Genomic DNA, 60,948 nt, shown 5'->3' with positions numbered 1-60,948 from the left:
ATCATCAACTAATTGCTTTAGCTGTTGTTATCATAAACTATATAGTTTTTTATGCTAAAGTTATGTTAATAAAATCAGTAGTTATTGTTATTTTTTAATCTTGTCTCAAAAAAACTTACACAAACCAAAAACTGATCAATTAAAAAGCCATTACATTCGATATCTATGCTTATCGACAATTATCGTACAATTATTTTTTCGTTGAAATATTATGGAAGACACAAGTTACGTTGTTCTGTCAAATTTAATTTTTTAAAATATTTGTTCGGATTGTAGAGGGTAAAAAAATGCCAAAGTTGACTCAAAGCTTCGCTATACCCGACTAATCCTCCATTGATGTTCAAGAAAGTAAAAATGATATTCCTTCAAAAATTTCAAAGATATTCTTGGATAAGTTATATAACTAATGTCTGGAAAAATAATAATATAGAGTAGATTTGTGTACTACAGGTGAAACTATCTCTTTAGAATTCACGCTTAAACCTCTTTAAAAAAAAAAAAAAAAAAAAAGATAACATCAAAGTAAATAGGAGTGGGAGATCTATGAAACTTTTTCTATAAATAGAGCTGCAAGGGATCAGAAGATACATCCACATCCAAAACCAATAACAACACACACAAAAAGTATTTTCTCTCTATACTCTCTACTCTCTACTCTTTAATATCCTAACATGGCAATGCTCATCAAGAACAAAAACATAACCTTCTCACTGGTCTTGATATGTCTAATTGTGGTGTCTCCAGTGGCTAAGGCTCAACTTGATGGGCTTCTTGGCAGGGATCCTAAAATCGTCAGTATACAAGGGCGTATGACGTGCTCTATCGATGGTAATCCGATTTCCCCTCCTCCAGCTGGTAGGTCTGCTCTCTTTTGATCAATCATGCAAAACCGACCAAACAAAATTTGCGAAGCTTCTGCAAACCATAGCTGGTTCTGTTGTAGATTATATATGTGATAGTTATAGTCACGATACAGTATAACCTCTTTAAATTAATACTCTATAAATTAATATACACTAAAAATCTCTATAAAATAATATAATTTTATAGTCTCAAATTGAGTTTTTTGTTCAATTAGTATATCAATAAATTAATATATCTATAAATTAATAAAAAAAATATAGTTTTGGTGTAGTCCCAACCCATGTTTGGAATCGCGCTAGGCGTGAGTCGAGCGGACGGTATGGGCCTAGCGAGTTAACAGAAAATCGGAGATTAATCAGGGATTAATCGGAGATTTATTTTCAACAAGTTCTTTATTTTCAAATATATATATATATATATATATATTTATCTGCTTGTGGGAAAGACAACAAAGTTATAGTGTGGTCTAGTGGTACATTATTGCTCTGTTAATCCTTTACTTGTGGGTTCAAAACTCCAAACCGCTAGTTTTGACTCTTTTTTTATTGAAAGACAAAACTAAACATCCCACATCGGAAGAACATGAAGTTTGTCAAGAGAAACACTCCCTTATAAATAAGGCATGATGCTCCCCCGAAGACATCGTAAATGGGTTATAATATAGTCTGAGTCCCTTCTTAAAAGTTGGGCCGTAGGCAAAAGTTTTTAGCTATAATTCGGTTATTAATCCGATTAAATAGCGATTAGTTGCATTAAATGGTTTATTGACCGTTGACCGATTTTAATTGCCGAGTTGGTCAAAATGCAACGGTTGGACTCCGAGGAGCGCAAAAACCGCATAATCGGCTGTTCGGCCGTGTTTTCGTAACTCTCAACGTTATTGACTTATAGAGGTTTTATTGTATATCATGCACAGACCAAATTTTTTTTAATCTGTATTTAGTTATTCACCAATTGATATTAGTAAAATCAGGTAAAACATGTTTGTGAAATCAACAGTATTTTGAAGCAATATTTTTGTGAATACGTAGAATTCTAGATCGAATCTAGTATATATGTTCAATACTATTTGTTGCACACTCAAAATTTTAGAGTCAAATGAATAAAGTACGGACCATTTAATATAATATTCACGAAATAGTTAATTTGTGAGTATAATATTGACCCCCCCCCCCCCCCCCCCCCCCCCCCCCCCCCAAATTCGTAGACATATATATATATATACACGATTAACGTAAAAAATTCGTATACAATATAATTGCTGATATATTGCTGCAAACAAACAAACAGGCTCTCCCGTTATGCTTCAGTGTGGTGGAAAAAATGTTGCAACTACGAATACGGACATTGGTGGAGGATTCTCGTTTCCTTCCAACACAGTGTCTACGATCCCGCTTTCAGAAGTCGTCTACGACGGTTGTAGCCAGGGCCTTGCCTGACTTTTTTAGGTCCCCACACACAAAATATATTTTTGGCTCTTCAATTACTTACATGAAAAAGCATTAAAATTTATGGGGCAAAGAATTGAACCCCCAACCCTTTGTAGGAAAGAATTGGACAAAAACTAGTAGAACTAACCATACTTTGTTAAAAAAATTGGCCCTTAAAATACTTATACACATCAAGACCCCAAGCATGTGCTTAATCAGCTTATAGTCAGGCACGGCCCTGGTTGTAGTGCCATGGCATGACCCCTCTCTCTACATGCAACCCCAGCCCTCCTACCAACAGAGTCGTCATGGTACGTGTAGGTTCCATCGTAATCGTCGTTTCCAACGAAAATAACATGGAGGTATTCAGAGAACTGGTCACCCCTCTCGTTGTCACCCTCTCCCGCTGATTTCATACTAATTAAGTATCCTTCTCTTGGTTTGGTTACTGTGTTTCCGTTCTGTTGTTTTATGTTTTGTGTTTTGTGTCATGACCATTAACGTTTGCTTGCGTATGCAGTGGCGGATCTAGCCGAAAAGTTTACCGGGGGTAAACAGTTAATAATCATTAACAAAATTTGTATTAAATATTTTATAAATATATTTTCTATCAACTTATAAGTGTATTATACAAGATCCATTGTATGGAAAACTAAAACTGTTCTTATAATTGAATTACAAAATAAAAAATATCAGAAATTGTAAATATAAAAAGTCACGTTTTTCATGATATGAAAAATACAAGTATATATATTCAGATCATATAATTTTTTTCCTAAATAGTGTTTTCTTTCTCAATCATGGACTAATAATTATATAGGAAAAACTAAAATGAAAATAATATTTTTATTGTCATTGCATATATTATGATAAAGTAAAGAAAACTGATTATTATAACTTATTAAATAAATAGATATTTATTTGATGTTATAAAACTACTTATTTTTAAGCAACAAGTTGATTTTCTTAAGTTCAAAAAACAAAAACAAAAACAAAAACAAAACAAACACAAATTGATTTTATTTATTATATAAAACGGAAACAATGGTTTAATGTTCGTAAATCAAATATGGAAACATAATAATTCTAATAGAAATATCATAAATGGCCTTGTAAAAGATGGAAATAATGGAGATTTTGAACTGAGCATTGAGAACAGATTTTGTTACGGGGGCAGAAATTATTTTTTCAATGGGGGCAACTAAAATATATACTCATCATTAAAGGAAAGTTTTAAATTTCATGGGGGGCAACTGCCCCATACTTACCTTAAGTAGATCCGCCCCTGTGCGTATGCATGTATCCATGTATCCATGTATCCATGAATAAGGTCTACATAATAAGGTGTATGTCTCTATGTTCAAAGTACTGTGGTCGTAACTTCTGTACCAGGTCTTAGTTTTCATGCATAATGCTGCAATGCAATGTAATGAAATGAAATAATTTACTTTTTATATATAGTCAACCTGTACATAGTCTTATCGAGATTGGCTTCTATAACGTAACACAGTAACACGTATTGGCAAAAAAAAGCGTCCATTACATGTTTTTAAACCCGACCCGGACACTAAACCGAACGACTTACCAGATCACTGGGTCGACCGCAGGTTAATAAATGAATTAATTTTATTATATAATAATATATAGCTATAAATATATAAAAACCAAAGTTTAATATTTTCTAAATGTTTTAAAAACATAAAATAATAGTTTGGATATGTATATATTTTATGTTTAAAAAGTAATTAAAAATACTTAATTTTAGTTTTTATATTTTTATTTTCATTTGACATACAAAATATCAAAAAATTGTTTAGACTATTTAAAAATTTGTGTAACAAAGTAAGAGTTATGACATATAAAAAATCAAGATATAATATTCATAAATACTTAAATAAGTGAATATAATCATTCAGTCTTTAAACTTTAAAAAGAAAACAAATATATTTTGAATGAAGAAAATCAAAATAGAGATGAAGATCTTAAAAAGTTGGAACTTGAGATTGAAAATCTTAATGTCTATTGTGAATAATAAATAAAACTTCAAATTCAAAATAAACCAAAAATAAAAGATCATTGTAATAAATTGTCAATAACAGAAATAAACTAACATCAAATCACATCAACTAATTTTGATTCTCTCTACCATTGTTCATTTCATTTTCTTCTGGTGGCATAATGAAATCTTCATCAAAATGTAAAAATCAAAAATATAAAAATGAAAAGGGAAAACCTAACTTTTTTTTCGTGAGCACCTAACTTCTTAATTGGAAACTTAGAATATAAAACATTATCTAAAAACTAAAAAAAAAAAGTTATTTATTGGTTCAACCGGTAGTTCAACCGGTATCGGGTTCTGGGTTTTAGTGGGTTTTGGCGGGTTTTTGCGGGTTTCTAAATATGTGGTTTTTCACAAAACCCAAACCGGATTTTTTCTGGTACACCGGATTTACCGTTTCAATCGCGGGTCCGGGTCGAGTTTCAAAACACTGCCTCTACCATAACTTTTTTTTTGGCATCTCATTTTATTGAAGGTCCATGAAGAGCTATAAGTAAACACAAATTCCCAACATGAAGCATAAAAAGCCCAAACTATAAAAAAAAAAAAGGAGAAAAAGATATCATGTCCACGTGTAGGGCTGCTACGAAAGTAAAGACACACGACATATGTAACCTTTTCCTTCCTCCACCGGCCTGAAACCCGACACTATGATATTCCGATACTGGAAATCGACAGGGACCAAGGCGAATCGGATAACCAATTCCAGATCGGCTGAGCCATAACTGAACCATCGATTCAAAGCATGAATCCAATTGTATCACGAACAGGATACCATCAGAGATAGCTTAAATCTATCTATTTCAGCTCAAATCATTTTTAATGATAGAAATAAGCCTAAAGATGAAGAATCCTTTAAACGGGAATAATGATAAAACTATCTAAATTGATAAACGTAACACAATTGAAAAATAAAAACAGAGAATCATGGTCAAACTAAAAGAAAAGAGAAGAAATAAACAGACAAAACCGAATATAAATCCAGTTAGAACTAGACAAAATCATCAGAGAGCCACATGATTTGCTAGTGATGGTGTCGGCAAACATGGTGCTAAACAAGCCACCAGATTCAGCCACATGATTTGCTAGTGATGGTGTTGGCAAACATGGTGCTAAACAAGCCACCAGATTCCAGAATCGAAGCCCGACAACCGGGAGTCATGAGCCGATGAGAATCCAGTGAATCGATGAAGAAACTCATCAACCATCCCGTTGATTCCTTCCGGCAAAAGATGAAGAACTCTCTCTCTCTTTCTGAATTCCATCTCTTTCCTCTAAAAGATTTTTTTTATAGATAAGAGGAAAAGAGATAATTTCTTCTCTTTAAGAGCATCTTTAACCCATAAACGTGAGTTTTTTTTTGTCTGATTAAAAAAAAAAATTAAAACGAACTAATCGCAGGTTTCTACGTGTCAGTGGTGCCCGCGAAACAATGCAAGCCTCGGTGCTTAATTTGACATTTTTGGCACCGTTTTTTCCTCTTTTATGGTGGGATCCACCCTTTAGCACTCCCTTAAGCATTCCCATTAATGGTGCTCTAAAGAGAAGAGAGAAGAGTTTTTACAGTTTACCTCCACCATATCCACTAAAGAGAAGAGTTTTTCCTTAAAAGTTTAACTAATTACAACTTTAGCCTTCGTTGTGAAGAGAGGCGAAGGAGGGTCCATACTTGCCTCACGGCATTCTTGTCCAGCCTATTTGATTTGGTAACTGTTATTAAAAAGCCCAATAAGATCAGGAGATCCGTTTCTTGAATTTAGGCTTTAACTAAATAGTTTTTGTTTGAATTTGTATGCCTCCCATTCGGTATACTTAAATGTTTTAAATTTAACATGTTTTGGATTTTGTTTTCCTTTCCCACTCCCTTCTTAACGTTTTTTGGTTGGATTAACATATAAATTGTTCGATATTATGAGTAGGCAGAACGATGACGACTATAACGAATTAAAAAAGAGTCCGAAAGAGTAATTAACTTGCTCCAACGTTTCGATTCTGCAAGACAACTAATCATGTTCCTAAAATGCATTTGTTTTTCTCCTGAGCTGACAACATCAAGAAATTTAGCCTTTTTAAGAGAGTGTTTTGCCACGACATGATGTAAGTTACTTGAGAATCATCCTGATGTCTAGTTATTGGATCACAAAGATTGAAAGAGTTTACAACTTTTTGAGAACAGTTTAGTAGTTCAATTACAATTCGAAAATTGTATATTACAAGAATATGATCTAACAACTTTTTCTTACACGATCTTACAACTTACTTACAATGATATAAGAGACATAATACCTAAAAAAATAATCATCTAAATAAGCCACGATTTTCACGATTGATTAAATTTACAAGAGGCCCTGAAGAACGAAAGTAGTTGTTGATATGCCTTGAATCTGGATGTTACATCTAGGAGATGGATGTTACATCACGTACATCATACCGACTCGGTTGCATCAAGAGCGTTGCATCAAGTTATTATGGATGTTACATCTGATCGTGGGCTTAGGCCCATGAGTCCGTATAGTCTAGGGTTTTAGATGCGAGATGCTACTATATATATCTTGTATTTGAAGTAACCCTAAACTTGCAATTTGTAAGCTCAATATCGCATCCAATAATAAGATCTCTCTTTGCCCGTGGACGTAGCCCTAGGGGTGAACCACGTTAAATATCTGTGTCGTAGTTACATCGCTTTTATTCATCTATTTCCGTATTTGTTCCTTCTCACGTCCGTCACAACAAACTGGTATTAGAGCTCGGGGTTGGTGATTTGGTGAGAAGATGTCTAGAATAAACGCGAAGATCGACAAGTTTGATGGGAGAAATAGCTTCAGTCTTTGGCAGATTAAGATGACGGCGTTGTTGAAGCAACAAGGCATCTGGGGACCATTGTCAGGAAAGAAATCTGAAGCAGCTGATTTGGAGACTCTGGAAGAGAAAGCTTTCTCAACAATTTTGTTGTGTCTAGCAGACGGGATTATCATCGAAGTGTCAGATGATAAAACGGCTGCTAGTTTGTGGCATAAGTTGGAGAGTTTGTACATGACAAAATCTCTGACGAATAAGCTACTTCTGAAGCAACGGCTCTTCGCCTTGCGTATGCAAGAAGGTATTGAGCTTCGCGACCATATTGACAAGCTGAATTCGATATTACTGGAGCTGCGTAACATCGATGTTAAGGTGGAGGATGAAGACGCGGCACTAATCCTGTTGGTATCTCTACCGAACTCCTTCGAGAACTTCGTGCAATCGTTCATTGTTGGCAAAGATACAGTGAAACTGGAAGAAGTTAGGTCGGGGCTTCATAGTCGGAAATTGCGCCATAAGGCATCCAGCTCAAAGACATACAATCAAGCATCGGGATTGTTTGTCAGTGGTGTGAAGGGACATGGGAACAAAAGGACTTCGAAAGATAGGAAGTCGTTTCCAAGGGGTCCTAAAGCATCTGATATTTGCAACTATTGCAAAGAGAAGGGACATTGGAAGTCAGACTGTCCCAAAATGAAGGAGCAACAGTTTGGTTCTATTGCAGTAGCCGAGGATGAAACCAAGTCTGACGACGACATCGCTCTTGTTGTGCACGGAGACAAACACTCTTCTGATGTGTGGGTTCTTGATACGGGAGCATCCTACCATATGACACCGAGGAGAGAGTGGTTTTCAGAGTACACAGAGGTACTTGACAACAAGATTAAGATGGCAAATGACTTTGTCTGCAAGATTGTTGGGATCGGCTCAATCAAGCTCAGGACACATGATGGTAGATTCTGCACATTAAACAAGTTTAGGCATGTTCCATCAATGACAAATAATTTGATATCCGTGAGTCTTCTGGACAGGATAAGGTTCAAATATTCGGGCGGCGATGGAGTTTTGAATGTCTACAGGGGTACTGATGTGGTTTTGAAGGGTTTCATGAACGATACTCTGTATTTCCTGAATGGTATACAACGGTTACCGGTTCAGCAAATATTGCATCGCCAGAGATCCCAGAGGAAGGTATGACTAAGCTATGGCATATGAGGCTTGGACATATGGGTGAGCGTGGGATGCAAGATATGCTTCATTCTGATATTGGTTTGGAATTCTGCTCGGAAGAGTTCAAACAATTTTGTAAGGATGCAACATCTGCCAAACATCTTACAGACAGGGGAACACCACAACGGGATGGTGTTGCATAATGGATAAACCAGATAATGCTAGAGAGAGCGATGTGCATGTTCTCGAGTGCTGGTTTGGAGAAGCGGATTTGGGCTGAAGCAGTTAACACGGCTTGCTACTTGATAAATTTTGGTCCCCACACAAGCATCGAGTGCAGGATACCTTCTGAGGTGTGGCCAGGTAGATCTGCTGAATATTCACTTTTAAGAGTGTTTATGGGCTACGGTGATGGAATCAAGGGATACATGGTCTGGTCTCCATCAGAAAATCGAATGGTTCTAAGCAGGAATGGTGTCAACGATGAAGCCTCTATGGTTAGAAGCTCAGGGTCCAATTCAGAAGCAGAAAAGGGTAGCACTGGTAAACAGGTGGAGCTGCAAGAAGATCATGAAGTGATCGATGTGCAGGCACACACAGAAAATCAAGAGGAGCGTGTAGAAAATGTTCAGTTGGAGTCTACGAAGATTCAACCTCTTGATGCTACAGAGCATAGCATCGTGAAAAATCAACCAACAAGGATTGATGTCAGGCCACCAGAGAGATATCACTTCGATTATATGGCGGGTCATGCACTTCAGGTTGCAGAGGAAGTGGATGCGTCATCCACTTACATGGAAGCTGTTTCTAGTCCCGAGTCTGAGAAACAACATGTTACAACGAGAGACGTGGAGTCTCATCAGAAGAATCATACATGGGATCTGGTCACATTACCATCGGGGAAAAGGGATGTTACATACAAGTGGGTCTTCACGATTATGGATGGAGCTTCATCGGCAGAAGGAGTTAAGTATAAAGCTCGGGTTGTTGCAAAAGGGTTAAGTCAGAGATGTTCTCACATGTGGTCAGAGATATTTTTATCAGAGTGTTGCTAGCACTGGTAGCACGTCAGAACTTAGAGCTTTAGCAATTTGATGTGAAGACAGTGTTTCTTCATGGAGAGCTAGAGGAGATATACATGACTCAGCCGGATGGTTGTCGAGTTCCTGGAAAAGATGACTATGTGTGTACATTTCAGAAGTCACTTTCTGGATTTAAGTAGTCTCCCAGACGATGGTACAAGAGATTCGACAGCTATATAATCAAGTTGGGCTACATCAGAAGTCCTTATGATTGGTGTGTCTGCGTGAGTAAGTTGAAGGATGCGACGTTCATCTGTTTGGTACTCTACGTGGATGACATGTTGTTAGCTGAACAGAAGTGTGACATTGAGAAGCTGGAGCTTCTGGATTCTGAAGTTGAGATGAAGGACTTGGGTGCAGCAAAGAAGATTATAGGGATGGAGATCTTAAGAGATATGAAGAAGGAGTTGTTCTTGTCACAGAAGGCCTTCATTAATGAGGTGTTGACAAAGTTCGTGATATCTTCAGATGAACCTATCAGTATTTTGTGCTTTGCAAATGTTCATCTCACCATGTATATGGTTTAGCCCGTTGGGGCATATGGCCCGTTGGGGTATCTGGTCCGCAAGGACATCTGGCTCGTTGGGGCATCCAGCCCATTGGGGCATCCTGGCCCGTTGGGGCGTCTTGCCCGTTGGGGCGTCTGGTCCGTTGGGACGTCTGGCCCGTTGGGGCATCTGGTCCGTTGGGACATCTGGCCCGTTGGGGCATCTGACCCGTTGGGGCTCTTGTCCGTTGGGACATCTGGCCCGTTGAGGCGTCTGGCCCGTTGGGACGTCTAGTCCGTTGGGACATCTGGCCCGGTGGGGAGTCTAGTCCGTTGGGACATCTGGCTGATGACGAACATCTGGCTCTAGTTGAGCATCTAGCCGTTAAAGGGCGTCTGGTTTGTCATAGCAACACATCTGAGGCAAAGAGAGCGAAGGTACATTTGGCGTTGAAGAATGCATCTGGTACATTTGGCGTTAATGGCGCATCTGGCACTTGAAAGTGCATCTGGTACATCTGGCGCTGATGGCGCATCTTGTACATCTGGCGCAGAGAAACATATCTGGTACATTTATCACTTGAAGGTGCATCTGGTACATCTGGTACATCTATTATTGGGAGGATTCAAGTTAAGGTGAAGATTTGTTGATATGCCTTGAATCTGGATGTTTCATCTAGGAGATGGATGTTACATCACGTACATCATACTGACTCGGTTGCATCAAGAGCGTTGCATCAAGTTAATATGGATGTTACATCTGATCGTGGGCTTAGGCCCATGAGTTCGTACAGTCTAGGGTTTTAGATTCGAGATGCTACTATATATATCTTGTATTCGAAGTAACCCTAAACTTACAATTTGTAAGCTCAATATCGCCTCCAATAATAAAATCTCTCTTTGCCCGTGGACGTAACCCTATGGGTGAACCACGTTAAATATTTGTGTCGTAGTTACATCGCTCTTATTCATCTGTTTCCGCATCTGTTCTTTCTCACGTCCGTCACAACAGTAGTCTTCTCCAATAGCCAACAAAACAATGAAGCAAATGCCTAGAAATATCCTGCAAAGTGCAAAATTTAACACCAACTACAGAGTAATATAAAGGAATGACAAAACTAAGCATGAGTGCATGACATGAATTCAACATACAAACACACCCATTTCTAAATTTCAAATACAGTTAGAGGGAGAATATTATTGGTAAATGAATTTTCATGAACTTTGAAAATTTTGAGATTCCATTGTTATTGGTTATTGGATTTCAAAAATCTTAATAAATCCATTGTTATTGGTTTAAGAATTTTCAAAATTCATTCGAATCCTTTGTTATTCAAAAAGTTTAGTTATTATTGATTCTTTTATTCTAACTCAATCTAGTGTTATTGAGATATAAATTCTATTTATTTTTACTCATAAGACTCAATTTTCAAAATATCATGTGTCCATGTGATTTTCAAAATCCATGTGATAAAAAAACTAGAAAACAAAATAGTTATACTTACCAAATATCTATTGCACTTTAAATCCAAATTATATGTCTAAAACTATAATTCATTACATTTTATATACTTTTACATTTTTGAATTTAAAAAAGAACATTTGACAATAAAATTTACAAAGAAAATTCAAAAACCTATTTAAAAAATTTATAAAAGATCGAATTTATAAACATATAATTCGAAATAAATAAAAAAACTTTTTATTATTTTTATTTTTATTATTTATATATCTTTTTTTGGAACATATTATTTATATATCTATAAACCAAAAGATAAAATAGTCTTTTGTATTTTTAATGAAACTTCTTTTGATCATTTTTCACTTTGAGTGCTTTTTTGTGACAAAAAGAAACTAATTGAGAGTTGCCTAATTTTGTATGTGTCACTATTAGTATAATTTTAATTTGAAAAGAAAAATAAATAATCATGCTATATGATTTAGGAAAAAATAAATTATATATTTACTTTACAAAAAAAGAATGATAGAAAAGAGGTAATACAAATTCATGAAAATCTATACCAATTTAAAAAAGGTACGGTCAAATTTCATAAGTCAATCTATATAAATTTTCACAATTTACATAACCTTATTAAATCAATCAATTCTTAAAATTTATAAACTCTATACAAATTCATCACTCAATAACCCCCTTAATTTTAATGTGGCCTCATCAAATGGGTGGAACTGTCTATGGGTAGTATGCATCCAAAATATAATAGTCCGGTCAGGGTTATGGACAAGCCTATATGCGAAGCGGGTTAAATGGGATAAGCCCAATTTTGTCCGGAACAAGTTCAAAATATACTATTGATGGTAAGAAGAAATATTTCAAAAATCTTGTGTCATTTTTCTTTAGGGTTTTTGAAATCTACCAAACACTTATTGAGCAGGTACTCACCGTTACCAAGTAGACAACTTGATCGTGCAGGGATCGTTTTTCTGGTTACATGGAGATTCATTAAAAACTAAGATTTTATGTATCCTGCGACAACCTACGGACGATCTGGTCCCGTGTCGTTTCATTGGCAAGATACATTCACAGTTACGTATGTATCACTTTTGTGATGGCTAACAAAACGAGTGATCCATCCACGATTAAAAATAGGTTCATGGACCAATCTACAACACAAGCTAATGGTGGATTTGCTACTCTTTCCCTATATCAAGAGCCTGCGTTGTGCAAGTTTGATTTGTTTACGAGTTCTTTTAGCTGTTTTATCATAAAATATAAAGTTTTTTTCTGCTATGATTATGCTATCATATTAGTAGTTTAGTTACGTTTATAATCTTCTCTCAAAATTTACACAACCAAAAAGGATCAGTAAGAAAACCATTACATTCGATATCTATGATGTTTATCGACAGTTATCGTACAATTATTTTGGTATACTAGAAATCAAGAATTCTTGGTTTAAATATTATGGAAGATACGTTACTTTGTTGTTGTTTTTTTTTGACAAATAGTTACTTTGTTCAATCATATTTTTTTAGATAAAATGTGAATTTTATTTACCAAAAACTGGAACGGTTTCAATACAGAAACTCGGTGGAGCTAAGAGTTATAAAAAGCCAAAAAAAGTGTAAAAAGCTTAGAAATAACCAGAAAAATAACGGTGAATGAACAACTTATTCAAACGTGAACCAATGGGAAAAGAGATCCTTGAATTTCCTTCTGTTGATACGTGCAAGGATGAAGTCTTTAACACTGCAATCAATATGTTTGAAAACTGCTGTATGGGAGGTGCAAGTGGAGCTCTGGAGCCAACTGTTCCTCTCTTTCCAGATGTGGAAGACAGTTGTCTGGATCGTAAGCCTTTTAAGAGTTGCGCTAAATGATCAGACCTAGAGAGCATCCAATCAACCATATCCTGCCATTCTCGGAACATATGTCTCCTTCCAAACTGCGCAAGAACCTGTTGCCAAATAAGAGCATGATTAATGGAGGATTCTTAAGGTGAAGTTTTTAGCGTAATATAAGAAACCGTCTTTTAACTTTTAATTAAAAAATTTAAAAAACGGTTACTTATTCCGCTAAGAACTCCATCCTAAGAACCCCCCACTAATCATGCTCTAAGGTTACCGTTGTTCAATCATATTAAGCCGTGTCAAAATATATCCCGTTTATAGTGGGTAAAAAAATCAAAGCTAGGGCTCGAAGCATCGTTAGAGCATGATTAATGCGGATCTCTTAGGGTGGAGTTCTTAACGTAATATAAGATACGGCTCTTAGCTTTTAACTAAGAAAACCTAAAAACGTCTCTTAAATAAGAGATATATAAGAGACGTCTCTTAGTTTTTCTTAATTAAAACACTACAAGAAAACATATTTTTTACGAGGGCAATATTCGTTGTAAATTCGTCGTAAACGGGGTTTTACGATGAATTAACCTTGAAATACGTTTCGTTGTAAAACGTCCGTCGTAACGGAGATTTCGTCGTAAACGACTTGTTACGTTTACGACGAAATAAATTCCTCGTAAAGCGCAGGTAAATTATGATCCGTTTTAATATTCATCATCCTACCTGATAGAGACAATTTAGAGAGACCTTCTCTACAACCAGTGTAGATTGGTTGATTTGCAGCATCTAGCATTTCATAAAACATTTTTGCATCCAAATTAGGTTCTTCTACATTTCTAGTTCCATCAGCTATTGTTGTAGTTGTTTCTAAAAATGCATCACTAATCATATCTTGAACCCAATCATGATCTACCATCTGCTCCTCTTGATCATAATTATATTCATTATGCAAATGATTCGGTTCTTCACTATGATGAGCATCCTCAAAATTATTATTATTACTACTAGCTTCATTTCCCCCATAACCCTCTCCATGTTGATACCAAATGTAGTATTGTGGTGTAAATCCTTTGTTTACTAAATGCTTCCATACAGTTTCACTACGTGCAAATTTTGAATTTTTGCATTTCCGACAAGGGCAGAACATCTTACCGCTTTCCTGCGTGATCGGTGTACAGCCCGCCTGGTGCATGAATATCTCTAGCCCGCTCAGAAATGCGTTCGTCACCCTCCCGTCGGAATCTTTGTGCAAATACATCCAACTCCGTAACTCGTAAATACTACCCCCCCCCCCGGCTATTTTTTTCTTAGATTTTTTTTTGAATTTTTTTTTTCTGATTTTTTTTTACGTTTGTGTGTTGTGAGGAAGAGAGTCGTGGGAAATGACATATATATAGAGAAATTTTCGAGTTGGGTAGTTGAAATATAACAACGATTTTACAAGGAATGTTTTACATGGATTTTACATGGTTTTAACATAATATTTACAACGACTTTACGACGAAATTAGGTAAGTTAAAGCACATTGAATACACGTTTTCACCTAAATATAACGGTAACATGTTTCGTTGTAATGTCGATGTAACGATTACGACGTAATTCTCATTCCACGTACTTTCGTTGTAAACTTACATGGACTTTACGACGAAAATATTTTCTCGTAAATTTACATGGAGTTTACGACGAAATTTGGTCTCCTCGTAACTGCGTTGTAAACACCATGTAAATTTACGAGAAAATATTTTCGTCGTAAATCTTCATTGTTATGGAAACGTTTTCTTGTAGTGAAAGCTACGAGACGTATTTTATATTACGCTAAGAACCTCACCCTAAGAAATCCGCATTAATCATGCTTTTACACCTTAATTACACCCGACTAATCTTAGGATATTCCTTCGATGTTCCAAAAAAAAAAACATTCCTTGGAAGTTACATAGATATTCTTGTATAACTCTTCTTGAATAAATTGTATAATTAATGTGAAAGTAATATAAAATAGATTGTTTGTCCTACAGTTGAATTTATATATTTAGGATTCACGATCAAACCTCTTTTAAATATAAATATAAAATATCTAAGTAAATTGGAGGGAGAGATCTATGAATCTTGTTCTATAAATAGAGCTGCAAGGGAAGCACTTAACCACATCCAAAACCAATAGCAACACAAACAAAAGAAAATCTACTCTTTAGTTTCAACACTTCAGCTTTAATAATCCTAACATGGCAATGCTCATCAAGAACAAAAACATGGCCTTCTCACTGATCTTTATGTGTCTCTTTGTGGTGTATCCAATGGCTAACGCTCAATTTAGTGGGCTTCTTGGCGGGGCTACTGTCGTCAATATACAAGGGCTTGTTACGTGCTTTACCAATGGCAGCGTCTCTACCAATACCACTTCCATCCCTCCTTTCGCCGGTAGGTTTTAAACTTTTAATTCTATACTTCTGCTTTCTCTATAACCCGGCCAAAAAAAAAATGAAACGATTCTGCAAACCGTGGGTGATAGTTATAGATGCATCACTTAGACAAAACTATGGTTTTGAATTTATTTTATATTTTGTGCTAAATAGCTACATAATTATTTTCAACCAGCTAAACTGATATTAGTAAAATCTGGTAAAACATGTTTATACGAAAATCTGGTAAAACATGTTTATACGCTCAAATTTTTCGATTCGAAAGTACAAATAAAGCTACCTATATACGGAGAACGGACCAATATAATATTCACGAAATAATGTGTATATGTGAGTATAATATTGACCACCTCAATTCGTAGAATGTATACAAAATATTCACGATATATACATATAGGGGAAATCCTGTCAGGGAATCTGAGCAACTTCTGGACAGTTAAGCCTAATAGAAAGTACTCTTGGCTAACTAATAAGTTAATCAAAATGAGAGATGTAATGTTTACCTGGATTAAACTTAAGATTGAGAGTGGCAGAGACTGCAGATTCTGGACAGATAACTGGTACCCGGAAGGAAAGATTTGTGAACTCATGACAGGAGGTAGAAGAACTAGGCTTGGTATAAGACAAGATGCAACCATCGCAAGCTTGTATGACAATGGTCACTGGCTTCTGCCACCGGCAAGGTCTGAAAATCAAGTAAGCATTCTTGCTTTCCTCTCTGGCCTGACAATATCTACTGCTGATGACTTCTACGTTTGGGAAATTGATAGAATAGTTAGCGCAAAATACACTACTGGGCTAGTTTATCAAAAACTGAGAGGAGACTATACTCATATACCTTGGACTAAAGCAGTGTGGATTAAAGGAGGCATTCCTAAGCATTGTTTTATGGTGTGGCTGGTGGTTCTGAACCGCTGCCCAACTCGCAATCGTCTCCAGTCCTGGGGTTTGCAAACTGATACTAACTGTCTTCTCTGTGGTCTTCATCCAGAGAGTCGAGATCACCTCTATTTTGATTGCCCTTACTCGTGGGAACTATGGTCAACTATGGCCACAAGATTCACTTTGAATCCTTTGAGGACATGGGATCGCTCACTAAGTCAGATGCACACACTCTCTGGTAACAGATTCCGGCGTCGTCTTCTCCTGCTAGCCTGGCAAGCGATCATCTACTGGGTTTGGGCTGAAAGAAATTCTAGACTTCATCGACACACTTTCCGATCTCCTGACGTGTTGCTCCGTCTTGTTGATTGTCAAATTAAAGACCGCATCAACAGTCTCCGGGAAGTCAACCCAACAACTTGTTCACAGCTCCTCCAATTATGGTTTCTTGCTTGTGATCCTACCATCGTCTCCGCTTGATTGCTCCATTCTCCGTCTCGTTATTTCTCATCAAACGTTTCCAAATCCGTTTTGGGCTAAACTGCAATGGGTTTCTTAACTATGGGCAATATTTTGTTTTTATTAACTGGGTCTTGTTTTGTAACTGAAGATCATATGGGCTTCTGAACCTTTTTCTATTTTTCTGCGTTTAAATTAATGAAAGTCTTTTCAAAAAAAAAGATATATACATATAGGGTTTTTTGCAAAATTGACCTACAACTTAAAGTCAAACACAAAACTAACCTCCTTTTTTTTGAAAATTGGTTTTGCCCTATTCACCCCCACAAGTTCATATAATTTACTAAAATACCATCAATTTTTTTATTTTTTTTTCGAAAATGACATCTTTACTCTCTCACCCTCATCATCTTCAACTAATTACAAGATTGTCATTGTCATCAATACCACAACCACCATGAACAACCAATTTGAAGCTCTTAATGCTCCCAAAATCGATTTACCCTTCTTATTTTTCCATTCTTGTGAACTAAACACAACATATCTCTCATTTTCTCTCCACAATGAGCTAAAAAAATCTAAGATTTTGATTTTAAAATTTTTATGGTTCATAGAGTCATAGAAGCTAACGATTCTGGGTGGGTGACTTTCGTTTGTGATTCTGTGTGCTTGGAGAAGCCTTATGTATGCTAAGGAACTTATCTCACCAATTTAAGGTATGACATCGAGTTTTTTTCCAGATCTGTTCGTCAGACGACTTACTTGGGAAGTCGTCTGGCTGTAAACGACTTACCTGGAAGTCGTCTGGTCAACGCAAAGGTTATTTTTGCAATTGACTTTGAAATCTGTAACCTGAGACGACTGAAAGTTAAGTCGTCTACTATTGTTTGGTTTCAAAAAAATTTCCAAAAAACCTAGACGACTTACATTTCAGTCGTCATAGGTTAGTTTTGCATTTGACTGGATAATTACAGAAGTTTGACTTCCCCAGACGACTTACATTTCAGTCGTCTGTCAAAAATTAAAATAATAATATTTTTTTAAAAGTAAACGACTTACAATTAAGTAGTCATAGGTTGGTTTTGCAATTGAAAAAAAAAACTTCAAGATTTAATTATACACAGACGACTTATAATTCAGTCGTCCACCAGACGACTTACTTGTAAGTCGTCGAGGATTTTTTTCCGAGATTCTGGTCAAACCTCGTAAATCCTGGACGACTTACATTTCAGTCGTCTCGTGGACGACTGAATTATAAGTCGTCTGTATATAATTAAATCTTGAAGTTTTTTTTTTCAATTGCAAAACTAACCTATGACGACTTAACTGTAAGTCGTCTACTTTTAAAAAAATATTATTATTTTAATTTTCACTAGACGACTGAAATGTAAGTCGTCCAGAAAAGTCAAACTTCTGAAATAATCCAGTCAAATGCAAAACTAACCTATGACGACTGAAATGTAAGTCGTCTAGCTTTTTTGGAGTTTTTTTTTAACCAAACAATAGTAGACGACTTATTTTTCAGTCGTCCGAAATAACAGATTTCAAAGTCAATTACAAAAATAACCTCTGCGTTGACCAGACGACGTATAGTTTAGTCGTCTGGACAACTTAGATTGAAGTCGTACGTGTCTTCTCCGCTAGTTTTTAAGTCTTCTACGTTAGTTTTTGAATAACTTGTATTTTTAAGAGTGATAAGTAACTTCAAGATATGTAAAACTCATATTTACAAAATATGTTCTCTCCCTTAGTTTTACTAAATTTGACTAAGTTTTTCAACGCAAACTTATAAAAAAATATGATATGCTTTGACTAGTTACTATTGTTTGTTTCCATCTCTTAAGTATTATTGTTATAGACAATAATGATGACTATTGTTATGAGTTGGAAGAAGGGTTAAATACTTCTTAAAATGTTGTATTAATATGAAGCTACCAACATTCTTGTTTATTAAGATGAGAAAAGACCATTGGAGTTTATTATTGCATATGAAAGATCCAAAGATAAGAAAAAGGCTACTGAAGTCTATTATTTCATTGATTTGTAAATGTGTAAACACATTGTTAGCACATTTAATACATCTTGGAAAACATTATTACTGATTTTACAAAAAATTCACAACTAAAAGAGTAGACATGCAATTCACAAAACAGACCACAAACAAAACTATTATAGATCATTCCTCTACAAAGACAAGCTTGGATTCCACTTGAGTAGACAAGACCAGACGACTTTTAAGAAGTCCAGACGACTTCTAAGAAGTCCAGACGACTTCCAGCAAGTTCAGACGACTTTGTCAGAAGACTTTTAGGAAGTTCAGACGACTTCCAGACGACTTTACAGGAAGTCCAGACGACTTTTAGGAAGTCCAGACGACTTTCAGACGACTTCCAGACGACTTCCAGACGACTTCCAGACGACTAACAAGTAAGTCGTCCCAGAAGTCTTCCAGATCTGAAAAACCTGCATATTAAATCCAGATCTGAAAAACTTGCATATTCAAAAACGTTCAAATGGCTTAAAAACAGAAAAAATGAGTGGAAGATTAGATAAATCTACCTTTACAGAACACACAAAAATACATATCTAAAAATAATAGATCTACCTTTAAATTAGTGGAAGATGAGTACCATCTAATTAAAAACCTGCAAAAAAGATAGATTAGTAAGAAAGACATGAGACAAAACTGAAAAATTCATATAAAGTTTGGTGTTTTCAAGTCAAAGAGATTAGAGTGGGTTTGGAGAGTTTTAGTTTGGGAAAAAAGTAAGAACTTTATACAACAAGAAGTTACCAAATGAAGAAAAATCAGACATAAGAACTTACCAAAACGCTCAGAAAAATCCAGACGACTTCCTGGAAGTCCAGACGACTTCCTGGAAGTCCAGACGACTTCCTGGAAGTCCAGACGACTTCCTGGAAGTCCAGACGACTTCCTGGAAGTCCAGACGACTTTGTCAGAAGACTTCCAAGAATTCAAGACGACTTCCAGACGACTTCCAGACGACTAACAAGTAAGTCGTCTCAGAAGTCTTCCAGATCTGAAAAACCTGCATATCCAAAAACGTTCAAATGACTTAAAAATAGAGAAAATGAGTGGAAGATTAGATAAATCTACATTTATAGAACACGCAAAAATGCATATCTAAAATTAATAGATCTACCTTTAAATTAGTGGAAGATGAGTACCATTTGATTAAAAACCTGCAAAAGAGATAAATTAGTAAGAAATACATGAGACAAAACTGAAAAATTCATATAAAGTTTGGTGTTTTCAAGTCAAAGAGAATAGAGAGAGGTTGGAGAGTTTTAGAATGATGAACATTACATTTTTGTTGCAGCCATTTGAGAGGAGGAGAGAGAATGTGGAAATTTTTCTTTATATAGGGAGACAAAAAATCTAATTAGGTTAAATATTTTTGACTCAGACGACTTCCTAGACGACTTACATGTAAGTCGTCCAGAAGAGTTTAATATTTTTAGTGGGAAATTAAATATTTTTAGCGGAAAACTAAAATAGAAAACTTTCCAGACGACTTACAAGTAAGTCGTCTGGTTTAAATTATTTAAGCGGGAAAATAATTTTTTTTTAAAAATTTAGGCGGGAATATTTGGACGACTTACATGTAAGTCGTCTGTTTTAATTTCTTCACCAGACGACTGAAATGTAAGTCGTCCGAGTAAAATGATCCGGTTAGGTTAAAACGTATATTGGTAAAATTAAAGGTTCAGTACGATGTGGATGACTGAAATATACGTCGTCCGGGTAAATTATTCAACAGACGACTGAAATATAAGTCGTCCACACCCTAAACATAACCCCTAAATTTAATTATCTAATTAAACACTTCATAAAACCAAATCAAACTTGAAAAGTGTTTACTATACACAGAAATAAACACATAGAGGTGAAAACTAATTTTTGAAAAAAACATTTTAGTTTTCCAAAATCTAACCCTAACAATACATACAATACTACAACATATGTTTGTCAAACTCCTAAACCAAAGTATTTCATGATTCACTACTTCCACTCATCTATCTTCAAAACAAATCAATTTTATCATATCTTAATTTATATCACTTAAAACTGTTTATAATTACTTGATTTTTACGCATCAAAATATTTTTTTACAAGATTTATAAATTATTTTTAAAATAAACTGGTACCAGATGACTTACACTTCAGTCGTCCAGACGACTTCCAACATCTCAGACGACTCAGACGATTTACTGGGGCTATATTCGTAAAAATGGCTTCTGTTTTTTTGTTTGGTCACAAGGGGTTGAGTTGTAATTTCACTAGGCTTTTAGGTTAGTTTTGCATTTGATTCAAGTTTGGGTATAGGTTTGAGATTAAAATCAAAGTTGTGGGTTAGTTTTGGCAAAAACCCCCACATAATAACTGTTAAAATGTATACAAAATATTTGTTTATCTAATGCTGCATGCAAACAAACAACAGGTGTGCCCGTTTTGCTTCAGTATGCTGGGCAAAATGTTACAACTACGACTACGGGAGCTAATGGAGTATTCTCGTTTCCTTCCAGTACAGTATTTCCGATCTCGCTGCTTTCCACACTCCTTAACTCCGGTTGTAGGGCCATTGTCACGGCCCCTCTCTCCACATGCAACGCAAGCCTCCCTACCAACGGACTCCTCAGGGCACCGTTAAATCTCGCAGGAACCATCGTTACCGGCGGCATCAACATCTTGCAATTCGTCAATGGCCTCTTTAGGCTCATCTAACTGGTTTCAAACCAAGTATTCCTTCTTGGTTTGGTTACGGTGTGTGTTTCCCTTCTGTTGTTTTATTTTTTGCTAAGGCCTTCTGTTGGTTTATGTTTTGCGTCATGGCCATTAACGTGTATGCTAACGTATGCATGCATGAATAAGGTCTATATAAGAATGCGTATGTCTCTATCTTCAAAGTATTGTGGTTGTAACTTCTTGTCCAGGTCTTAATTTGCAATGCAGTGCATGCAATGAAAAATGAAATAAAATAATTTCTCTTATAGTCTTATCGAGATGGGCTTCCATAAATGTATTAAAAAAAAAGAAGCTCATAACACTATAGAAAAAGAAATGAATTGCATCACTTAAATTTCATCAAAAAGATGAATGATACTGTTTAAAATTACTTATCTACAAATGAAACAAATATATATATATATATATACACATGTATAATTTTATTTTATTTTGCTAAATTGTAAATATCATTAATCAAAATGAAGGTTTAGTTACAAATTTAATCGCAACCAGATTCTGCTCGAGAGCCATTCTGAGTCTTAGGGGCCGCAAAAAGTTTAAAAAAATCCCCAAGACACAAATAGATTAACTCAAAGCTTGCCAACAATGGTGAACTTTGAAGTTAATAAACATTATAGAACAAGAGACATCAAATTAAACTCTCCACCCAAACGCTTCTTAACTATCAGAGTAACCAGACCATCAAGAGAATAGCTAGAGGCAAGTTCAGTCAAGCACTCACCGAAGTGGCTCAAGCAGGCATCGACAGAGGCGGCTGGCTTTCACTCCGGAGCTCCACTAGAGGAGGAAGAAGCTGACAAACGAGCCCAAGTTAACGCAGCAGACGACGAAAATGTAGACCTGGACAACACTGCTGGAAGTGAAAGCACAAGTTACGGTCAAGCGCAGCAGGTAAATAAAGCACCCCATCCGGCTACACGACACAAAGGATGCGTCGGAGACAGCAAGTGAACGAAAAAGTTATCTGTCGGAGCTTGGGAGCAGGGGAATGAAGTACTGAAGGAGATGTAGAACTCCTTTAAAAGCAAGCGACCGAACCGAATAGAGAAAGCTCATCCTTGAAAGCAGGTGACGCCATCACAGGGGTTGTCCTCAAAACCTCAGGAGTCGGCATCGAGAGCAGCAAGGAAAGCCAATCGAACTCTGAAAGGCACGCTATGGTTGACGTGTCTCATGACCTAAGGAACAGAGGTCCTCTGAGCGGTGAGCCTAGCACCGCTGTTACTCCAAAGCGGAGAGGAGAAGCTCTGACGAAACCTTGAAAAACAAGTCCTGCTAGACGTACGGGTACAGGCCGACGACGAGAGCAGAGGCGGAGGCAGCGATGCTTCACCACCTTTTCCGGCGAAGGCAAGATCAGATCTGACCCAGATCTGCTCCGATTGAAAGCAGAAACCAAAGATCGAAGGCTCCTTAAGCTCCCTGAGAACTCCTCTCCTCGTTGGTGCTCCAGAGAGGCCACATACTCATGCGACACTCGACTAGTTCCACCGAGATTCCAGTGGAAATCCAGCAACACCACACAAGAAGGAGAAGGGTAGGACAAAGAGGCTAAGGAAGAAAACTAGAACGCATGACGGACTGGGGTGGCGACCGGAGCAAGAGAGCTACCGGTCACCAGAAGAAAAAGATGCGGTGGCTGATTTAGGGTTTGTGGAGGATGAGGGGAGAGACTCTAGAGAGAAACAGTTTCTCTCTCTCTCTTCGATCTTGTACCTCCTTTTGTTTTTCTCGATTACACATGTATAATTTAAAATCAATTACAATAAGTGATGTTATTATTAGATGTATACGAAATATTTGCAGTTAGAGACGGACCTAATCACTTTTCTAAGGTATAGGATTTCTTGAGGCAGGGCTATAATGAATGAAAAGGCCCATTATCTTACAAGTTTACGTCCAAAATACTCTAATTCCTAATCCCGTGTATATACGAAATACTCTACTTCCGGCGATGTACGTTCACTCGTTTCGTTTTCTCCGTCTTTTGTGTATGTTTTCTCTTAATTGTTCTCTTTTGTATGTTTATCATGTTATAAGTACTTGTTTTTGTTTACCTGAGAGTGGATTCGCCACTCAGATTGATTTTCCTGTAGATTTTCGATGTTATATCGATTTTGACTCGAGAGGCGATAAAGTTTTATAGCAGGGTCGTTGAGTCGCTTTGCCTACGTGAATCAGGTATAGCGAATAAGCTCGTGGTACATCTATTATGTATAATTCTCTTTTTTTCTCCTTTGCATGTTTCAATTGGTAAATTTTCTTAAAAGGATCCAATGATGGCATGAAATCTTTGATACCTGATTTGTTTTATTGATGATAAGCTATAAGCATTTTTTACTCTGAGGATCTTAATTTATTTTTTAATTTGTATTGTGATTTTGAAGTAATTGTGATTTGAGGGTAAAGAGAGAAAAGGATGATGAATATGCACTGGGCTCTGAGAAGTTGATTGACATTTAACTTCTTTTTGATGGATAATGCTGCCTAGAAAGCTTAATCTGATTTTTTAATCTTCGTGTTTAAATCTATTTTTTTATTCGTTCAAACTATTGTATTTTGGTAGAAACACATTGAAGTTTCATTTTATTTTGTAACAAAATCAACTCATAAAAATATTTCAAAACATTTACATGTTTTTTTTTGAACACCTCAAAACATTTACATGTAAAATGATCGAAGACCTAGTTTACACTTGTTACTAGCTCACAAAGCGTAAGTTTTAAGGTTCTGAGTGGTATCGCAGCAAGTATCACTCACAGATCATTTTTGTAAAAGACCTTGTTCAGAATCAAACACAAGAACTATAATGTCCATAAAAAAGATGCTGCACAAGTTAATTGGCATTTCACTCATAGTTTGGAAGGTTCTATGTGCAATTTCCTGGCTAATTGAAAAGAGTTTATATTCGGTTCGTTTTGGTTTATTTGGGTTTAGAAAAACCTTAACCAAAGTCAACCCAAATTAGTTTTGTTTGGTTTGTGTTCAGTTTGGTTCGATTTTACTTCGGTTTGATGTATGTTTGGTTCGGTTTTAGCTCAATTTGGTTTGTGTTTGGTTCGATTTAATTTGGTTTTATTTGTGTTTGTTCAGTTGACTTTTTTAGTTTTGTCTATTTTGTTACAAACATATAATTTATAAAAACATAAGCATAAACATCATTTGACACTAAATCATTATTTTCTTTATATTTAAATGTAAAGCTAAACATCACAATAAAAATCAAGAAAATGTAATCCAATAATTTGATATTATTATCTTCAAACATAATACAAATATGATAAGCAATTTTCGGTTTTGATGTTAATGTATGAGATTCATATTCTTTTATTTTATTTTTAGTTATGTTTATTCTATTCTTTTAGAAGTAAAATGTATAACTTTTTGTTTAGTTGTTTAGGATAAATGGTTAAATATTATTAGTACATTTAACTAAACTAAAAATACTTAGGTTTTTCGGTTTGGTTTGGTTTAAAACCAAATCAAACCGAACCATTTGGATTGATAAAATCTTGAACCAAATGGTTTAGACATAAAGTTTGGTTTGGTTTGGTTTGGCTCGGTTTGAATTCGGTTGGGTCGGTCCGGTTTGTTTTTTTGCCCACCCATAGTGTTTTTTTTTTAAAACCACCCGTAGTTTATATAAGCAGACTCTCTTAAAAAAAGGAATACGAGCACCAGAGTGTATCAATTATAGCTAATATATGGAGTTTGTTGAAAAGAAAACAGTTTCAAAAATTCGCACATTGGAGAGAACTCATAATCAGTGGAGACTTGAGAGCCGATTTATAACCATTTCATGATAAAGATTATATAACAATTCATCTACGTTACGTGCATGTCAGATGGCATAAACATACATAGAAACTAAACGGCAAGCAGTTTTTTGACAAACGGCATGACCGAAAATGCCGAGCACAAGATTAGTAACCAGACGAGAACCATGCAGACTTGAAGGGAAACTAGAGTCAAAACATAGACGCTTTTCTAATACAACAAACCTCATTACGTACGATGCCGTTTATATATTTTTGTGTCTTTAGATGCCCAGTTTTTAATTATCTTCTAGTCAAGAGTCATTAAACCACCAATTAAGAAGATCAAAGGAACATTTCAAAATGATTTTGTAAATTTGAAGTATGCTTTCAGTGTTCAAGAGCACTCCTGACAGAGAGGGCCGAGTCTTGGGTTGAGTTGGTATGGCCTCTGGAAATGAGGTCATGGTTCAAGAACACTACTATAACCGTGATGTCATCATGAAAATGGCGTCTCACTTTCTTGTCAATCTTCTTTAGATCCGAATATCTCATCTCTCGTTTCCTCGCTGCCTCCTGAAGAGCCGCTTTTATCAACCTCTTCGCGCTTCCCTGAAGACAAAGTGCAGCAAAATCAACTATTAACACGGATGCAATCAAGAAACCTCTCACATTCACAGCAAGTCAACAATTTGTTTAAAAACTTACAGCGCGGGGATGGCTATGAACAATCTCAACTGCTTTTTCGTTACTCAAATGCTCCCAAAGACCATCGGAAGCAAAAATGAGAAACAAATCATTAGGGTGCAAGGGATGAGAGAGTATGGTGGGGGTCGCAGACATCAACGGTCTCTTCATTGGCTCCGCAATTCTAAACTTTTGACCGATTGGTTCCCTGTTAAACTCTTGCCTTTTCATGTACATGTCTCCTATAGATCTCGAAACCTATAAAACCAAATTTAAAAATCACTATTAACAAAGGAAGGAATCACTAGCCAAATCTTTGTTCATTACCTGAATGATACCTTTAACTCTCCAAACACCATGCTTAAACACAACGATCTGCGGATCATCAGGATGCAAGTCCTTGAGCTCCCAAAGAATATCCTCATTGTTAGCATTGTGCTCGCTCGACAGCTGAATAGCAGAGAGTCCCCCAGAGCTCCCTTTCTTCCCTAAAACAACCCGCGAATCTCCGAGACTCGCCACGAAAAGAGTACTTTGATATATCACACCAACCAAACAGCAAGTGCCAACAGTTGCCAAATTAGGCATCGTACTCCACAGCTCAGAGACGAGAGAAGCAAATCCTTCTTCCGTCGCGTTAAACGCTCTCTGTATCGTCACAACTCCTTGCGTCTCCGCTGATATCTCTGCATAACCATATAACGCAAGCATTGTGAATAGTCTCTCCCAACGAGAATTGAACCCGAGTGGCGGATGCCTAGTAGACAACCACTAGGCCAACACCTAGTTGGTGGCACTTAACTTTGTTGACTTGAACAAAAACTTAAAAACTATTAATAACAAACGAACGTAACCTCGAAAGTGGTTGAAGAGATGATCGCAGACATAACGGGCAGCTTCGGGACCGCCGTGACCGTCGTAGACGCCGACGAAAGTTCCGAAGTTACCGGACTCGATCTGGCTCTGATCTTCTAAGACCTGATTGGCTTGGATCACAGCCATGGAGAATTCTCCGCCGCGGTATTTACCGAGATCGCGGAACCAGAGGAGTCCGTCTTTGCCTTCGCCGCCGCTTCCGCACGATCCGGCGGCCTCTGAGTTGCTGTTATCGGAGGTGCGCCCGAATGGCTTGAAGCAGAGGGAAAGCAGATTCATCAATGAACCTGACATACATTCAGCATCTCTCGGAAACACACCCCCAAACTCCTTTAGGGTTCCGATGAACGAGATGGAGTTAGATCGGGACTTAATGGAAGGGAAGATGCGTAGGATAAGATGTTAGGCGCAGGATAAGGAATTTTAGGCGCAAGTTAGCAGGGGATCATGGGCGATCGTGTTCTGTCCGGTCGTAGAGTAGCAAAGACACTGTGACACCAACAATATCCCTCCTATATGGAGGACAGCGTGTCACCCCCGACGCGTCATCATACAACAATGTGACACCCATCTCCCTGACACTAAGGACGACGGGCCACCAACAATATCCCGTAATATAAAAGCCCATAAACCCGACAACTCTCACCCATGCCCAAATAAAATCCGAAAGAAAAGTCCAGTAGCACCAAGTCCGTCCAAATATCACATACTTGTTTGTCTCACCTGAAAGGGGGAAGAGTGAGGGGTGAGCGACAGGGGAATCGCTCAGTGAGGTATGGGATGCCACCCCGAAGTCCATGGACCCGGACATAGCACTCCGAATAAATATAATTTAATTCTAATGCATGTCAAACACAGTACCTAAAGTACTCAAGCAACAAACAATGATCCTAGCGAGGTGCACACTCGCCGCCCACTAACAGGCCAAAACACTACCGAAAAGGTACTCGGTTCATACACACACCGAAAAAATGCTCGGTAACACACGCCCGTAGACGATTTATCGACACTTCCAGTCTACGGCTCAACCGGTCGACTAAAGTTGGCCGTGACCTCCATACAATCCGGCATACAGCAGTCCGACTCTGTATCCGTCTCCAAACAAAAACAATCCTAGCTAAGAATTTACATTAAGTGAAACAATCAATGTTGAATCCTCTAACCCCCTAGTTCCGATTTATGCAAAGAACCTAAAACTAAACAAGCAATGACAGACTCGATTTCACACATTAGAAATAAATTATACTTATTCGAGGTCCTAAGCCGAATAAGAGGAGTTCGGGAATAGACCCTCACCTTAGCAATAAGAAGTGGTATCTATGAACTCCAGCTGCTCAAATGGACTCCAAATCTGAAATCAGATCGAAATTTCGAGTCAGAACGCCTTTCGAACGGTTTAAAACGGGTATTTACGGAAAAGTCAACCCGTTGGTCAAAGATTAATTATTTAATTAATTAATTAATTAATTAATTAATCCGTTTTTCCCTAACCGATTTCCAATTGATTTTAACCGACCGGTTTAACCTAACCAAATCGAAATCGATTTAAACCGGTCAAACCACCGGTTGGCCGAGTCATCGAGTTGACTCACCGGGTTGACTCGGCCGAGTGGCGAGTCACCGGCGAGTCATCGGTGTCGGTCACCGGCGGCGGCGGCGACGCGGCAGCGACACGGCGGCTTACCGGAAAAATTAACGGCGGCGACGCGGCGGCAGCTTCTCGGCGGCGAACGGACGGTGGTCGGTCACGGCGGCTCCGGCGAACGGCGGAGGCGCGTGTGTTTCACGCGCGCGCCGAGGCGAATCTTCAGGAGGCGCGTGCGGCTTCGTCCGGGCTCCGTTTGAGGCGTGCTTGGTGTCTACGGCTTCGTCTCGACGAGAGGAACACGATGGTGTTCTTGGATTCACGAGATTCATCACGGTTAGAAAGTTATTGTCGAATTACTAAACGGACGAAACTAAGCTTAACTGCATGGCGGTTTCCGGCGATTCTAAGCTGCAGCGGACGGTGGTGACGAGCTCAACGTGGTCTCGAGGCGCGGTGGCTCCGGTGGCAACTCAGGTAAGCTTTCTCCCTTCCTCTTCTCTCTCTCTCTCTTTCTCTCTCTCTCTCTCTCTCTCTCTCTCTCTCTCTCTCTCTCTCTCTCTCTCTCTCTCTCTCTCTCTCTCTCTCTCTCTCTCTCTCTCTCTCTCTCTCTCTCTCTCTCTCTCTCTCTCTCTCTCTCTCTCTCTCTCTTTCTTTTAAAAAAAAACAAGTTGGCCTTTGGAGATACCTTGGGGTTGGGGTCATTACAATTCTCCCCCACTTATAAGGAATTCGTCCCCGAATTCATGTCATAAGCTGACGTGCCCAATGTCATCATAGCAAAACCTCGAATACTAATCTTCGCTCGACCTTTCAGGTCTCCTCCTGGGTCTTATCTCCCTCCCAACGAACTCGGACAAACACAGTCGATATTTCCCGAACTGTCTTCTCATGATGATCCAAAATCTCCAATAGATGATAAGGTTCATAAAATCTTTATGAACTCACTTGATGTCTACTGCAAAATAGTTATAGCGCCTTCTCAACTTTTGCAATGCTGTCATATGAACCAAGTACTAGAAGGCTGATATACTGCTGATAAAGTAACTGCAAGCAATTAATCCAATCCAGTATCTGACACATCACAGTAAGCCTCAGCCTCAGTAGAACCCAAAACTGGTGTCTTCATTAGTTGTGCTTCAATTCAGTGAAACTCCTCGAACAAAAATCTATCCAACCACACTTAACGTCTTTACATGTAGACCGCGTCTTTAACATTACTAAACCGGTGAAACCCTTGATGAACTTCCAGTAGTACACTATTAACCCAAAAAGAACGGCAGATCTTTGTAGCGCTCTTAGGTTCCGACAATCCCGAAACGGTATTAATCTTCTTTGGATCCATCAAAATTCTGCTTCCAAAACCATGTTATCCAAAAATACAACATTCCTCTGCCAGAAGCTACACTTCCTCAACTTAGCAAACAACTGATGCTCTCCAGGCTTATCCAACGCAATCCGCGAAATGCTCACAAATCTCCTTTCTACTCCAAAATAAATCAGGATGTCATCGATGAATACAATCGCACACCTATCTAAATGTTCACGAAAACGTCATTCATATCTTCATGAATGCAACAGTGCCTTTGTCGAGCCAAATGGTATCACTGTGTCCCATAATATCCATAATGTATACAAAAATTCACATTCAGTAGATACTCTTCAAATATAGTAATCTGATGGTGTTCTGATGCCAAAGCAACCTTCAAGAACTATAAACTTCCTGTAAATAATCCAATAATTCATCAACGCGCGGAAGCGATACTTATCTTTAATGGTCACTTTGCTCAGACCTTTGTAGTCGATACAAAATTGAAACTCCCACCTTTCTTCTTTACAACAACAATGATGATATTCCCCACGGTAAAGTACCCGATCTGATAAAACCCAAACAAATCGCAAGAGTTTCTCATGTGTCATGTGGTGACCGTTCCAAAGGTCACAAATATATCCTCATACTCTGCAATAACCGGAAGATCCTGCAGCTCATGTTGTCCATCAGCCTTAACCATCGAGATGGTAGTCAAAAATCTCTATGTCCTTGTATCCCATAAAGTCAAAAATCTCTATGTCCTTGTATCCCATAACTCCTCAGTATGTAGCATGCATGCACTAACAACTTCCATCTGCTCCAGCAATCGGAACTCTTGCCCTCAGGCAATCCAACACTACTTGATGCCGTGACAATCAATCCGTCCCAAAGATAACATCGTAAAAACGTAGCTCCATCTCTGATGAATATCCGAACAAATCGGCCCTCCAAGCATAACTGGTACACTGCGATGGATATAAATAGCTCCCAATGTCCTATGTCAGTTGTCCAAACTGACACATCTCTGAAACGATCAACACTGCCAAAATTGGTAAACATACCAAAGTGTAACTCCAACACCTACACAACGCAAGCTGCTGCACCCCAATTCAAAAGCGATCTCCACGAGTTCACAAAACAAATATATCTCCAAAATAGTCAATATACTCGTACACACAACAACACATGCCAACCAATGGCTCATACCACACACCACATAATCTCCAGTAACAAAACTCGTGGAACGATTGCTTGAAGTGGGCTGGTGGCAGAAACGTCACATATCCACTCCTGGATAGCCTCGAAATCATGACCGAAGAAACTGATAACTCCTGAGAAAACTGACGAACTTGGACTTCACGCAACTGCTGAACATCTGTCGAGAACCTTGATAGTCGAAGGACGAATGACGATGATTTTACTCATCGTCATAGAAAGAGACATTTGAGTTAGTAATTACTGGACAGAATGGTGCTAAAAGAATTTCGAAATGTATAAATAAATATATAGTTTTTTTTTTTTTTTTTAAGTTGAAAACCGATGAAAACCGAATCCCCTGACCGCCATCCCGGACGGAACCGGGATGGAACCCGCTCTGATACCAAATTGTGACACCCGTCACCTCCTATATGGAGGACAGCGTGTCACCCCCGACGCGTCATCATACAACAATGTGACACCCGTCTCCCTGACACTAAGGACGACGGGCCACCAACAATATCCCGTAATATAAAAGCCCATAAACCCGACAACTCTCACCCATGCCCAAATAAAATCCGAAAGAAAAGTCCAGTAGCACCAAGTCCGTCCAAATATCACATACTTGTTTGTCTCACCTGAAAGGGGGAAGAGTGAGGGGTGAGCGACAGGGGAATCGCTCAGTGAGGTATGGGATGCCACCCCGAAGTCCATGGACCCGGACATAGCACTCCGAATAAATATAATTTAATTCTAATGCATGTCAAACACAGTACCTAAAGTACTCAAGCAACAAATAATGGTCCTAGCGAGGTGCACACTCGCCGCCCACTAACAGGCCAAAACACTACCGAAAAGGTGCTCGGTTCATACACACACCGAAAAAGTTCTCGGTAACACACGCCCGTAGACGATTTATCGACACTTCCAGTCTATGGCTCAACCGGTCGACTAAAGTTGGCCGTGACCTCCATACAATCCGGCATACAGCAGTCCGACTCTGTATCCGTCTCCAAACAAAAACAATCCTAGCTAAGAATTTACATTAAGTGAAACAATCAATGTTGAATCCTCTAACCCCCTAGTTCCGGTTTATGCAAAGAACCTAAAACTAAACAAGCAATGACAGACTCGATTTCACACATTAGAAATAAATTATACTTATTCGAGGTCCTAAGCCGAATAAGAGGAGTTCGGGAATAGACCCTCACCTTAGCAATAAGAAGTGGTATCTATGAACTCCAGCTGCTCAAATGGACTCCAAATCTGAAATCAGATCGAAATTTCGAGTCAGAACGCCTTTCGAACGGTTTTAAAACGGGTATTTACGGAAAAGTCAACCCGTTGGTCAAAGATTAATTATTTAATTAATTAATTAATTAATTAATTAATCCGTTTTTCCCTAACCGATTTCCAATTGATTTTAACCGACCGGTTTAACCTAACCAAATCGAAATCGATTTAAACCGGTCAAACCACCGGTTGGCCGAGTCATCGAGTTGACTCACCGGGTTGACTCGGCCGAGTGGCGAGTCACCGGCGAGTCATCGGTGTCGGTCACCGGCGGCGGCGGCGACGCGGCAGCGACACGGCGGCTTACCGGAAAAATTAACGGCGGCGACGCGGCGGCAGCTTCTCGGCGGCGAACGGACGGTGGTCGGTCACGGCGGCTCCGGCGAACGGCGGAGGCGCGTGTGTTTCACGCGCGCGCCGAGGCGAATCTTCAGGAGGCGCGTGCGGCTTCGTCCGGGCTCCGTTTGAGGCGTGCTTGGTGTCTACGGCTTCGTCTCGACGAGAGGAACACGATGGTGGTCTTGGATTCACGAGATTCATCACGGTTAGAAAGTTATTGTCGAATTACTAAACGGACGAAACTAAGCTTAACTGCATGGCGGTTTCCGGCGATTCTAAGCTGCAGCGGACGGTGGTGACGAGCTCAACGTGGTCTCGAGGCGCGGTGGCAACTCAGGTAAGCTTTCTCCCTTCCTCTTCTCTCTCTCTCTCTCTTTCTTTCTCTCTCTCTCTCTCTCTCTTTCTTTTAAAAAAAAACAAGTTGGCCTTTGGAGATACATTGGGGTTGGGGTCATTACACACACTCTCGCTTGTAATTTTTTGGTCTGATGAGGAGAGCGATCTTCCCTTAGCTGTCCGACCATTGTCCAAGAAAACAAAACACTATAGCATGTTTTATAATTTATATAGATACAATTTTTTTAAAAAAATGGTGAATAAAGAAACCATTGGTGACCTATTCATATGGTTTTTCAAAATAGAATATGTGTATGTTTTTATATAGTGGAGACCATTGGGCTGCTTGCATTATTTTATATTTCTACATACTCATATACTACTTTTATATCTTTAATTTTTTTTATACAAATACGTTTTTGTTTGATATATAGCTATAAAAGAAGTCTTTTATCCATTTCCTTCAAGCGATGCATTCCTGAATCTATAACTTCCACTGCTCAGTAAAAATTTTCCTACGCGGAGTCAGGGCCGAAGCTAGAATATAAATGTAATGGGTGCACCAATGCTAAAAAGATGTTACAACTATGGTTTCAGAGATGTTACAACTATGGTTTCGTTGATCTATCACATGCTCCACATCGACTCCTCCCACCATTGATCGTTTCTCTGCATTTCTCTCTGTTTCTTCTACCCGATAAATCTGTCGGCTCACCATCTCCATCTTACTAAAGGGTTCAATCGTTTGGGCCTCCTAATGGGCAAATATCTAAGGTTTAAGGGTTCTAAAATATGAGTTTATAATGGGCTGTTGGACTACTTCTACTAGAGCATTAGTGCTTTTGTAAAACGTTTTTATTCCTTCTGCAATTTTAATATGAAGCCAGTTACAAAAAAAAAAAATGCTAAAAAGATATAACAAAAATATAATAAGGCATCAAACTTGAATTATTAGGGGTGCACGGGTGCACATGCCCCCACATCTATCAGCCTGCCTTCGCCCCTGCGTGGAGTCTAGTTTTCCCTAACCATCAGTGTGTGTTTTAATCAAAATATTGGATGTTGGCTATCTCCAAGTCTACTAGCTGCGTGGAGTACTGAAAGTCATCCCAATGTATGCAACCTTAGAGCATCATTAACCCAAATATCCAAATGGGTTTCTAATTTTTTTTTTCTTTTGGCCGATTTAAAAAAAAAATTAAAAAAGAATCAATCGCGGGCTGCCACGTGTCAGTGGGGTCCGCGCACAGCAGAAAAACCCAACTACATACGTTTCTTATTTGGCTACATGTGGCTCCCTTCTTCCTCGGTCCCCCTATTTTTGTGGTTCCCTCCCCTTCTAAAAACCCTCTTACATACCCGGTTAATGCTGCTCTTAGTTTTGGAAGATTCTTTTTTTTTTGAAAGAATGTAAAATTTTTATCCAGTCAAAACTTTGTACATCTAGTGCATCTGATTTTGTATAGATATAATCTATACTCTAAAAATATTCCTCATGGTGATTACTCCCTAGTAGCAAACCAAGAGATCAAACTCTCTTCCAAGTATTTGTGTCCCAGCCCCTTCACCGATAGCAACTTAAGCCTGATGGTTTTATCTACAAACTTGGTGAGGGTAGTTGCAGGCTGTGGCTGCTCTCCATGTCTGCGAGCGTTCCTCTCTCTCCACAACGCATGAACTGTCGCTTGGAAAGCGTAGCGAATAAGAAACTGCTCTGTGGGTGGCATCCTTGCGCTCGAGATGATCTCTATTAGCTCATTCCATGATGTAGTAAATGCTCTCTGAAGAATCCGCCCTACTAAGGCCTTCCAAATCTGCTTTGAGTAGTCGCAACTAAAGAAGAGATGGTGGCAAGTTTCATTTGTTACCTTGCAGAGTACGCAAGTTGCATCAACTGCCCCATTCCATTGTTGTATCCTGTCATAGGTCTTCAGACGTTGGCGGAGAGCAACCCAAAAAAGAAACGAGTATTTTGGTGTGGATTGCGTGAACCAAATACCCTTACTCCACTCGCAGATTTGTTGTGTAGATCGTATATGTAGCCAGGTTTTCTTTGATGAAAAAACACTAGCATACTTCCCTTCTTTCTGTTTCCAAAGAGGTGTGTCTTCTTCTTGGCTGGAGTCAGCTTGAAGAAGTGCAATCTCATTTTCTATCTCATTTAGGAGACTCAGCATGTGTCTTCTTCTCCGATGATTACCAAGAACATCAGCCATCACCGCGTTTTCAGAGAAGCCCATAGCAATGTATCCTCGTTCTCCCAACACGTCCTTGAGACATCCAAGTGGTGACCACACATCAAACCAGAATGATGTTTCTTTCCCATTTCTGACTTCCCTTTTGAAGAACTGCTTTGCAAGCTTACGGAGTTTTAGTAGCTTTCGCCAAACCCATGATACAGATGTTGTATTTTCTTTTATCGACCAGAGTGACCCCTTCCTGATCAGATAGCAATGCACCCATCGAACCCAAAGCGAGTTATGCGCAGAGTGAATCCTCCAGAGTAGTTTCAAACCATGAACCACATTTACTTCTTTTAGCGGCCTGAGCCCCCAACCCCCCTTCATGTTTCGGTAGGCAGACATCTTTCCAGCTTACTTTAGCTTTGCTTGTTTTCAGTTCAGGTCCTGACCATAAGAAAGCCGAGCAAAACCTCTCAATTTCTTTCAGACAGTTGCTAGGGAGCCTAAACGCTTTGCATCCAGAAGTTTGTGAAGCTTGCGATAACTGATTTGATAAGCTGTAAACGACCACCTTGTGATAAGAACCTGCCCGTCCATGACTTCATTCTTTTGCGGATTCTCTCGACCACGGGGAGGTAGTCCTGAACTGTCATACGTTTAGTCAGGAGGGGGAGCCCCAGATAGCGGACATGCAGCTTTCCCGAGGGCAGAGGGAAGGTGCTTAGGATGTCTTCTTCTTCATTTTGAGTGGTACCCGCTATGTAGAGTGTAGACTTCTCAAGACTAATCTTCATACCTGATATCGCTGCAAAGTCATCAAATACTCGAAGTATACCTTCAATGGAGCATTTTGTACCGTCCGTAAACACCATGAGATCGTCAGCAAAGCTCAAACGTGTGAGAAGGATGTTCTTACACCGAGGATGATAGCCGACCAAGCCCCTTTCAGCCTCTTTATCAATCATGTGAGAGAGAACATTCATGCAGATGACAAAGAGATAGGGAGACAGAGCACACCCTTGCCTCAAACCTCTCTTGCTCTGAAAAAACTCGGCTAACTCCCCGTTGATCTGCACGGAGAAGGAGGCCGTGCAGACACAAATCTCAATCCAATGAATAAATTCCTCCGGTATGTTTGGTGCTCTCAATGTGTTCAAGAGGAAACTCCAATGAACTGTGTCGAAAGCTTTAGCAATATCGATATTTGGAGTACATCTCGGCGTGATGTCTCCCTTGTGATAGTCTTTCACAATTTCAGTTGCCAGGAGTAGGTTCTCCACCAGTAGCCTATCCTTCACGAATGCTGACTGGTTTGGAGAGATGCATTGAGGAAGAGTGCTTTTTAGCCTGTTAGCTATGATCTTCGAGATCACCTTGTACAAGACATTGCAGCAGGAGATCGGTCTATAGTCCTTCATCTCAGTCGCAGATTCCTTCTTGGGTATGAGAGCTAGAATTGTTGAGTTCAGGCCCTTCGGAAGAAACCCTTTACTGAAGAAGGATTGTACCGCGGTGGTGAAGTCCTTTGCAATTACACTCCAAGAGGCTTTGAAAAACTCAACTGAGTATCCTTCGGGGCCTGGAGATTTATTGCTCGGCATATGAAAGATAACTTCTCGGATCTCCTCCTCTGTTACCGGCCTGATAAGCGAGGACCTCTCTTCATTACTGCACCGGAAAGGAACGATTTCTTGCAGTTCTGGAACTGTCCTAATCTGGAGATCAGTCAGTTCAGAACTGAGAAACTCTTTGAAAAATCTCTCGGCCTCTGTTTTAATGTCATCTTGTGACGTCACCACTCTTCCAGAAGGGCATTAAATTTCTCTGATGCCATTCCGGACTTCTCTGGCCTTGGCATCATTATGGAAAGCCTTATTGTTATTGTCTCCCACTTGAAGCCAGTGAAGCTTCGATCGCTGCTTCAGAACCTTTTCCTCAATGGCTGACACTCTCTGCCATCTTTCATTTGCCATCATCTCCACATGGACATTGTCTGACATTGGGTCTCGAAACAATTTCTCCTGTTTTTCACAGAGGTCCAGGTAGGCTTCCTTAACCTTTCGCGTTAGCTCTCCCAGTTTTGTTTTACTCAAGTTTCGAATCAGGGGCTTTAGAGCTTTAAGAGACTTTGAAAATCTATAAAGCGCTGAGGTAGAGTCAAACAGCAGTTGAGTGTCTCTCCAGAAGTCCTGAACAACTGCAAGGAGCTCTGGCATATCAGCAAGAGCGTTTGAGAACTTGAAGGGTTTCCTTTTGCCCATAGCCTCCACTTCTAAGTGGAATCTTCCTCGAAGATGATCTGAACAACCCCCCGCTTCAAAAACACCATAGGCTTGAGTGCGAGTGTTCAACCATGTTTCATTAACGAGAATTCGATCTAGCTTCTTGCATATGATTCCCTCGTCTCACTTATTACACCACGTAAACTGCGGCCCCTGAAACCCCATATCTGTGAAGCTGCAATGCTGAATGACATCTTCAAAATCCCTCATTCCCGGAGTGGATAAACCTGCATCTTGATAGTTAGAATGCTCATCTCCCTCAAGGATTTCGTTAAAATCTCCCATGATGACCCATTCTTTATTCCTGAACAATGGGGAATTCTGGTGGGTTTTTATATCCTCCCAAAGTTCCTTCCTTCTCTCTGGTGTGTTCTCAGCATAAACGAAGGAACAAAAGAACTCCTCAGTAGCACCCTACATAAGAACTGAGATGGTGATGATCTGATCTGACTTAAAAACTGGCGTCACCCTTACTTGAGGACTCCAAATAACCCAAATTCTTCCTTTCCTGCTGTGCTCGTAGTTATTTACAAAAGACCAGCCCGGGAAGACAGAAGAAACAATCTGCTCCAGTTTATTTTCCTTTACTCTAGACTCCAAAATAGCTCCAAACTGAAGCCCCTTATTCCTTATCTAGTTATGTACAACAGTGTGTTTAGACGCTTTGTTGAATCCTCTCACATTCCAGAAGAAACCTGTCATTGAGAAGGTTTTCGAGACCTTTTTCCCAGCGTGTCTGGGTTCTCAGTTTCTTTTGCAGTGCACTCAGGGATGACTTTATGATTTGTTTTAGAGACTCTCGAAAGTGAAGGTCGCAAGCTTTTCCCTCCAACTACCTCATCTGGCTTTTCTTGCTCTGTAGTAGAGTTGTTTCCATTCTGACTCTGCTCGTTGTTTTTTGCTGGAGTTATGAGATTGTCCTCCCCTAGTGTCTCAGTTTCATCTTCCATTTTTTCTCCTACAGGTACAGCTTCTACTTCTTCTATCCTCTCTACCAGGTCCCCATTATCATCAACATTTGACAGGGCATCGAACCGCGTTGCAATTTTGACCTGACCGTATTCTAGCAGTTTGGGACTTTTTCTAGCTTTTCCAGGTGTTACATCAGACCAGCCCTTCACCACTTCCCCTTCTTCGATCACCTCCATTTCTTTCTCAACAATTGATTTCTCTGGTGTTGACATTTCACTTCTCCTTATGACACTGTTTCCCTCCTTATTTGCTAGTTCCTCTGTAGCATTCTCCCTTGAGTACCCCTCTTTTATCATCTCAGTGACCGATCTGAGAGCTTCATCTTTCTTATTCATAACACATGCCTTCTCCACATGGCCCCATTTGTTACAGGTGAGACATCGAACTGGCAATCGAGGGTAGATGAACTCAACTGTGGTAGATTTCCCATTCTTCGTAAAGTTGATCTTTTTTGGAAGTTCCTTGGTTAGATTCGCATTCACAAAGATTTTTGCGAGTTTGAAGTTTGAACAGAAGGCAGTTTCTGGGTGGATCTTCACCGGATGTCCAACTGCGCTTGTGATGAAGCTCAGTCCTTCCCATGAGTACATGTTCATTGGAACATTTTTCAGGTAGACCCACATCGGAATCGCTTGGATCTCTGGCTTCTCCTTGAGCTCTTCCGGAGTCCACTTTGTTACCACTAAAGGTATGTTACCGATGTTCCACATCCCCCTTCTTAAGATTCTAGCTCTCATAGACGGATCCGAGACTCGAAACTTCATGGTTGTAGAATCGACTTCATAGACTTCTACTGCCTGCCCCTTTCCCCCTTCTCTCCAGATTTTGTTAACCACGGCGTGAATCTTTGCGACGTGAGGCGCAGTATCCAAAAAATTTCCTACCAAAAAATCCTCCCACATTGGGTTCGTATTGACGACCACTTCATCCGGAATTTCCACGCTAAGTTGACCTTCCTGATTCGTAATGTCGACGTTGTATTTTTCTCAAAACTTTCTTCTCCTGAGCTACACCAACCCACAATATAGCTTTCAGAGCGATTTCCTTCATTGTCTGTGTCTCCACCGGTGATAACTCCCCCTTCTCTCGTAACAAGCCTTCCTGATTCTCTTTCGTAGCCGGATCCGTTCCCTCCGAGTCTGGCGGCGGCGCCGAAGTCATGTTGAGAAACCTAGTTCGCGTATCGCCGAAAAATCGCCAATCTCCTTTGCTTACTAAAACAAAAGAAGATTCATATACCTGTTAGATAAACACTGGCTAGTTTATGCCTCCATTCCTTGTTGACCCACATTGATATTTTAAATCGTAACTTATGGTCAACAAGGCATGAACCATGCTTCGCGTTGTATTATATGGAAAGAGACCGCTTAATTCTATTAAAATTTATCATTTCATTGGCTTTTTCATATGTTCTAAACTACCTACAAAAATATCCGGTAGAAGTCTTCCTTTTTAATTCATTTATAGAGATAAAAGTCTTATACCGAGAGAAAAAAATAATTCAGTTTGACGGATACAATTCTTTTTGTATGACATATAGATGTGGAGACACTATTTATTTTTCAATTGGTGAACTTGGCCGTTTTTCTTGAGTTTGTCATGGCCCTTGAGCGAAGTACTTGTTGACAACCTGTATAGCTAAAACAATGTTGGTGTAGAGCATTGCATGCATGTCTACACATCTGCATAACTCATAATATCAATTTATGACGATGAATCAATGATATTGTTATGTGAAGGAGGATATATCCTAGATTATAAACGATATGATAATATAATGAGAAGAACATAGTAAAAATATATGAATAACAAGAAAATAAAAATATAGAAATTAGTCAAAAGTAATATGTAGTGTTTTTAATTTATTTTTGAGGACAATGAAAGATTTATACCACAATGATTTCTTTGTTACCAAAGATAGAAATATATATATATCTCGAAGTATTTTTCACCCATTAATCAATAATAGATATCTAAAAATAAACGTTGCCTAGAAAACCTGTTTAAGCCCTTACCTCTCAAAACAAAACAAACACAACGAAACACCCTAAATTTAAAAATCTGTTTTCTTAAATTTAACCTCTTCCTTCACCATATAACATCTTCCTCATATCCCCATTCCAAAAAGAAAACTAGAAACCCCAAAAGATAAAATGGATCATCGAGCAAGAATGATCCTTGTCCTAGCTCTGGTTGCAATGTCCGTATGGGGTTCGGACGCATCCGCAATGCAAAAGACGAAGTTCGACGCGCCGCTTCTGACTGAAAAAATAGCAACAAATAGATCGATCATCGTCGATATTGAAGGCAAAGGAGACTACACTTCGGTGCAAAAAGCCATTGATGCTGTTCCTGTTGATAACTCTAATTGGATTATCGTCCATGTCCGTAAAGGAATCTACAAGTACGTTTACTTACGCTTAACCTTTTACATTACTTCATACGCGCAAATCATGTTACATAACATACATATATTTATAGTAATATTATATGCATTACTATTGTCACATATATACATTTATTTTGAATTTTGATAATTATTTTTTGAGGAAATAGGGAGAGAGTGCACATTCCGGAGAACAAGCCGTTCATATTCATGAGAGGCAACGGAAGAGGAAAGACAGTCATTGAATCATCGCAAAGTGCTGTCGATAATGTTGCTTCAGCCACTTTCAAAGTCGAAGCTAATCACTTCGTTGCTTTTGGTATCAGCATCAGGGTATGTATTAACACAATTGTAGATTTTGATTACGTACATGACATTTGTGTCTTAATGAATCTGTGTGATGAATATACAGAATGATGCACCGGTCGGACTGGCGTTCACGTCTGACAATCAATCGGTGGCAGCGTTTGTGGCGGCTGATAAAGTTGCGTTTTACCATTGTGCGTTCTACAGCTTGCACAACACTTTGTTTGATAACAAAGGTAGACATTACTACCATGAGTGTTACATCCAAGGCTCCATCGACTTCATCTTCGGTCGTGCAACTTCCATTTTCAACGTGCGTTTTTCACATTCTCTAAAACATAACATATATATTGACCACCAATATATTATCTCACTTTCTTTTACCTTTTATAAAATTGTTACAGAATTGTGAGATATTTGTGATATCGGACAAGAGGGTGAAACCGTATGGGTCAATCACAGCACACCACAGGGAAAACGCAGAGGAACACACAGGTTATGTGTTCATAAGAGGCAAAGTGTACGGAATCGATGAAGTCTACTTAGGCCGTGCCAAGGGACCTTATTCTCGAGTCATCTTTGCCAAGACTTACTTGTCCAAGACCGTTGTCCCTAGTGGTTGGACCAACTGGAGCTACGACGGCTCGACCAAGTTAGTCTCTAGTTATTATTATCTAAACTATTAAAACTGAAGTACAAATAAATCTTAACCCTAAGTTTTCTTCAATAATTAATATCCAATGCCATTGACCTTATAAATAGCAATTTCCATAAAAATTGTTACGAAATAGCCTAATATTTAGCTACCTAATAAATTTAGAAGATATGCAATCCTTCATTTAATTTAAATCAAAATCAAAAATTCAATTTTGCAATCCATAAAAAAACTATAAAATAGATTAAATTATCAGATTAATTTATTGGTTTATTAAAAATTAAATTAATCAAAATCGTTTAAATTTTTAGAATAATAAAAATAACTCAGTTATATTTAATTAATTAGTCTCTTCTAATTTAATTAGTACAATAATGCATGTATTTAATTTTTAACGTTTACAAAAGCAAATATCCGTGCAGACGCATGGGTCAAAATCTAGTATCTTATTATTTTTCATGTTTATACTAATACTGTTGAGACTTTTGATCAGGGATATATACCATGCGGAGTATAAATGTCATGGACCAGGTGCTGAGAGACAGGGTAGATCAGACTGGGCTAAAGAACTGACCAAACAAGAAGTTGAGTCCTTCTTGTCTATTGATTTTATTGATGGAACTTCTTGGCTCCCTGTTTGGCTTCATGAAAACTCTTAGAGCTCCTTATGCGTGTTTCCCGTTTGGCTTGGAAGAAAACATATGAAGAAAGAAGAACCCAATCTTTTCTTCACTATACGAAATAGTTTTCTCTCTTTTTGTTCTACTCTAAAATGATTGTAGACTGATTGGAAATTCTTATGTCGTTTGCACGCATTATATAAGATAAATTTCCATTTTTATAATATATGTAACCTAAACTATAGTCATATCTCATAATTTAAAATAATTTCCCGACTGATTCATTAGATTAACTAGCCAACGAAAAATATTATGAATACTGGAAGTGGTTTCAAATATTTAAAATTTGGTTATCGTTACAAAGTAAATCAGAAAGAAATATGATATATTTTCATTCTTCTCATATGACTTGGTACATAAGTAACTAGTAGCCCTAGCTTACTTCAAGCCAAGGATAGATTTTGTATGAATATTGAATTACTAAAATTTTAGAACCCACCGCCAAATCCTCCACCGGCACCACCACCACCACCAAATCCTCCACCAGCTCCTCCGCCGGCACCACCACCAGCACCAAATCCTCCGCCTGATCCTCCACCAAATCCCCCACCGACACCTCCACCGTGACCCCCGCCAGCACCACCACCAAATCCTCCCCCAGCTCCTCCGCCAGCTCCTCCACCAGCTCCTCCGCCTGCACCACCACCAAATCCTCCTCCGGCACCTCCTCCAGCACCACCACCTAATCCTCCACCTGCACCACCACCTGCACCACCACCAGCACCTCCACCGTGCCCTCCTCCGAGTCCTCCACCTGCACCACCACCGGCACCTCCTCCGAGTCCTCCACCAGCACCACCACCAGCACCACCACCAGCACCTCCACCAGCACCACCACCAATACCTCCACCGTGACCTCCTCCGAGTCCTCCACCAGCACCACCACCGGCACCTCCACCTTGCCCTCCTCCGAGTCCTCCACCAGCACCACCACCAGCACCACCACCAGCACCACCACCAGCACCTCCACCAGCACCACCACCAATACCTCCACCGTGACCTCCTCCGAGTCCTCCACCAGCACCACCTCCTAGACCACCACCAGCACCTCCACCGGCACCACCACCATTACCTCCACCGGCACCACCTCCTAGACCACCACCAGCACCTCCTCCAGCACCACCACCAATGCCTCCACCGTGCCCTCCTCCGAGCCCTCCACCTGCACCACCACCAGCACCTCCTCCAGCACCACCACCAATACCTCCACCGTGGCCTCCTCCAAGTCCTCCACCACCACCTAATCCTCCACCAGAACCACCACCAATACCTCCACCGTGGCCTCCACCAATGCCACCGCCTAGACCGCCGCCATGGCCTCCTCTTACACCACCACCAAAACCTCCACCTGCACCTCCCCCGCCACCAATTCCTCCTCCAAAACCTTTGCCGCCACCAAAACCGCCGCCAATTCCACCACCACCGCCTCCTAACGTCTCCTTCTCAAGTCTCCTACACTCCACAACCCCTATCACCACCACTACAAACATCAAACTCAAAAACCATAGAGATACTTTCCCCATATCTTTGATATATTTTTCTAATATCTGGTTTAGTGATCGGTATACAATTGTTATAGCTCACTTGACTAGCTACTAACACTATATATACTATATAGGAAGTAGAGAGGGCATTTATGAGATATGGTTGAGAGAGCCCTTCAACATCTTTCCTACACCGCGTTTCTCCGCATGTTCTCACGTCCCAATCTCTCATGTTCAATTTTTTCTACGAAGCAATTAATGTGTGACACCCAAGTGCCTCTTTTTATATTAGTCTCCTCTTCCTATATTTAATTCCATGTTCTCCTAGTTTACCATTTCAGTATTGTATACAGCATTACAACTTATAGCTTACGTGCATAGAAAATTCAAAACAGACTACTTGTTCTAATTAAAACTATGCGGAGAGACGGTGAGGAAAGGTGGGGATATGTAATTAAGTTTGAATAGTATCTTACTCTCTTTTGACATTTAGAGCTTCTCAACTACTTTTGATTTGGTAGCCACATTAACTGCAAAATCCCCACTATCATTTTGCATTATTGATCGCTCTAGTAAATAGTGCTTACTTGTAGTCCTTATAATATTTCACCCTTATTATTTAAAATGCATTTGGCGTACTTGAAATGAAATCACGAATTCGATGATAAATTATTCAAAATACTTTTATTTGATTACAAAGAAAATAACAGTAAAATGCTATGAACTCAAGGTTTAGAAATCTGCAAGTTGTGTGTATTATTACTCAATTATAAAGTGCCCTTATATATGAGAGTTACAAAAACATAAAAAGAAATGCATAAATATGGAAAGTGTACAAATACAAGGAAAATGAAATAGGGTTTTCTTTTCTCTAAAGCCTAAGCCGCCTTTCTCTCCTCTTCATGCGGCCGCCTCTCTCTCTCTCTCTAGGGTTGGGCCGTCTCTCTCTCTCTCTTGGTATTGAGCCGGTTATAGACCGGGCCGGTTATAGACCGGGCCGGTTATAGACCGGGCCGGTTATAGACCGGGCCGGTTATGGACATCCATCATATGGTTTATAACACTCTCCATTGGATGTCATAACCATACAGAGTTCGTAATACGTTTTGGATGTTGACTCATTAAAACCTTACCAGGAAAACCCAGTGGGACAAAACCATGGTTAAGGAAAAAGAGTACAACACGCATTACTCCCCCTGTTCTGAACATCACTGAAAATCTTTCAGTCTACGTATCCCAATCTCTGTATATGTCTTTCAAGTTGGCGCATCCCAACCTGATGGTTGAGCTTCATGGATACCAATGACTAATGGTCTCAATATCAAGGCAAGGCGCCAATAGTACTTAAGGTTAGGGACGTGTATGTCTTTAGTGCCTTATGGTCGAACATGAGCTAAACATATAGGAGATTCTCAGCAAGAACACATGTTCGGCCTAGTATGGCTTGTCTATTACATCAAGGCGCCAATGGTACTTGGGTAATGGATTTTACCGGACCAAAGACATATTTCTTGTCCTTCTTGGGACCAAAGGATCCGTGTCCAAGTCAGAGATATTCACGACCATGTCCTTCTTATGGACCAAACAGATCAGTCTCTAAAACAAGTGATCTCACACCCATGTACTAGATAATGGGTGAGACTGGTCCACATTAAATCCCTTGAGTACCCTTTTGTGTATATACTATTTGATGCACAAGGATTTCATTGTTAATGTACTCAAGCTGTAGTCCCAAACAAAACTTTGTTTTCCATGATCTTTCATCTCAAACTCTTTCTTGAGATATTCAATTGTTTGGGAAATTGTACCCAGAGGTTCCTAGGATATTCAGATCATATACTTTGATGATTATCAATATTGTTCTCGAAAACTTGTTGTACTTTCAGCTCAATACCCTCGAGTACTTTCATTATCCAGTGGATCATATAAATATGCAGCCACTACATCAATTTGCTGCAAGTCTACTTTTTCTCTTTTATATAGCCAGACTTATGAGAAATCTAAAAGTAGTTGCATCCACCACATGGGAGTATGTCTCCTCATAATCTATTACTGGTCTTTGTGAGAATCCTTGTGCAACATCAGCTTTATATCTCACGATTTCTATTCCTCACAAGACCCATTTATATCCACTGGTTTTAACATCATATGGCGTTTTAATCATATGGCCAAATACGCATTTCTTCTTTAAACTATTTAACCCCACGTTTCCATTCAATTCAATTTGTTCTACGAGTGCGCACTCTTATACTAACGTGGGTTCATGATCCTCGCTTATATTCATAAATTCAAGTGCTACCTTGTATGCAAATAAAACATCTTATGTCGAAATTCTTCATTAGTTCCATTATGTTCCAGACATGATATAATCGATTGAGATTCATTATTATCAGGACCTTTAATACTTTACAGCTTGGCGTCCAAGCTACATTGTTTGGTACCTGTACCTTAGAGCCGGCCGGCCTTATCTCCATGTCTGGGATGGTTTCCTTAGTAACCTCGGATTTGGATTTTGATTATCATTCTTATGCACCTTTCTTTTGTTTCCGAGGATTCTTATCTTTTGGAACCTATTGGTCTATCTTGTATAGACTCTGTAGCAACTTGACTATGTCTCTCTTGGACATAAATTTCGTTGGTGCTTTACAAGCTGGTTTATATATGACTTAGTCATTTTTCGGGTCAGCAAATGTGTCTGGCATTTGATTTGCTAGCTTTGTAAATGTATAATCTTTGGACGTCTATTTCACATTCTTTAGTCTGAGGATCTTGCCAAGACAATGATGGTCGATGCCATTCTGTTTCTCTTACCAGCTTATTATTTTCTCTCCCTAATGTTGGATAGTCGGATTCATTAAACTTGCAATCTGTGTTCTTGGCCACTAAATAGATCACCCATATTTGGCTCAAGGTACTTCATTATTTGTGGGAGATTCATATCCAACATATATCCTCATCCTCATCCTCTTCTAAGGATTCATCTTAGACGGCACATATATTTGTGGTGGCTTATCCAAATATCTTAAGATGGTATATGTCTGGCTCATGACCCGTAATAAATTTGAGATGGGAATATCTATGCTAACTTAAATGGTCTGATGCTTATTAGTTAAGGTGCATGTAAATTCGTGTGTCCCCAAGCCTTGGACTGAGAGTTTGGACCTATGGGTAATGGCCAATATAGATTTATAAAAGGATTCAGCTAAGCTATATATAGTATGGACATGTGCGGATTTGTCCTCACTGCCCCCTCATGGACATACTATAATCTTTAAGTTCTTTGGGACATCATGGCCTAATGAGTTTCCCTTGTGTTCATGCTACACACGTGAGATTCTATGGGATAACTCTTTGTGCATTTTCCAATATCAATTTCGCATCACGTTTTGGACCAGGATGGCCAATCCGGTCATGCCATAAAGTGTATAATTTCGTGGGTAAACCATTCTGGTTACCATGACTTTTGCCTCTATCATACTGATCTTGGCATAGTCTAGATCAATAGGGAATGCATGTATAGTCTTTAGGACTTAATATGGACTTGGGCGATTTTCATAACTCTGAAGGAACTGTTGTTTCCTTTTGCCCATTGTATCATTGTGGAAACCATTCTTATATCTCTATATTTTATAATCTCAATGGGTTTCTCTGGGTGAATATAAAGCATCTAAATGTTTGCCCTTATACATATCTGGCCATAGACCTTAATGTGTACCATACCCGCAATTTATAAACTCATATTGGCGTTTTTTAATAAAATCATTCATTCCTTTTATTAAGTTTTAATAAAACAAGTTCGAAGAAATGAAAACATAGAAATGAAAAACACCAAAATAAAGAACACAAAAATTTAGATTACAAATGTCGAAATCAATCTCCAGTCTTTTAGACAATCTGAAGTTTCATAATCCATAAGATCGTCCTTCTCATGATTGAAGTCATTTTCATCATCTTGGTAAGTCATATGGGCTTCATGATTCTTCTCTTTCAGACTCTCTTGATAGAGGTCAACAAGATGCTTGGGAGTCCTACAAGTCTTAGCCCAATGATTGCTCATACCACACCTATGGCACACGGATTCATCTGGTTTGGTCGAGTGTTGGGGTTTAAATGAAGATCCATGGCCGCGACCATGACCTCGTCCAAATGAGCCATGGTCTCGACCATTTCCCCGCCCGTGGCCAAAAGATCTTCGACCGCGTCCACGTCCGTTCGACTTGTCTCGACTACGGCCATACTGGTCGTTTTCTTGGACGTGGTTGGACTCTTTATTGTCCTCTGTCGTGTGTGCTTCAGGTAGTGGAGCTGATCCAAGAGGTCTCATCTGACTGTTTCTCATCAATAATTCATTGTTCTGCTCAGCGAGCAAGAGACAAGAAATAAGATTAGCATAGGTCTTAAAACCTTTCTCATGGTACTGTTGTTGTAACAACACATTGCTTGCATTGAAAGTGGAAAAGGTTTTCTCAAGCATATCCTGTTCCGTAATCTTTCACCACACAGTTTCATTTTAGAAGCAATCTTAAAAAGTGCAGAGTTATACTCGTCCACAGACTTATAGTCTTGGATTCTGAGATTTGTCCAATCAAACCAAGCTTTTGGTAAGATCACCATTCTCTGGTGATCATATCTCGATTTCAATTCGTTCCAAAGATCTAGTGGATTCTCAATGGTTAGATACTGATCCTTGAGACTCTCAGCTAGATGATGACTAATGATCAAGATGGCTCTGTAACGATCTTTCTCATTATCATTATTGTTCTCGGTGATACATTCACCGAGACCCTTGGATTTCAGGATGATCTTAGCATCGAGTGCCCATTGAAGGTAATTTTCTCCAGAGAGATTTAGGGCAGCAAAATCCAGGTTGTTGATTTTCGACATTTGAAATCATAGATTAATATCTTTAGGTCTTTAGGAATAGAGTTTAAACGAATAGGGTTTTAGGTTTAAAAAATCAATCAATGCCTCACGGCCAAGATCTATGCCTCTCGGCCAATAAACAAGCCACACGACTACTTGATTTGATTCAATACCATTCCTAGAAAAGTTCTAAGTGCAATTTGCAATCAATCAATTGTGATCAAATTAGGGTATGAATGCAACAAGGCCACACGGCCACAAGGTATGATCAAGAACTATTAACCTAGAATGCAACAAGGCCACACGGCCACAATTCAGATTCGATATCAAAATAATTTAGACTAGGTTATTAGGGTTTCAGTTTAAACAATCAAAACAATCTTAATTCATTCAGATTCAAATTTAAACAATCTTAGCAATAGTTCTAGGTGATCAAATCAATCAATTAATATTCAATTCAAACAATCAAAATCGATTTTCAAAATTAGGATTTTAAGGTTTCGATTTGATTAACAAGCAATTACAATTTCAGGATGATCAATTCAATCTCAATCAACATTCAATCAGCTTTAATTAATCAGTTTTTCGAATTAGGTTTTAGGTATTTTCGAAAATTTGATCTTAGATCAAAGAGATTTGATTTGAGATTCAAAACCTCTAAGGCTTTGATTTTAATTGATCAATGGATCAATCTCGATTTTAGGGTTTGGGGATCGAACTTATAGAGCTTCGATTTACTCATCAGGGTTTGATCTATTATCCTATGGCTTTTATCGTTAGAGATTAGGTTTTATAGTTTCATTCTTTACAAGCAATCCAAATTCGATTTTCATGTTCTTAGAATTCGAATTTAACTTTAGTTTTAGTAGATTGTTGAAACCGGACCACCAAGAGAATGAACCTCAAGCTGGACAGGAACGCGAGCTGAACACGAGCTGGAACGGAGTCGCGAACGGATTAGGGTTCGTCGGTATCGTCGGGTTCGGATTAGGGTTTTAAAGCAAATCAGCGCGCATTGTATCTGTGCGTGAGGGCGCGTCGGTGGTCAGATCGACAAGCGGTTTGCACTGACTGATTCGTCTCGGCAAGGGCTTCGATTTGATATCTTGATCGTTTTCTGGGTCCTCACGGTTTGGGAGAACGGCATCTTTGAAGTTCCGAGGCAGATTCCTTTTCGTTTTAGGGTTTTAGGGTTTTGTTGATTTGGTTTTAGGCTCAGGGTGTTAGAGGCTATCGTGCTGATAACGTGTTATGAACTTAAGGTTTAGAAATCTGTAAGTTGTGTGTATTATTACTCAATCATAAAGTGCCCTTATATATGAGAGTTACAAAGAGATAGAAGGAAAGACATAAATATGTAAAGTGTACAAATACAAGGAAAAGAAAATAGGGTTTCCTTTTCTCTAAAGCCTAAGCCGCCTCTCTCTCCTCTTCATGCGGCCCTCTCTCTCTCTGAAATTGGGCCGTCTCTCTCGGTATTGGACCGGTTATAGACCGGACCGGTTATGAACATCCATCATATGGTTTATAACATAAAATTGGTTAAAGACTATGAATTCGCTAAATAAGTTTAAGACGATAAGTTTATAAGCTCTAGTTTTTTTTTACCGACTTCATGTGTTTGTGAATCTCTTTGAGCAATTTCATATCTGTTTATACAAAAAAGTCCTATATTTTCCTTTTTGTCAACTTGGCTTTTTCTAACCAATTTCGTCTACCTCCAACACTTAAACAACCCCTATATAATATTTGTGTATTACGAGTCATGAGAACAAAGTTGACATAACTTGCTGCAGGGCTTTGCTCGACATAACGAGTTACAATTAAAAAGGATTGGTCATTTAATTCCTCTTCTTTTTTTCATTCGTTTTCCTCTCTTGGAGTTATCAAATATACACGGTGCAAACAAAAGAGAAAACAAAGTCTTGCAGACTCTATAACTACATGTTACGTTTACTTTTCCGGCAAGTCAAACCCAAACAATCTCCTCTTCTCTACTAATCTCACCGGAAACAAAACACTCTCTATCCTCCTCCAGTGTCGTTAGACTCGCACACTTACACATACATCACAAACTCTACTGCCAACTTATGTACGTGTGACATACTATGTCATCATCAACATCATGTCGCCGCCAGCTGTTGACAAAGGAGGAACGGGGAGTTCAAGAATGATGAGGAAATAGGAGCGTTCTGACTCTCGAATGTATTGAACCTCACCGTTCATGAGCTTCAGAATCTTCCTACATACGCTTAGACCTAACCCTTCAGGGCTCGTCCACCTGCTGCCGTGGAACATGTCTCGGACCAGCTCTGGAGGTAGACCTTCACCTGGACACGCCATTCTGAAACCACAAAATTTAAACATAAAAGAGTAACCAATTCATGAAACCAAAGTTTAGTTTGCTAAACGTGAAAACATTACAAACAGTCTCTCTGCCGGTTATGGTTCCGTAAAAGTTCCTAATCCGGTTTAACCAAACCAGAACTACCACCTAAACAAACAATAACCAAAACAAGACCAGAACCGGATATGAGGAGACAAGAATTGTACCTAAACTCTGTGCGAATAGCAGATGATCCAGCAGCCATTGGCTTTGAAACTTGGCTTAGATGGATCTCCACCCACTCTTGTGACGGTGCATAACGGATTATACTCAGCAGAAACTCAGCTAAGAGCTGTTGAGTCCTTGTCTGGTCTCCATAAACAGCTATAGATTTGATCTCTTCAGGAATGTCACGGATCAGCTGAAGACCTCTCTCCCTTAACAAGAACATGGCTTGGCTTACAACTGCGTTGATGACACTTCCGAGGTAAAACTCCTCTCTAACTAGCTCAAACGTACTGATCAAATGAAAAAAAAAAAAAAAAAAACAATATTTAGAATCTTATCAAGAACCATTTTGTAGAGAGTTTTAACTAAACTCACCCGTCGTCAAGTTTTTCAAGATCCATGTCACTGACAATCCTCGAGATCTGCTTCTCGCAAGAAACACTCGTTTCAAGAAACTGTTTCTGATTCTCGTTCAACTCCGTACCTTCCAGCAAGGAGTTCGTGAAACGCAAACCGCTCAAAGGACTCTTTATCACCTGACAAATGTAAGCCAGCTCTTTTGATTTTGTCTCACTGTCCTGCCTTCGTTGGACAGCTAAAGCTTGCTGCAGCTCAAGACTAGGGATATGCAAGAAACAGAACGCGCCAATGACCTTCCCCTCGAGGCTTACACGCTTGTTAGCAGTCAAAAGAGCTTGAACAAACTTCCCGTTCCGGTCGAAGAAGGGCAAAGGGAACTTCTCAGTCTCTTGTCCACCGATGGCGTTATGCAATACAATCATGAACTTGGTTAAAGCATCAGGACCTTTGAGCCTGCAACAGCTCCCAAACACTTCACCAACGAGCGTTTTCCCGATCACTTCGCCGCGAGGCCAACCGGTGAGGAATTCCATCGCGGTGTTCCACTCCAGGCAGCATGTGTTCTCGTCCGCTGCAAAGATTGGTGGAATCAAAGGGCTGGGGCTATGGACGATGGCTTTGTAGTCTCCTTGTATGTTGATGAACTTGTCCATAACGATTTTCTGACCGGTAACGTCCTGTCCGACGAAACAGACTCCGACAATGTTGTTCAAGTAGTCCTTGCTCGAACACGCATTCACGACCACGAAAACCGCTTTCCCTTGTAGCTCGGGGCTGAAAGTCTTCAGCTTCACCTCCACGTTTTTGTCTTCGTCCCCTGCAAAACGCAACCAAACAATCAAATAATGTGTAATACGGTTCGTTTGCATGTCGCAGCGGGCTGCAACAAATTTTGCTCGGTTTCGCTGTTGCAGATACCACAGCGAAACAAACAACATGCGACCAGGTTGCGCAATCACTCATACACAAACAACTTGCGACTGATCAAACAAGACCACTATACAACATAGTTGGAGAAGTGAATATACCTCTCAATGCACGAGAAATGAGCATATCAACCGTTTCTTCATTCTCTTTGTATATTAGATCAGAAACCAAAGACTTCCCCATAGCCTCTTCAACCGAAAGACCAGTCAACTCCGCAATCTTAGCGTTCCATCCATTTACACATCCACCAGAGTCTACAGCGAATATCGGCACAGTCGCTGTCTCAATAAGCCTAACCATCTCTCTCGCAACTGTACCCAACTCATCAATCCCCTGCTCTCCTCCACAAGCCTGAACCGCACCATCCCCACCTCTGGAGTTCATAGCCGCCTCCGCCTCTTTAAAAGAGTCTCTCAGAATCAGCTGAAGCGAGTGAATCGCGTCCATCTCCACAGTCTCCCACGGCTGACTCCTGCTCTTAACAACTTCGAGAAAGGCAATGAAGGAAGAACGAGGATGCATCCTTTGCCCATCATCTTTATCCTCTGGATGATGCTTAGCGCCTCCCCATTTGACCTCTTTAGCCGTGTGAGAGCGGAACCAGAAAAGAAAATCTCTTTTCGTGATGCACGCCACCGCCATGCCGCACACAGCATTGCCTAGCGCAGCTGCACCTGGATACCCCGCATCGCCTAAACTATCAGTGCTCAAGCCGGTCGATTCAGCATGACTCGCAAGCAGCCACTCGACAACGTCTTTTATCTGAGCCTCGCTCGGAGCAACGCCTAAGGGATAATACTTCCCGTGGTAAAGAAACGCGGCGCCGTCGCATTTCACCAAGTCCATTATACTAGGACTCTGCGTGACGATCCCAGCAGGAGAGTCACGCAGAAGCATGTCGCACAACAGCGTCTGCGTTCTCAAAACACGCTTCTCCGATATCTGCAAAGCTAACTGCAGCTCCATGTTGAGCTGCAGACCAAACGCCTGCATTAGAAACTCGCAGGCGTACCGTAGAGGGAACGGTATGCAGCGAGAAGAGGTGTGGTGGCAAACGACTAATCCCCAAAGCCTCATAGAGCTTCTCCCGCTCCCGTCTTCGTCGTTACCGTTTATTATAACCGCCATCGCTAAAGACGCGATGGAACCCATGTTGGCCATGTACTGAGAGTGACAACCGTGAGGAGCTCTAAGAGTTGAACCAACCAAGCACATAGACTGAGTCAGCCTATCGTCTTGGACCACAAGAACCGGCGTAGCGTGACAGTCAACGATCATTCGGACACGGTTTTGCTTAAACAAGAACCGCGACGCTTGCGGGATGTCAGTTGCGGGATAATGTAAGCCAATGTAAGGCTCTAGATCCTCTCGCCTGCTCTCGGCGACGACTTCTCCGTGCTCGTCTTCGTGAAACTTGTAGACCATCACACGGTCGTAACCGGTTAGGTCCCTGACGTTTTCCACAACAGTGTCGCAGAGAAGCTTGATGTCTCCACCGGGGAGAGACTGTAACTGAGAGATAGCGCGAACGGCGAGCTTCTGCGATTGCACAGCTCCGGCGATAGAAAGAGCTGGATCCTCCGTTCGAGCCGGCTCTAAGTCGATAACAACTCCAACGTCGATCCTGTGGAGGATAGCGTAGAAGGGCTTACCAGTGTTCTTGGAGTGGATCCAGACAGGGTTCAGGAGCGTGATCTCACGCGCCACGAAGGCGCGTTCGAGGATAACTGAGCTAGAGGCGGTGAAGAGAGAGCGCAGGTCAGCTCCCATGGCGAGAATCTCCGGCCTCTCGAGGCTGGGGACGGACTGAGGAGTGAGGCCGAGCATCTCCCGCGCGTTTTCGCTGAAGGCGATGATGGTGAAGGTGGACTCGGCGACGGCGATCATGCACCCGAAAGGCTGTATGTACCCGCCGCGCTGGATCCTCGATAGATAGGCGGTGATCTGCTGCTCGGGGACGACGGAGGAGCCGTACGTCGTCGTTTTGAGGGAGTGTGAGTAGTCGAAGGACTTGCCTGATTGTTCGAAGACGGCGTGGAGCCTCGCGTCGACTGTGTATTGCTGTATGGCTTTGCTCATTGACTCCGTGTGGCTTTGAGGCTTGAGAGACTTGGTCCCGGAGGACTGAGCTTGGTCTCTCCGGTGATGAGTGGTGTGGAGAGTATGGTCGGGGCTGTGACTTGACGAAGCTGCCTCACGGCCACCGCCACGGCCGGCGCCGCTGACACCGGAAACCATGCGTGTAGTAATTAATGTTTTAGGAGTTAAAGGCGAGAGATGAACGGGGACATGGCGTCAATGATGGATATAATGAAACCTGGAGGAGGTCCCCATGGAACCGAAAGGAGTTAACTTTTCTATCTGGATTTTGATGATTTTCTCAGCTCCAATGCAGAAAAAGGTGGGGAATTTCTCGAGATTACGTTAGATTCTATAAAAAGTAAAGAGAGAATTATTTTTGAAATTCTGCAGAAAATTGAAACCGAGGAAATAATTTAAAATTTACCGAGAAAATAAAGATTTTCCCCAGAAAAAGTGGTGAGATTTCGAGGAGGGGGGAGGAAGATGGGAAGTTGGGATCGGAGAGATAGCGAGAGGATTAATAAATATAAAAAGGTAGAAATTGAAGCAGGAGAGGCAATGTGTGTGTGAGAGAAAGGGAGAGTCAGTGTCTTGTCTTTTCCTGATTGAGTTTTGTCCATGTTTATAATATCTTGTTTTCAGAAATCACCATAAAGGTTTTACTATTTGTAAATTTAACCCAAAACTTTACTTTGTCGTGTTGTGAGGGAGAAAGATCCAAAGACTTTGGCCCAATATCACGTGGGCTATGCTTTATTCTTCTAGTGCGCGCACGTGGCCTCTGGGCCCGTGGCGCGTGGGAGCCCCTGGAGTGGTCAAATCTTAAGGACATCTCTACCATTTAATCGAATCTAGCTCGCATCATCAATACTACTAAATTCAAATCGTACTTTTTTCATTATTTTGGTTTCAATTTGTTTCAATGTAAATCCTATGAAAGGTAAAACGTAATCGAAAACAATGAATGGTGGTTGTCCCTTCTAATTACTTTCTTATATTTCGTCATCATCTTCTATAAAACAAACACACGCAGAAATATCAAACCTGCTCGTGAAAATATTGATGACTGTTTATCATCGTTAATCTTTAACGTAGACCGCTACATCTAATTAAAAAAGTAGCAGTTCCATTACTAAATATCTTACCAATGAAAATGAAAATAAAAATTGAAAAAGTAAGAGAGAGAGTAAAGAATTTTTCAAGTGCATATCTCAAATGAGATATTTTGGAAAATTCATGAAAATCTCTCTCGTGTACTATATGAGTAGATCAACTTTGAAACGTCGTATGTATCATCAATCTGCATAACCATGCATTGTACTATATATCCGGTTATACTGGGATATCGACTGATTTAAGAAACTTGTTTTCAACTCAACTTTAATTTGTGGTATGTAGTTACGTACAAAAGATTTGAATTACATATACCTTGATATTACCATATTTATCATGTCCCCCATCTCTAGCGACTCTCTTCTTACTGGAGCAAGTATTCATGCTTTTCTAGCTACAAATAAAATATAAATTATACCTAAAGGATGAGAACGATCGTGGATGAAAATGTGTGGAAATTAAGTTTTATGAATGTCTCATCTAACAATGTATATTTTTTTGAATATCATACACACGAAGAATAGCTTTTCGTTTAAGCAAATGCTCAACAGAAAGCAATTAGAACATAGATTGGTAGAAGCTAATAGGTACTGGGGCTTTTGTTATCATGTAAACCTGCTAACAGCTACACCTATACCAAAACAACAAAACTGAACCGGAGTTCACTACAGTCTCAATTCTAATTGATTTTGCTATAATCTACTACGTGTTCATACCTTATAATTGATACGAGGTGACAAGATTTTAAAAGTCGTACATCTAAATTTGGATTATATTTTTTAAAAAAATATTGGATTATTTTGTGAAAGTATACCCCATATTTAACGTACAATTATTTTCCTTCGAAACAGAACAAAACGTTCAATCAACAATCACAAGTATAATAAACTATTGATAAAGAAGAAAAGGAGCAGAGAGATTATACTATTGATAAAGAAAGAAAAAGCAGGAGAAAAATAGATATGACAGAAGTGAGCAGTAATAGCATGCTGATAAAAGAAATTTTTTAAGCAAAACGTAAATTTTCATTTTTGAATCAAATCCTACAAAATTCATTTTAAAAAATCAAATTAGTTGCGTTTAGATTCAAATTTTTTTGGATAGATTAGTTGGATTTTGGAATAGATATCATTCGCTCGATAAAAAAGATAGAAATGACAAAATCGTGTGCATGAAAGTTAAGTCTGCGTCACATTTTCACGTTTAGTCACTGCTTTTATCTCTTTCTTTAGTGGTTGTTGTTGTTGAACCATTTCTCCATTTATGATTATTATTTGTTTTCGAGCTCTATCATAACCTACCACTGTTTTTTAACATTATTAGTTTATTACACATAAAGTTTAAGTATAACGACAGAAATAATTACTGAAGATAAAATATTACTATGAAAAACTACTAGCTAGTGATCATTGATGCAACTTTGAACTTAATCATGATCCATGCACCCATCCCCACCGGAGTGTACTGGTTCTTTGGCTAAGAACCGCCTTCAGAGATTTTTACCAATAAGTGATCACCGCGTGTCTGTGAAGTCCAATTCAGCTAAGCCATGCAGGTACGCTAACAACGTGGCCGGATGTTGCACCAGTGGTATTCTCCACGCAAATTATCTAATCGCCCTTGCAATTTTCCGTACATTCGTTTTTTTGTTAGACGTCTATAATTTCAAATTAGCTTATGTATCCCAAAATTATAAATTGACGAAATGCTAAAAACTTGATAATAGAATAAATGTAAGAAAAACATCGTAATTTTCATCACCATATAAGATTCTTTTGCGCATCATATCCCTCACTCATGTTTCTTTTTGGTGGATTTGTCATGTTAACTGGATTAGATTGAGTAATGCCATAGCAAAAACACTAGATTATCACACAGTGTTTGCGGCTATTTCATAACGAAAAATCATCATCATCATCATCATCATCATGACACTAGGTAAAATGAAACACTAACGCAGGATCAGAAGTATTGAGACCCTCCACATAATGATAACATTTGCAGACGGGGAAACCAAACTATACGCATGGTGTACGGGCCATTCCGCGTCAGCTATACTTCATATTTCCCCTGACGAATTCTGTGAGCTTCTTGAGGTAACAAAACATTACATTTTGTTTCTATTAGGTGATAAAATCTGTGTTATTTTAAGGCAGTAAAAACAATAAATGTAAAAATTTGATTTCAAGATGATTAGCTAATGTATTCGTCTTAATTTGATTTCTGTGACCTTATCAAATAGCCAGGCTGCAAATAGCGGTGGCTGGAACTTGAAATCCGGTTGTCGGTTTTGTCTAACGAGAAGGAGACTACGTAATGGGAGATTACTAGAGCTCCCAATATTTAAACTACTAATTACAGTAGGATCTCATAAAAGCATTTCCATTAGTCTCTGTCTCTCCACTAAAATGATAAAGTAGAAAAAAAAAGAGAAATTGAAAAGTTGAGAAACTTTAAAAAAAAAACTATCAATTTTTTTAAGAACTAATGACTCATTACATAAATAGTTTACATTTATGTACTTTAAAATTTTACTTACATTATTAAATAATATATTAAGATAACACAGAGCAATTCTCTCAAATAGTATTTTTTAAGTTTTCGTCACAAAATAACATTCAATAAAAATTATCAAAATAACTTTTTTATTTTGAAAATTTTAATATTTTTTTTATTTTTAAAATTTGAAACTATATCCTCAAAACTCCACCCCTAAACTCTAAATTTTAAGTCTAGATTAGTTAACTCTAGGGTATAAATGTATTTTTACTCTTTAATAAAATTATTTTTGTCATTTTTCTCATTAAAAGCTATTTTTGTGACAAAAACTTAAAAATTATTATCATAGAAAATTTCTCTAATAACGAATGAGATGTCCATGATAAAATTAATATTTATTTTAACAATAAAAATAGAAAAACCAGAAAAATGGGAAATATTTTTTTAAGCAAAGTTTTCGAATAATATTTTCACTATTTTTAGGAACCGAAACCCTTGTTTCATAGTTATTATTTCTTAATTCTCTTAATATATTTATTGTTGGATGAAAAAGTTTATTTTAATATTTTCATCACAAACTTTCTCAAATAGTCCAATTTTACTTAAACACTAGAATTTATTTGATTAATTATTATAATAAAATATTAATGTTATTTAAACTAGAATCCATTTAAAAAAAAACTCGAGCTCTAATGGATCCATTTTTAAAACTCAAGATCTATTTTAATTTGCTATCTATACTATTAAATCAGAATTTCTATTAGAATTCTTCCATTGATTTTCAACTTATTTATAATGATATGCTATTGCATTTAATTCTTATATAAATATTATTTATCTAAAATAAATAACTGAATATTTCATATATTCATGGTAACTAATCTTTTCATATTTTTGTAAATGATAATAATTCTAATTTCTATGCAATCTATACTTTTTTATTTAATTTAAACATTCAATACTCTAACCGTTAATAGTTATATTAGAATAAGTTTTATCTGATATATTTTTAAATTAAAATTTACATAAATTTATTAAATATGTGTGCTTACAAAACTATCATTTAATATAAATCTTAATTAAAATTTTTTAATTATCTTCAAATTAATATTTAAAAACTTAAAATAAAATTAATTTTTCTAAACAAACCTATGATTAATAAGTAGACATTTTTACAATTTTTGTTTTTTGGTTTATTTCATCGAATATACAAAATATTTATCAAGTTGAAACGGGTTGAACAAATAGATTTTTTTTGAGAAATTTTCTAAAATAACCATTTTTAAGTTTTTGTCACAAAAATAACGCTTAATGAAGAAAATGACCAAAATAAGTTTTATTAAATGATAAAAATACATCGTAGGGTTAACTAATCAATCTAGACTTAGGGTTTAGAGCTAAGGGTTAAAGTTTTGGGGATAGGATTTTAAATTTAAAAATATTAAAAATAAATATTAAAATTTTCAAAATAAAAAAAGACTATTTTAGTCATTTTCTTTTTTTAGGGTTATTTTGTGACAAAAATTTAAAAATGACTATTTTGAGAGAATTACCTTTTTTATTTATATTATGAACTAACAAACATGTTAATAATTTTATTAACAAATATATGTTTTACTAACAAACATGAAAGCAGATCAAGATCTAGTGATAACTTAAAAAACAATCTAACCGTGTTAAATTAAAGCCAATAAGCTGTCTGACTTTTGACTTAACGACGTGGCTTGATGTCTGTTTACCTTCAAGTTTCCGTGGGCCCAGACTCCACACCTCTTTTGTCCGTTATTTTCTCTGTAAAGATATTTTATTTTACAACTGCTTTGTGTGCTGTTCTATTTCTAAGGCTGTGATCGTTTACGAATCAATCAAAACGGTCAGCATTTATACAGATCACATGACAGCGTAACGGGGGATATAGTCTCCCTAGTCTAAGTCTTTTCCCTCCATACATCATTTGTCTCCGAGAGAAGATGATAAAGAACCGAGCTTTCGGTGTGAAAGATTGTCATAGAGATAAGTTTCAGAAAGAAAAAAGATTGTCATAGAGAGAGAGAGAGAGAGAGAGAGAGAGAGAGAGAGAGAGAGAGAGAGAGAGAGAGAGAGAGAGAATATGGAGGAGAGTAGTGGTCGGAAGATCGGAGTGGCGGTGGATTTTTCGGAGTGCAGCAAGAAAGCTCTGAACTGGGCCATTGACAACGTCGTTCGCGATGGCGATCATCTAATCCTTATCACCGTGGCTCACGACATGCATTACGAGGAAGGCGAGATGCAGCTCTGGGAGACCGTTGGATCACGTACGGTTGTTTAGCCTTTATCTGATTATCTCTGTGTTGAAAGAACTTGAACTTATGCATCGTTCGTTTGCTTTGTTAGTCTTTGGCTTTTTTTTTTTTTTTTTTTTTTTGCATGTCTCTCTGGAACATGATTGAGAGCTAATGGTTACTGGTCATATATTAATAGTTTGGACTCTATTTTTTTGTGTTGTAACATTTCAGC

General features: G+C 38.9%; 8 protein-coding genes and 2 non-coding genes across 13 annotated transcripts in view; 6 read left to right on the top strand and 4 right to left on the bottom strand.

Moving 5' to 3' along the window:
- The first annotated feature begins 333 nt into the window (after nucleotides 1-333).
- On the top strand, nucleotides 334-3,027 carry LOC106439589. The gene is made up of 2 exons (XM_013881071.3): nucleotides 334-855; nucleotides 2,155-3,027. Exons 1-2 carry the CDS (start codon nucleotides 672-674, stop codon nucleotides 2,301-2,303), a joined length of 333 nt encoding a protein of 110 aa, XP_013736525.1. The 5' UTR covers nucleotides 334-671; the 3' UTR covers nucleotides 2,304-3,027.
- Nucleotides 3,028-15,099: 12,072 nt separating this feature from the next.
- On the top strand, nucleotides 15,100-21,974 carry LOC106439591. Its single transcript, XM_013881073.3, has 2 exons — nucleotides 15,100-15,612; nucleotides 21,419-21,974. Exons 1-2 carry the CDS (start codon nucleotides 15,417-15,419, stop codon nucleotides 21,700-21,702), a joined length of 480 nt encoding a protein of 159 aa, XP_013736527.1. The 5' UTR covers nucleotides 15,100-15,416; the 3' UTR covers nucleotides 21,703-21,974.
- A 2,024-nt stretch (nucleotides 21,975-23,998) lies between these two features.
- Nucleotides 23,999-24,076, top strand: LOC125584890. Its single transcript, XR_007321797.1, has one exon. It is a non-coding gene; the product is annotated as a small nucleolar RNA R66 (small nucleolar RNA).
- A 65-nt stretch (nucleotides 24,077-24,141) lies between these two features.
- Nucleotides 24,142-24,234, top strand: LOC125584962. The gene has a single exon (XR_007321855.1). It is a non-coding gene; the product is annotated as a small nucleolar RNA snoR118 (small nucleolar RNA).
- Nucleotides 24,235-25,689: 1,455 nt separating this feature from the next.
- Nucleotides 25,690-40,654, bottom strand: LOC106439592 (probable protein phosphatase 2C 42). 4 transcript variants are annotated; one of them, XM_048753131.1, is made up of 6 exons: nucleotides 28,729-31,996; nucleotides 28,341-28,395; nucleotides 27,023-27,767; nucleotides 26,496-26,854; nucleotides 26,190-26,426; nucleotides 25,690-26,093 (listed from the first exon to the last, which is right to left on the bottom strand). In XM_048753131.1, the coding sequence occupies exons 3-6, from the start codon at nucleotides 27,336-27,338 to the stop codon at nucleotides 25,872-25,874; spliced, it is 1,134 nt and encodes a 377-aa protein (XP_048609088.1). In that variant the 5' UTR covers nucleotides 27,339-27,767; nucleotides 28,341-28,395; nucleotides 28,729-31,996; the 3' UTR covers nucleotides 25,690-25,871. The 4 variants fall into 4 exon arrangements, 2 of the variants coding, with proteins under 2 accessions (XP_048609088.1, XP_048609089.1); XM_048753132.1 differs by lacking the exon at nucleotides 28,341-28,395 and having other exon boundaries at nucleotides 29,014-31,996; XR_007321437.1 differs by lacking the exons at nucleotides 25,690-26,093; nucleotides 27,023-27,767; nucleotides 28,341-28,395; nucleotides 28,729-31,996 and adding exons at nucleotides 32,350-32,404; nucleotides 32,739-40,654 and having other exon boundaries at nucleotides 26,237-26,426; nucleotides 26,507-26,854.
- On the bottom strand, nucleotides 34,609-35,691 carry LOC106442299. The gene has a single exon (XM_013884000.2). It carries the CDS (start codon nucleotides 35,689-35,691, stop codon nucleotides 34,609-34,611), a length of 1,083 nt encoding a protein of 360 aa, XP_013739454.2.
- Nucleotides 40,655-40,657: 3 nt separating the features above from the next.
- Nucleotides 40,658-42,788, top strand: LOC106358163 (probable pectinesterase 67). Its single transcript, XM_013797914.3, has 5 exons — nucleotides 40,658-40,947; nucleotides 41,100-41,262; nucleotides 41,342-41,548; nucleotides 41,640-41,887; nucleotides 42,384-42,788. The coding sequence occupies exons 1-5, from the start codon at nucleotides 40,697-40,699 to the stop codon at nucleotides 42,547-42,549; spliced, it is 1,035 nt and encodes a 344-aa protein (XP_013653368.1). The 5' UTR covers nucleotides 40,658-40,696; the 3' UTR covers nucleotides 42,550-42,788.
- A 30-nt stretch (nucleotides 42,789-42,818) lies between these two features.
- On the bottom strand, nucleotides 42,819-44,205 carry LOC106358162 (glycine-rich cell wall structural protein-like). Its single transcript, XM_022699561.2, has one exon. The coding sequence runs from the start codon at nucleotides 44,091-44,093 to the stop codon at nucleotides 42,999-43,001; it is 1,095 nt and encodes a 364-aa protein (XP_022555282.2). The 5' UTR covers nucleotides 44,094-44,205; the 3' UTR covers nucleotides 42,819-42,998.
- Nucleotides 44,206-50,734: 6,529 nt separating this feature from the next.
- LOC106358161 (phytochrome B) lies at nucleotides 50,735-55,445 on the bottom strand. The gene is made up of 5 exons (XM_022699560.2): nucleotides 55,265-55,445; nucleotides 52,860-55,189; nucleotides 51,847-52,648; nucleotides 51,471-51,761; nucleotides 50,735-51,261 (listed from the first exon to the last, which is right to left on the bottom strand). Exons 2-5 carry the CDS (start codon nucleotides 54,994-54,996, stop codon nucleotides 51,024-51,026), a joined length of 3,468 nt encoding a protein of 1,155 aa, XP_022555281.1. The 5' UTR covers nucleotides 54,997-55,189; nucleotides 55,265-55,445; the 3' UTR covers nucleotides 50,735-51,023.
- Nucleotides 55,446-60,334: 4,889 nt separating this feature from the next.
- Nucleotides 60,335-60,948, top strand: part of LOC106358160 (universal stress protein PHOS32) — a 1,365-nt gene continuing 751 nt past the window's right edge. The window contains exons 1-2 of the mRNA XM_013797910.3: nucleotides 60,335-60,746; nucleotide 60,948. The exon at nucleotide 60,948 is cut by the window's right edge and continues 109 nt beyond it. Of these exons, the coding sequence (XP_013653364.1) occupies nucleotides 60,563-60,746; nucleotide 60,948 (185 nt within the window). The 5' untranslated portion in view covers nucleotides 60,335-60,562. The remainder of the gene's footprint in view (nucleotides 60,747-60,947) is intronic.

The sequence above is a fragment of the Brassica napus genome, chromosome C3, assembly GCF_020379485.1.
Source record: "Brassica napus cultivar Da-Ae chromosome C3, Da-Ae, whole genome shotgun sequence".
NCBI classification, from domain to species: domain Eukaryota; kingdom Viridiplantae; phylum Streptophyta; class Magnoliopsida; order Brassicales; family Brassicaceae; genus Brassica; species Brassica napus.
This window is presented reverse-complemented; position numbering and strand designations above follow the sequence as displayed.

Excerpts from the sequence above, each read along its gene's own strand:
- LOC106442299 (XM_013884000.2), bottom strand. The coding sequence starts at position 35,691 with ATGTCTGCCTACCGAAACATGAAGGGGGGTTGGGGGCTCAGGCCGCTA.
- LOC106358161 (XM_022699560.2), bottom strand. The coding sequence starts at position 54,996 with ATGGTTTCCGGTGTCAGCGGCGCCGGCCGTGGCGGTGGCCGTGAGGCA. Across the intron at positions 51,762-51,846 it reads CTTGAAAAACTTGACGACGG|TACGTTTGAGCTAGTTAGAG; the intron begins GTGAGTTTAGTT and ends TCATTTGATCAG. Across the intron at positions 51,262-51,470 it reads GCTATTCGCACAGAGTTTAG|AATGGCGTGTCCAGGTGAAG; the intron begins GTACAATTCTTG and ends TTGTGGTTTCAG.
- LOC106439591 (XM_013881073.3), top strand. The coding sequence starts at position 15,417 with ATGGCAATGCTCATCAAGAACAAAAACATGGCCTTCTCACTGATCTTT. Across the intron at positions 15,613-21,418 it reads TTCCATCCCTCCTTTCGCCG|GTGTGCCCGTTTTGCTTCAG; the intron begins GTAGGTTTTAAA and ends AACAAACAACAG.
- LOC106439589 (XM_013881071.3), top strand. The coding sequence starts at position 672 with ATGGCAATGCTCATCAAGAACAAAAACATAACCTTCTCACTGGTCTTG. Across the intron at positions 856-2,154 it reads GATTTCCCCTCCTCCAGCTG|GCTCTCCCGTTATGCTTCAG; the intron begins GTAGGTCTGCTC and ends ACAAACAAACAG.
- LOC106358163 (XM_013797914.3), top strand. The coding sequence starts at position 40,697 with ATGGATCATCGAGCAAGAATGATCCTTGTCCTAGCTCTGGTTGCAATG. Across the intron at positions 41,263-41,341 it reads CTTTTGGTATCAGCATCAGG|AATGATGCACCGGTCGGACT; the intron begins GTATGTATTAAC and ends ATGAATATACAG. Across the intron at positions 41,888-42,383 it reads AGCTACGACGGCTCGACCAA|GGATATATACCATGCGGAGT; the intron begins GTTAGTCTCTAG and ends ACTTTTGATCAG.
- LOC106358162 (XM_022699561.2), bottom strand. The coding sequence starts at position 44,093 with ATGGGGAAAGTATCTCTATGGTTTTTGAGTTTGATGTTTGTAGTGGTG.
- LOC106439592 (XM_048753131.1), bottom strand. The coding sequence starts at position 27,338 with ATGTCAGGTTCATTGATGAATCTGCTTTCCCTCTGCTTCAAGCCATTC. Across the intron at positions 26,427-26,495 it reads GAGTTAAAGGTATCATTCAG|GTTTCGAGATCTATAGGAGA; the intron begins GTAATGAACAAA and ends TTGGTTTTATAG. Across the intron at positions 26,094-26,189 it reads TTCATAGCCATCCCCGCGCT|GGAAGCGCGAAGAGGTTGAT; the intron begins GTAAGTTTTTAA and ends CTTTGTCTTCAG.